At 35.5% G+C, this 61418-nt stretch overlaps 1 protein-coding gene, 1 long non-coding RNA gene and 3 pseudogenes across 2 annotated transcripts; 3 read left to right on the top strand and 2 right to left on the bottom strand.

Moving 5' to 3' along the window:
- The first annotated feature begins 21489 nt into the window (after positions 1-21489).
- LOC120144374 lies at positions 21490-24942 on the top strand (annotated as a pseudogene).
- A 227-nt stretch (positions 24943-25169) lies between these two features.
- LOC120144401 lies at positions 25170-26439 on the bottom strand. Its single transcript, XR_005518029.1, has 3 exons — positions 26194-26439; positions 25470-25522; positions 25170-25314 (listed from the first exon to the last, which is right to left on the bottom strand). It is a non-coding gene; the product is annotated as an uncharacterized LOC120144401 (long non-coding RNA).
- A 13709-nt stretch (positions 26440-40148) lies between these two features.
- LOC120144373 lies at positions 40149-53303 on the top strand (annotated as a pseudogene).
- A 77-nt stretch (positions 53304-53380) lies between these two features.
- On the bottom strand, positions 53381-54653 carry LOC120144395 (ethylene-responsive transcription factor ERN1-like). The gene has a single exon (XM_039158461.1). The coding sequence runs from the start codon at positions 54478-54480 to the stop codon at positions 53476-53478; it is 1005 nt and encodes a 334-aa protein (XP_039014392.1). The 5' UTR covers positions 54481-54653; the 3' UTR covers positions 53381-53475.
- A 746-nt stretch (positions 54654-55399) lies between these two features.
- On the top strand, positions 55400-56417 carry LOC120144372 (annotated as a pseudogene).
- The last annotated feature ends 5001 nt before the right edge of the window (positions 56418-61418 follow it).

The following is a 61418-nucleotide window of genomic DNA, read 5'->3' as shown; positions in this document are numbered from 1 at the left end:
AAGACAACGAACATAGAGTCATCCAGGCTAATGCCGAGGGAATACGACAATGGTGGGGAAGATCAGAGAAAGGTGCTTCAGGAAGATGATGGAGAAAACTCTTCGAATGACCAAGATAGGCCATTGACTGTTCGTAGCCAAGGGTTGCCATCAAAGGGGAATGACAAGGCTGAGTCTGTGGTAGAGAAGAAGGTAAGAAAAAAAGAGATCAAGTGTTACTTTTGTGATTATCCCTATGTGATAAGGGGATGTCCCAAGAAGAATTGACTAGCTGTCATCGTTAAAGGGATAGACGAGTCTGGAGAGAGAGCAGCAAGAAGTGGTACGACTACAAGTGTTAAAGTAGTCAACCCAGGATCAAAACATGACGAGACTGTAGGTGTCAAAGCAATCAAGCATGAGGGGAAAACCGGTGAGATAGCAAGTGAAGTTGTCAGGTCGAATGGTAAACAGGAAGCAGTTAAAGTGCTACCGGTGCAAGGGGCCTCACAAGGTACGAAGGTGCCCAAATTGAACCAAACAGTCTAAGGGGAAGGACCAGGCCGAGGATAATGAGCCTGCAAGACTTGGTGCGATAAGGTTTGTTTCTGCCAAGGCAAGTGTTAGCCAAGTGCATAAAGGGATAATCATTTCCAAGGAGGCTGGAGAGTTCACCGAGTATTTTCAAGAGGAGAAGAACAAGACTTCAAAGGCCACAAATGGAGAATGGTCGAAGGGAGATAAGCAAAGGAGGGACAAGGCAACTGTGGAAACAACAACTGGCAAGGTGGGAAAAGAGAAAAAGACTTCGAGTAAGAAGTGCCAACACAATAGGAGGAAACATACTTCAAGGAAGAAAAATAGGGATAACAAGGGAGTACCAAACTTCAGAAAAGAAATATCGATGAATGGAGTATCAGACTTCATGGAGAAATAAGGGCTGACGTATTTTAGAGTAAATGAAATAGAATGAGAGGTATATCTCGAACACAATTCTAGTGTTTCTGAGTTTGATTTGTTATATTTGATAAGTATAGGTGTGGAGAAACCTAACCATCCTTGTGAAGAGGCCAAAGGTTTGAGGGATAATTCTAAGCCTTCGCCAAAAGGACAAGGGAGTCCAAGTAAAGGCAAATCAAAGTTGATAGGAGAATGATCATACGGGGGAGACGTACCCAAAGGCAACATCACCTGGATGCAAGAGCCAAAGCAAACACAACCTGTATTGGAAGGCCAAGTTCTTATGGGGACATGAGCAAGCCGAGGCATCGAACAACCAAGGTGATAGGGAGAATAGTACGAAGGATCGTGGAGTTATATGGCGGTAGGAGCCAAGGCAAACAGTTCGTATGGGAGGACCACAACAACCCGAGAGTCGAGAAATATCCAATGTGAACTAATTATGATTGTCAGAATGGAACGACAAGGGCGTCACTAGGTTTGGTGGGGGAGAATGTCACGGGCCTCGGAGTTAGGCTCGAGACATTGGTACAAGTTTCCAACAAAGAGGTTCCTGATAGAGTATTGGGCTTGCCAATACCACCAGAATTGGCCCATCACTTGAAGAATATTGTGAAGCCTGTTCACATTGGCCGTGCAAAAAAAGAAAGTGGCACCTTATCAGATTGTGTCCACATAGGCAGTGCAAATATGTCAAGAGAGAACAAATCAAAAGATATTTGTGGAGAATCTTACCATATCAAGAGTGATTAGCCATCCAAGGAATAAATCAAACTAATTAATATGATGAGGTGGTGGTTTAGGTGTCTTCCCTTAAATAGGAGATTTAATTGATCGAGTTTCCTTAGATACAAAGATTTGTAATTAATTGGGATCATCTTAGTCTGTGATGTAAATAGATCTAGGCCGTTGATTTAGAGGGAGATCAAGTATAAATAGAGAGCCTCCCCTCTTCATTTGTAACATATCATTCCATTCATTCTCTTAAGAGAATAATAAAGTTATGAGGCATTTACTCTATCTCTTGTGTGCTTTTTTGCTAAGTCTCTTTGTGTTGTTGCCGCTCTTGGTGGCTAGGAGTAGCCACACTTGTGTTTGCACTTCCACATCATAGTCCAACATTGGTGGCTTGGAGTAGCCACGTCGGTGTTAAAGCCTCCGCATCCTAGAAGCCTTGAGGGCTTGGTTCCAACCTTGGTGAGTTTGCATGCTCACTAGGCTTGATAAGGCTTATTTAGTCGCAGATGTCATAACATCTCTCCGGGGGACCCGTTAGACTTTAAAAAAATTGTTTTTGGGGAAAGATGATGAAATATAATTTGGAAAACGATTTGATTTTGGAGTCGCCACCAACCATTAAGTTAGGCAGGTTAGAAACCTTAAACAATATGTATTTTACCAAAGATTCATTTTTTAAGGGTTCAGGAGTCGATTACGTGTGAGGAAGGGTTAGCACCCCCATAACGCCCAAATTTTGGTACTTAAATGATTATATGTTGTTTAAATATTGAGAATTACAAACTCAAAAATATATTTAAATTACGATCCTTTTATTTATTCAAATTTATTAAAAAAAAGTGTTCATTCGGATTACGAATGCCTTTTTGTGTGAACAATCTTCGGAAAAAGCACTTCCTTTGTAGTTAGGAGACTTTCCCATAGATTCGCCTCACGGAAACGTTATTACGCAATTTTCGCAAAGATAAAATAAAACAAAATAAAAATGAAAAACAGTGAAAAATACTCGAAATAAATAATCGTGGAACAAAGAGAAATATCGAATACATAACATTTATGCGAAAAATCTTCGTAAAGATATTTTCCCTTGTAGTTGGGGGATGTCTTCGTAGATTCCCCGTACAATATAATTTCTCATTTACATATTTTATAAAACAATAAATATGCACATACTAAAACAAAGAGAAATAAAAATTTCCATACAAAGAATGTTAATAACAATTACATAATTTATATACATATATACATGAAATTATAACAATCGATAGAACAAAGTTACAAATTTGGACTAAAATGTACGTTTACAAAAAAGACAGGCTAAAATACAAATAAAAATAAACATGCTTAGTAAATTAAAGGACTAAATAATAAAAATAGAAAGTTAAAAGACTAAAATAGCTAAAATAGAAAGTTAAAGGACTAAACAATAAATACAAATAAATCAGAACCCATATATCAAATGCTAAATAATACAGGCACTAGAAATGAAAATAACCCATAAATCATATTTGAGACCAAAATGAATTGAACAGAAACATAAAGGACCATATAATAATTAAACCAAATGCCCAAAGAGTGACTAAAATAAAATATTTACAAATGTCAGGACAAGATCAAATATAAACGAAAATAATATAACATATAAAAGAGTGACATAAATGTAAAACATGAAAGATACGAGCTCAAAATAGAATATCATAAAAGTTTCATTAATAGTTAAAACAGAGTATTACAAACCAAGAGGGACCTAAAATTTAATTATCCCAGAAGAATGAAAAACACGGGTTTAAAACCCTAATCAAAATAGCAAGGACTAAACAAGATATTTTCCCTTTTCTCATAACACGCTGATATCTCTACCCCATATGCGACGTCGTTTGGCGTCTAAGATATAACCCCTTAAGGATTATTTTAAAACCCTAATCACACTCATTTCTTCCTTTCGCAGCAGTAGACCATAACTCGTGGGAGAGAACTCTCCCTAGCCTCACCGACGTAGGAGGTGGCCAAGGCCTTGGCCACCACAGATCGGTGGCCACGAGACATTAACCACTCGACCCCTCCTCACAAACAACCTCTCCTTCGAATCTCGGTTGTTAGACCCCAAACCCTAACCTTATTATACCCTAAACCATCCCTCAAGACCAAACAAACAACAACTTTACCTTCGGTGGGATATTAAGTCTCTGGTAAGGCCGCGGTGGCGGATGAACCAAAGGTGAGAACTTTCCTTTTTTCGGTTTTGTTTTTCTTATGGCTTTTCCTTCGTGTTGTTTCGAATCCTCTCTTGTGTGTTTTTTTTGTTTCTAGTTCGAATCCCCTCCAAATGGTTGCTTCTGATCCCCTTTATTTTCGGTGAGATGATGATCTCTATATGGTAGGGGAATGGTGATTATGATTTTGCAGGATTGAATCCCGAAAAATTGGGATTTAGGTATTTTTTAAACGGGTTTGGTTTGATTTACTATTGTTGATGATTTGAGTTCACCGTAGATGATATTTTTGCACTATTTGGCATGCTTTGGTGACAATGGTCGGCTCGGGAATATTGTCGGTGGGTCACAAGGCGGCCTAAAAGAGCGCGTTCATTTCACGCGCCGACGATGAGAGCTGAAATAATCAAGCGGCGAAAGCTGGTTTTTTAGACATATTAGGGTTTAGAAGCCTAACTGGAATGGGTCAGGTTAAATTGGCTTCTGGGCTTCATTTGGGTCGGTTTGGATCCTCGAGTCAAGTCTGAATCCGAGTCGGATATCCAGTGGGTTGGCATCTGGTTCTGGGTTTGGGTTAGACTCCTGGTGGGCTGGTGTACTGGGCCTATGAGTGATAACTGGGTCACTTGTAATGGGCTATTAATTGGGACTATATATTAGGCCTGCAAAAATATGTACATTAATTACTAATAATAATAATAAAATAATTAATATTTATAATATAATAATATTTTTGGTAGACTCGGACAAAAACGGGTGTCTACAGTAGAGAAGATCCAGAAGTGTCAAGAAACGTCTAAAGCCACACGTTCCGTCAGACCTTACCTATGATATTGCGATAATTTAGGCTTGAAGGTTCTGAGGGCGTGACACTAGGTGAAATCCGGGCCATGATAACTGAGATCATGAAGGCCGCAACGGAAAACCATATCTTGTAAATCAAGACTAGAAGTCGAAGAGGAGAACCACCTTTACGATTTGCTGCAAAAAATGTGTAATTAAAGTCACCCAATAAGATCCAAGGATCTGAAATACTACCAGAAATCAATGTGGCAAGGAAAGAACGTCGGGTATTCAAATAAAAAATCTTACAGTGGATAAATTGAAAATGGCAGAGGGAAATCTTACAGTGGATAAATTGAAAATGACAGAGGGAGACATCAATGGTGACGTGATTATACCAACACAACCAGATTCCACCGGAGAAGCCACATGCCTCCACTTTGAAGGAATTAGGAAACCCAAGAGCATGAATTTCCGAGTCAGCTTTGGACCGACTAATACGAGTTTCAAGGAAGAGAATCACATTGGGCTTGTGATCACAGAGATATTGACGAGTAACCCGAACAAAATTCCTGCTACCACAACCTTGACAATTCCAAACGAAATGTTTTAAATACATAAAATAATATAAAAAGATTGAAGGGACCAATTCAATATTATTCTGTCATAGTCATGCAGCCAGTACTCGTATCCTCTAAAGTATTTACAGGAATATCGATAGCCATACCCGTGGCAACAGTGCGAATGTGTACCTTATTGTTGAAGGGGGTCAGACGGACGTGGAGAAAGTGAACTGCCAAGGCCAGAATGAGCAACAGGTGGAGCATCTGCAGGTAAAGCAACAACTGAATGTTTCTTGGGATTAAGCGTAGCAAGTGGCACCCTATTCATTATCGACATGCCAGAAGTAGCTGTCAAGGTGGCTTGAGGCACAGGTTGAACATTCATGTTTCGAACATGAAGAACAGTCATTGGCGCCTTGCAGAGAGAGACAGGCGCTTTCCCTTTTTGTTTAAAGCTTTCGGACCTTCGGTGTTTCGAACATAATTCTCTTTACCCATAGGCTGTCGCTTGAAATGATCCTTACCCATAGACTATCGCATGGGAGTTTAGTGCCTTGGGTTCACGTCAACATGGGTGTAGACACCCGTTTTTGTCCGGGTTTTTTTTATATTATTATTATTATTATTATTATTATTATTGTTATTGTTATTTATTATTATTATTATATTATTAATATTACATTTTACACTTTTGCAGGCTTAGAAGCCCAATTCAGATTACAAAGGCCCAATCCCGGAGCCCAACAACCCAGACTGAACCACCATCAGATTAGGGTTTCAAACCCTAAATCAGATTAGGGTTTCAAACCCTAAATCAGATTAGGGTTTCAAACCCTAAAACAAATTAGGGTTTTAACCCTAATCCCCTAATGGCAGCCGCCGACCTCGACTCCTCAGTTTCCCAGCCGAGCCTCACCCCCCGACAGCCTCTGACGCCGGCCGCCTACATCCACAGCGATTGAAGGGCCGTCCATCCGTCATCCACAGTGATCCTCAACAGTGAGATAGCAGAGAAATCAATTAAAAATTAAAAAAAAAATCCAAGCAAATCTAATCAAATCCTATCTTCCTAGACCTCATCATCTCACCAAACAAAGCAAAAATGAACATGCAAAGCAAGATAAAAAGGGGGGTCATTCGGGTGGTAAAGGAGGAGGGAGAGAATCGGTTTGAAAAAAAAATCAAAACCTATTCGAAACTACAACAAAAATGAAATAAAAATAGAGAGAGAGGTGTCTCACCGTGGTTTGAGGCCGTGGAAGCTTGAAGGTCACCGTGCTTTTTGTTTCCTTCGAAGGTAACTACCTAGATCTAGGGATTTAGGGTTGGTTTTAGGTCGAGTAAGGCGTTTTTTCTAGTATAGGGAGAGGAGATGATCATTTTGGGGGTCACTTTGACTCCCTCCGGTCACCGGCGCCGCCGTGCGCCGCCGCTCGCCACCGCGAGCTCCGCCGTGTTTCCCCTCCCCGGCGAGGAGGGGTTGAGAGATTTCTAATCTCTCCCTTCTCTGTTTTGGCTGAATAGAGAGGCAAATGAGGGAGATGAGGGTTGAAGCCTCGTTTTGGGCTTAAGTACGCGGGCCAGAACGGTGCCGTTTTGGCACTGTTCAAAACGACGCCGTTTTAGGGGTTCTGGGTACCCGTGTTTTGCAAGCATGGGGTAACTACACTTTTAGTCCTTTCTGCTTTGTAACCTCACGATTTAGTCATTAAATAAAATTATATTATTTTATTTTGAGCCTTAATGTTTCAACATTGGTATTTTGGTCTGGTACTTGCTTGTTTATTATTATTATTAATGTTGAACGTTGGCCATAGCATTTATAATTATTTCAATTTAGTCACTGGTTATGTGTTGTTTATTTCTTGTGAATGTTAGAATTTGGCCATGATATTTATGTTTCTTATATTTTAGTCACTGTTTGGTATTTGGTGTAATTACTGTTTGAATCTTTAAGTTTCTGTTTATTCTAAAATTGACCACTGATTTTGTTCTGTTTTATTGTAGCCATTGATTAATCTAGTTTCTCTATTTTATGTTTCCGATACTGTAGTTTCAATTTACACAGTTTAGTCACTTGTCTATAAAGCTTAGTTATTTTATTTTATTTGCATTATGGTTTGCCATGTTTGCATGTTTACATTTTAACCCATGTTATATTATTATACTCATATTTTACTTTGGCCACAATGTTTGTATTAGTTTCATTTTAGTCACTGATTTATATGTTGTATGTTTTGGCTGATGTTCAAATTTGACTCTAAGATTTGTAAATCTGTTCATTTTAGTCACTAGTTTGCATTCGGTTTAATTACTATTTTAGTCCCTACGTTTCTGTTTTTGCCATTTTAGTCTTTTAATTTTCTATTTTTCTGTTTTAGCCCTTTAATTTGTTATTACCATGTTAGTCATTGTAATTATTAAATACTTACTTTTTGACCATTATATTTTGGGTTGTAACATTCTTTTAATCCCCTATGTATGTACATTTTTCATGTTATGTATTTATTTGTACCATATGTAATTAAACATGTTTAATTTTATTTGTTGTAAATATTTATTTCACATATTTCTATTTCTATTTATTTCCATTTTTCTCTATTTAAATATTGTCCAAATACTTTTAAGAACACGTATGCTTAGAATGAGCGTGGAAAGTATCACTTGGTCGAAGTGGTGCGATTCGATACGGCATTTTAACGACATAAGAACTTGCAACAAGTCGAGTATATTTCACTAATTAATTTGTGCAAATGATGCAATGTGTGTTTTTTTAAATAGTAATTTATTTTATTTTATGTAAATGTCAATTTGCATTTGTATTCAATTCACATTTTTAGTTAATCAATTTATTTTGTTGTATGCAAACGTCAATTTTATTTATATTCGATTCACATTTTATCAAAAGGGAATATTCTTTATGGATGAGAAATAGTCGAGTTAGCTTTCCCGATGGAGGATTGCTAATTTCGAGATTTCTTTTCGAGTTAAAGAATTTTCTCTAATTATTTAATTCGAAGCAAATTAATCAACGTTCGATAAATAGATCATATTTTAACTTTATATTTGATTTATAATTTCCACCATTTACAACGATGTGCAAGCGACACAGTACCAATTTTGGGCGTTGTGGGGTGTTTACCCTTCCCCGCACGTAACCGACTCCCGAATCCATTTAAATGAATCTTTGGTAACGCAGACCGAATCTTGTCTTAGAAAATGATTTTTCTTAAAATTGTTTTAAAAGACGTTTTTAGGTATTCAACCTACCTAACACAAAGGTTGATGGCGACTCTTTTTAATTTTATTCAAATCAATTCAAAATCACCCATTTTTTTCAAATTAAAGTCATAATTGTTTTTAAAAATAATATTTAATTGTTTTACAAAAAAATGGTTATGACAGCTTGGCGACTCTGCTGGGGACTTTTTTTTTAGAGAGTCAGGCTGTATGTTGTTTACATATTGTCATCTTGGTGGAAATTATGATTTCTAGTTTTTAGTTAATTTATGATCCGTTTATTGAAATTTTTAATTGCTTCGTTTTTGTCGTACTAACATTTTATTTTTGGCTTTCAGCTTTGTCAGGATTTTATCATTTTTCCTTGTTTCGTTTTCCTTTTGGGTCGAAGGTAGGTATGTTCCTCCTCACACACATCACTCGCATTAGCATAACATAAGCTCTAGACACGAGCTTCGATCCAAATTAGTTGGGGTGAATGCTTTACTCTCGTAAGAATTTATTCTTCGTATGAGTTTTAGCAAATAACCCATGGGATACATACCTTATACCTTCGTAGGAATTTATTCCTCGTATGGGTATAAGGCAGTGAATCCCCTCTAATTGAACTCGGTCCGTTTGAAACCTGTAATGGGTAAGGATTGAGGGTCTGGCAGCCCAAGGGGGCACCGACATTAAGGACAATTCGAGTCCCTTTTTTCGTTAGAACCGAAACCAAGCATGTAGTGAACCGTCGAACGATCACCCTAGGTATAGTTATATCGAACCTCTGTCCGTCAGTAGGTACCTAAAATAGGTGTACACAAAGGAGGAATATTTCTAAACCCTTATCTTTTGTTTTAATTTCGTAGAATTTGTTTTCTTTTTGAATAAAAGCATGCGAACTAGATACCATGCGTTTAGGACCATTTTTTTTGAAATTATTCATTTTGGGTAGATAACATGTACGGGTAGGACTATTATCTATTTAAAGCATGCTCGGGTAGATATCATGATGGGTAGGTGTTATATTCATCTTTTAATAACACTTTTATCTATATCGATTGTCTTACCTGTACAAACTAATTTCTTTTATTTTCTTTGTGTGCACTAACTTATTTATTTTCTGTTGTTTTTGTTTTTTTCATTCTTCTTTACATTGCATCGTCATAACATAATGCGAAAATGTTGATCAGCAAGGGGATATTCGAGAGAAAATTTTCACAAGAAGAGATAAAAGTTTTCAACCAAGCAGTCGCGTACACAGACATGCACCGAAAGCTAAAAAGAAATGCACAGAGTACGAGAAGGAGACTTGCTCAAGACGATCGTACAACGTTCGAGAATAAAATGATGAGCCACTGATCCGATGAGTGATCCAGCAGTCGATTTTTATCTACGATCGTTTCATCGCTATTTATCAAGGAGCGGCACACTGACTTCCGCACCACTGGGGTATTAACAGAGTTAGGTTACAGAATGTTTTAGGGGCATCAGTTCCAAATACAAAGATCCGAGACAAAGCAGTGAGCTCGAAGATCGTGCAACATTTAAGACTGAAGTCTGGGGATTAATCCAGCAGCAAATTATTATTTACGATCATTCCGACGTTATTCATCGAAGAGTGATGCACTGACTTCAGCATCGCCGGGGCATTAAAAGAGTCTGTTTACAAAACGCTTGAGGGGCATCATTTTCAAGGATGAAGATCCAAGATGAAGCAGCGACCCATTTCAGATTCAACATCTAAGAGAAGTCAAGTCTGTAAAGTGGACTGTCTTGTAATGTGAAAACTTTTATTTCTGGTGAAAATTGTTCTAAAATATTCATTGTTGGGATCCACATTTCTGCATTTGCATTTGCATCGTTGCATTTTGCATAACATTCATTTAAGCATGTTTACATGCATTAATCATACCTTGCTGGAAACTTTGAGGAAGCACTTCTAACTGTGCAATTGCATTCACACAGTACTGAGAATGGATGCAAAATTTGAGGAATTAAAGAAAGAGCTGAACGAGAGTTTGCAAAAGATGCAAGTTGAGTGGGAGGTTAAAATGGAGCAGATGCAAAAGACCACCGTGGATTGTATCTTGCAAAACCAAAAAGACCTAGTTGACCAAATGATAGCAAAGATGGCTGAGCTCAACCAAGAAAAGGCAAAGAAAAGATTTCATTAACCCGTGAAACAGTTAAATGTGTGAAAGCACAGGCTAGTTCGCAACCAATTATCTCGCCCAACAGGATTTCTAGTCACCTAGCGACGAGAAGAGCCAAGAACGAGATCCCAAATAATTTGAAACAGTGGTGCAGAGAGACATTCCATGGAATGAGAGGACAAAACTCTCACAACGGGATGGATGCAACAGAACTAGTACTAGTTCCTGACCTGGTGCTTCCGCCCAAATTCAAGAGGCCCGAGTTTGAAAAGTACAGGGGAACCAGTTGCCCCAATGCCCACCTCATGATGTTTATTCGAAGGATGACTGGATACACTAACAATGATCAGATGTTGATCCACTGTTTTCAAGACAGTTTGATTGGACCCGCTTCAAGGTGGTACCACCAACTGAGTCGTTCTCAAGTCCGCTCCTGGAGGGATTTGGCTAGTGCTTTTCTAGGCCAATACAAGCACATGATTGATATGGCCCCCGATCGAACAATGCTTCAGAATATGGGGATGAAGAATTATGAGAGTTTTCGACAGTACGCACAACGATGGAGGGATATTGCATCTCAAGTGCATCCACCAATGACCGAAAGAGAGTTCATCACTATATTCATAGATACATTACAGTCTCCTTATATCGACTACGTGATAGGGGTTGCCACTAAGAGTTTTTCTGACATTGTCATGTGTGGAGAAATGATCGAAAGAGCAGTCAAGAATGGCCAGATAGGAGGCACTAGTCATTCCGACAATGAGGAAAGAGATGATATTAACATTGAAGGATCTTATCTAGCTAATCTGGGGATCAAACCTCATAAGGCTTTCTGTCGCATCAATCCAATCCCAATGACATATGAAGAATTGCTCCCAATGCTAGTTGAGAGGAACATTGTGACTCCAGTTCAATCCAAACCAAGAGAGACCCCATATCCTGAAGGCCATGATATTAACGCCATATGCAACTATCACATTGGGATCTCGGGGCATACTACTGAAAATTGTAAGGCACTGAAGTGCAAGATCCAGAACATAATGGATTCAGGGGCATGTACAATCAAAGAAAAATAGAGTCATTGCATCAACCACTTGCATCCATAGAGATTGTTTTGTTTGAACTCGTTTTTGTTCTTTCTTCAATATTTGCTTAAATATTTTTAATCTTTGATGACTGAAATGATGATACATTCTAAGGTTAAATAATTGAACAAATTTTAATCTTTAGTTCTTTGAATATCAAATGAGTTAGGAATCCTTTTAATTCTTCAAGAATTATAGATTTTTGACATATGGCAAGATTAGACCTATTTTATCCTGTCTAAAACCTTAAAATAAAATCTCTCGATTTTTACCCGAAATAATTCCTGGTCACTACCAAATAACCAATTTTTGACATTCTATCTCTTTGAGACCTTGAAATATTCTTTTCGACCTTGAAACACTGCATTTATTTTCGAGACACAAAAGTCATACCCGTACCTTTCTTTGAGTCAATAAAGTCACAATCGTCTTCTTAGACGTAAAACCAACTTTTTTCTACCAATAAAACCTACAGACATTGAGTACAAGATGTTCAATTGAACATAAACCTTCCTACAAAGAAGACACAGTGTGGGGCATCTCGCATCAATTTTCTGAAGACGAGCATGAGCAATTGAGACATGTTGAGAGCAAGAAGCGAAGAAAAAAATAGAATTCATTCAAAATAATTCTATCATGCATTAATTACTGTTTTCATTTAAATAAAAATTAATCCTGAAAATCTATTCCCCTGGGGATACCTCTTCTGCAAGGACTTCTGTGTATGAGATGATGAACGGCTTTCTTTCTTTATCCCTTCACAAAAGGAGAAATATATCCCTTGTGTCCCCTTTGAGCCTGAATGATATTTTCTTTCGATTCAACCCTAACCAAGGATCACCCTCCACACTGGGGGGCAATGTGAAGGAAATCTGAGTGAAGAAAATTGATCCAAATGAGATACCGAAAGGTGAACCAGACGCAGAGTGCAAAGATCAAACCAAAGAAAAAAAACAAAGAGCAAAGAGAAAAATCAAAGCAAAAATCAAAGAAAAAGCAAAGAACAAAAGATGACAAAGAACACAGACAAAGAGTCTCCTTACTTAAATGACGCATTGAGCTTCAAACCGTGAGATTAATCAAACACAATCACTCTAGAATCACTTGACTCGAAGATCATAAAACATCAAGAGAAGGACATGCGAGTAGATTCAAATTGAGCAAAACAAGATCGAAGGCATCAGAGATAATTGATCCTTGGTTCAAATACCCTTAAAACACATGTTTGGGTCTTTTATCCCTTTCTTTCATAACCCTGAACCATGACCTACATTACGTGCCTTACAAGTCCCTTCTAATCATACATGGATTTCTAAGCGGAAGAGACTATCCTCATATTTCATCCCGCCTATCAGGATTAATATTTTACTTATAAAGATTTTCTAAAATCTTTAATGCATGATAGAGAAAAATAACAAAGGGGGGGTTAAAGACGTAAAATTCTGAGTAACGTCTTGAAACCAAAGGAGGATTCGAGTTGAAAACCTGAAAGGGCGGCTCGAATATGAAGATTATTACATAGGAGACGATTGCTCAAATCCCTTGATGAGGCATCACACTACATGAATGAGAACATGAGAGTTGGGAGTCAGAGAACACTTCCAATAATTGAGTACAGAAGCTACTCCATCAGATCAGAGAACATCAAATAAATGAGAACACTATACTTTTGACCCAAATTAACCAATTGAGACTTTTTATCCTTCCTTACTTAACCATCTCTCAAAGATAGCATTGATCTTGACACTTGTCAAATAGCTATAATTTATTGAAGGATTAAAAGAGTAATTAATTCTTTGATATCCAGTGAACTCTTGTTTTATGATTTGTCAATTGTGAAACCTTGAAAAGAGCAATACTTTCAAAAGTTTTGATTAAACATTTTTCAAAACTATTGATATTTTCAGACTTTTGAAAATAAAAGAAGAGAAAAACATTTTTAAACAAGATAATCTCTCTGGAGGCGTATCTTGGAATTCAAAAAGTATCTATCTGAAGCTCAAGATCGAAGTTGGGGCAAGAGAAGCTAAATTTTAGGGCAAAATTTGATGGAATAAACAAATGGTCTCAGGTCAAGGTTTGTAAGAGTACACATTGGTGGAAATACAGACGAATTGAATCAATGATAGAGTGAAGACTGCTCTCGCAACAATTCTCCTTTCAGATTAAGAACACATACATACATACACATACATACATGATACATAAATTTGCATCAAACATTTATCATCATGTGTAGTAAAGACATTTTTCTCCTCGCTGGAGGACAAATTCAATAAAAAAATCAAATAAATTTCATCTTGACATCCATCATAACATCCAAGATAGTCAGTCAAAATATATCATTTTGATCTCTCAGGAAATCAAAGCTCAGAAATGACCAGAAATCCCTAACTTGAAGAAGCAATGATTTGACTTCTTGAAGTCAACAATCAAGACATTTCCTCAACATACAGGAACAAGAAGACTATCTATCATCTTTGAGGTTTTTCATTGAAGTAAAATTCAGTCTCTTGAGACATTTTTCCACAAACTTTGAGATTTTTCTAAAAAACAAATTTTGTCTCTCTTGAGACAGTTTCTCTTGAAAAAATCTTTGAGTTTGTTTCTTTGGAAACAAAATTTTGTCTCTCTTAAGATAGTTTCTGTTGAAACAAAAATCTTTGAGTTTGTTTCTTTGGAAACAAAATTTTGTCTCTCTTAAGATAGTTTCTTTTGAAACAAAAATCTTTGAGTTTGTTTCTTTGGAAACAAAATTTTGTCTCTCTTAAGATAGTTTCTGTTGAAACAAAAATATTTGAGTTTGTTTCTTTGGAAACAAAATTTTGTCTCTCTTAAGATAATTTCTTTTGAAAAAAATCTTTGAATCTGTTTCTCTTAAAATGAATTTTGTATCTCTTGAGACAGTTTCTCTTGAAGTAAATCTTTGAATATGTTCATTTTGAAAATCTTTGAGTTTGTTTCTCTTAACAAAATCATCTTTGAGTCTATTTCTTTAAAAACAAATATTGTCTCTCTTGAGACAGTTTCTAATGAAAAACTAACTTTTGAGATTGTTTCATTTGAAACAAATTTGGTCTCACTTAAGATGTAATCCATCTTTGAGTCTGTTTCTTTTGAAACAAAATTTTATCTCTTAAATACAATTTCTGTTGAGATAAAATCTTTGAGTTTGTTTCCTTTGAAAAAATTTCTCGAGACAACTTCTTTTGAAAATACCAACCTTTGAGATCGTTTAGACCATTTATTTTAAAACTACCCATCTTTGAGATTGTTTTTATTAAAACAAATTTTGACTCCCTTGAGGCAGTTTCTCTAGAAATACAAAATCTTTGAGTTTGTTTCAATTGAAATAAAACCATTTTTGAGTCTTTTCACTTGAAACATTCTCTCTTGAAACATTTTCTCTTAAAACAAGATCATCTTTGAGTTTGTTTCTCTGGAAACAGTGTTTTATCCCTTGAAACAATTTCTTTTGAAAAAATCATTGAATCTCTTTCTTTGGAAACAAATTTTGTGTCTCTCGAGACAGTTTCTTTGAGAAAAATCTTTGAGTTTGTTTCTTTGGAAACAAAATTTACCATCTTTGAATTTGTTTCCCTTGAAACAAAACAAACATCTTTGAGATCGTTTCCCTTGAAATGAATTTTGTCTCATTTGAGACAATTTTCCATGAAACGCCGATCTTTGAGAACGTTTCCCTTAAAAACAAATTTTGTCTCGCTTGAGACAATTCCCTTTAAATGCCATCTTTGGGTTGTTGCCTTTGAAACGAATCTTGTCTCTTTCGAGACAGTTGCTTTGGAAAAACTTATCTTTGAGTTTATTTGAAACAAAGCAAATATCTTTGAGATCGTTTCTCTTGAAACGAATTTCGTCTCCCTTGAGACAATTTTTATCAAAATCCAATCTTTGAGTTTGTTTCTATTGAAACACATCTTTGAGTTGGTCTCCTTTGAAACCATTATCCCTATAGATAACCAGCCGTCCTCATCACATAGGAACCGTGTTATCACCTTTAGATGGCCAGAACTCTTCATCACGTATGAGCCGTGTCATTCCCCGACCAGATCTCTTCATCACGTAGGAGCCGTGTCAACCATAGATAACCAGCCGTCCTCATCACGTAGGAACCGTGTTATCACCTTTAGATGGCCAGAACTCTTCATCACGTATGAGCCGTGTCATTCCCCGACCAGATCTCTTCATCACGTAGGAGCCGTGTCAACCATAGATAACCAGCCGTCCTCATCACGTAGGAACCGTGTTATCACCTTTAGATGGCCAGAACTCTTCATCACGTATGAGCCGTGTCATTCCCCGACCAGATCTCTTCATCACGTAGGAGCCGTGTCAACCATAGATAACCAGCCGTCCTCATCACGTAGGAACCGTGTTATCACCTTTAGATGGCCAGAACTCTTCATCACGTATGAGCCGTGTCATTCCCCGACCAGACGTCCTCATCACGTAGGAACCGTGTTATCACCTTTAGATGGCCAGAACTCTTCATCACGTATGAGCCGTGTCATTCCCCGACCAGATCTCTTCATCACGTAGGAGCCGTGTCAACCATAGATAACCAGCCGTCCTCATCACGTAGGAACCGTGTTATCACCTTTAGATGGCCAGAACTCTTCATCACGTATGAGCCGTGTCATTCCCCGACCAGATCTCTTCATCACGTAGGAGCCGTGTCAACCATAGATAACCAGCCGTCCTCATCACGTAGGAACCGTGTTATCACCTTTAGATGGCCAGAACTCTTCATCACGTATGAGCCGTGTCATTCCCCGACCAGATGTCCTCATCACGTAGGAACCATGTCACCCTTAGACGGCCTGAACTCTTCATCACGCATGAGCAATGTCGTCCCCAACAACCAACATTATCCAATTTCTAAGTGTAAAAGGGAGAGAACCAGACAAAAACGTGATGTCTTGTCGTCTTTGTCCTATTCTTGTTAACACAAGAATGTGCAAAGAGGGGCAGCTGTAGACACCCGTTTTTGTCCGGGTTTTTTTTATATTATTATTATTATTATTATTATTATTGTTATTGTTATATTATTATTATTATATTAATATTACATTTTACACTTTTGCAGGCTTAGAAGCCCAATTCAGATTACAAAGGCCCAATCCCGGAGCCCAACAACCCAGACTGAACCACCATCAGATTAGGGTTTCAAACCCTAAATCAGATTAGGGTTTCAAACCCTAAATCAGATTAGGGTTTCAAACCCTAAAACAAATTAGGGTTTTAACCCTAATCCCCTAATGGCAGCCGCCGACCTCGACTCCTCAGTTTCCCAGCCGAGCCTCACCCCCCGACAGCCTCTGACGCCGGCCGCCTACATCCACAGCGATTGAAGGGCCGTCCATCCGTCATCCACAGTGATCCTCAACAGTGAGATAGCAGAGAAATCAATTAAAAATTAAAAAAAAATCCAAGCAAATCTAATCAAATCCTATCTTCCTAGACCTCATCATCTCACCAAACAAAGCAAAAATGAACATGCAAAGCAAGATAAAAAGGGGGGTCATTCGGGTGGTAAAGGAGGAGGGAGAGAATCGGTTTGAAAAAAAAATCAAAACCTATTCGAAACTACAACAAAAATGAAATAAAAATAGAGAGAGAGGTGTCTCACCGTGGTTTGAGACCGTGGAAGCTTGAAGGTCACCGTGCTTTTTGTTTCCTTCGAAGGTAACTACCTAGATCTAGGGATTTAGGGTTGGTTTTAGGTCGAGTAAGGCGTTTTTTCTAGTATAGGGAGAGGAGATGATCATTTTGGGGGTCACTTTGACTCCCTCCGGTCACCGGCGCCGCCGTGCGCCGCCGCTCGCCACCGCGAGCTCCGCCGTGTTTCCCCTCCCCGGCGAGGAGGGGTTGAGAGATTTCTAATCTCTCCCTTCTCTGTTTTGGCTGAATAGAGAGGCAAATGAGGGAGATGAGGGTTGAAGCCTCGTTTTGGGCTTAAGTACGCGGGCCAGAACGGTGCCGTTTTGGCACTGTTCAAAACGACGCCGTTTTAGGGGTTCTGGGTACCCGTGTTTTGCAAGCATGGGGTAACTACACTTTTAGTCCTTTCTGCTTTGTAACCTCACGATTTAGTCATTAAATAAAATTATATTTATTTTATTTTGAGCCTTAATGTTTCAACATTGGTATTTTGGTCTGGTACTTGCTTGTTTATTATTATTATTAATGTTGAACGTTGGCCATAGCATTTATAATTATTTCAATTTAGTCACTGGTTATGTGTTGTTTATTTCTTGTGAATGTTAGAATTTGGCCATGATATTTATGTTTCTTATATTTTAGTCACTGTTTGGTATTTGGTGTAATTACTGTTTGAATCTTTAAGTTTCTGTTTATTCTAAAATTGACCACTGATTTTGTTCTGTTTTATTGTAGCCATTGATTAATCTAGTTTCTCTATTTTATGTTTCTGATACTGTAGTTTCAATTTACACAGTTTAGTCACTTGTCTATAAAGCTTAGTTATTTTATTTTATTTGCATTATGGTTTGCCATGTTTGCATGTTTACATTTTAACCCATGTTATATTATTATACTCATATTTTACTTTGGCCACAATGTTTGTATTAGTTTCATTTTAGTCACTGATTTTATATGTTGTATGTTTTGGCTGATGTTCAAATTTGACTCTAAGATTTGTAAATCTGTTCATTTTAGTCACTAGTTTGCATTCGGTTTAATTACTATTTTAGTCCCTACGTTTCTGTTTTTGCCATTTTAGTCTTTTAATTTTCTATTTTTCTGTTTTAGCCCTTTAATTTGTTATTACCATGTTAGTCATTGTAATTATTAAATACTTACTTTTTGACCATTATATTTTGGGTTGTAACATTCTTTTAATCCCCTATGTATGTACATTTTTCATGTTATGTATTTATTTGTACCATATGTAATTAAACATGTTTAATTTTATTTGTTGTAAATATTTATTTCACATATTTCTATTTCTATTTATTTCCATTTTCTCTATTTAAATATTGTCCAAATACTTTTAAGAACACGTATGCTTAGAATGAGCGTGGAAAGTATCACTTGGTCGAAGTGGTGCGATTCGATACGGCATTTTAACGACATAAGAACTTGCAACAAGTCGAGTATATTTCACTAATTAATTTGTGCAAATGATGCAATGTGTGTTTTTTTAAATAGTAATTTATTTTATTTTATGTAAATGTCAATTTGCATTTGTATTCAATTCACATTTTTAGTTAATCAATTTATTTTGTTGTATGCAAACGTCAATTTTATTTATATTCGATTCACATTTTATCAAAAGGGAAATATTCTTTATGGATGAGAAATAGTCGAGTTAGCTTTCCCGATGGAGGATTGCTAATTTCGAGATTTCTTTTCGAGTTAAAGAATTTTCTCTAATTATTTAATTCAAAGCAAATTAATCAACGTTCGATAAATAGATCATATTTTAACTTTATATTTGATTTATAATTTCCACCATTTACAACGATGTGCAAGCGACACAGTACCAATTTTGGGCGTTGTGGGGTGTTTACCCTTCCCCGCACGTAACCGACTCCCGAATCCATTTAAATGAATCTTTGGTAACGCAGACCGAATCTTGTCTTAGAAAATGATTTTTCTTAAAATTGTTTTAAAAGACGTTTTTAGGTATTCAACCTACCTAACACAAAGGTTGATGGCGACTCTTTTTAATTTTATTCAAATCAATTCAAAATCACCCATTTTTTTCAAATTAAAGTCATAATTGTTTTTAAAAATAATATTTAATTGTTTTACAAAAAAATGGTTATGACAATGGGTATTTGTAGCGTGGTTAACAATTTTCGGATTCGCTGAATTTTCCAGTACAGAAAGAAGGCAAACATGGAGGATTCAATGTGAGAGTCGGGATTTTGGGGAGCAGCAATCGTTATTTTTCTTCCTTGACGTCGTTGTTTTTTCTCGATAAGCATCCAGGGGTCATAAGGTTCATCAGAGGTCGCGGGGGTAGCCGGTTGGGGTTCGGTATGGTTGAGGGTGACACCATCAGGAGGACAAGCTTTCTTAGGTCAGAATTCATTGGCGTGACCATAAATGCCATAGTTAAAGAAGATGACCGGGAGAGATTCATATTGGCGATACTAATGCTTTCCAAATTGATTATTTCTTTAAATTTGTAAATAATTTTCATTGAAACTAACTGTTTTTAATTGTTTACTGTATTACTTGATGATGATAATTTATACTTGAACATTTACAATTTATCATATCGCCTTATTTCAAGTCACAAGCTCATCATTCTGTTTCCTCAACATCATTTATTTTTGTAACAATTTATATGATTGGAGAGTGAGATGTGACAAGGATATGGGGATGGTTCGTTTGAGTCAGAGTCTACACCATTAGTGGACCCTATAGCTTCACTGTAACTATACATTCTCAGTCACTTTTCACTTCCCGTATTTTTGTCTATAAAGTTTAATTTTATGCCCTTGTACTTAGGGGTATGGGTTTGGGTAGATCAAATTTAACATAATTTTGTCAGGTTTAAAATTTAAGTTGATTTCAAAATAAATATTTACACGTACAATCGACCCGATTTGATATATATGTATATAAATTATTTTTTATTAAATAAAATAAAATTTAGTTTAAAAAAGAATATGATTGTAACTATATCAAATATATAACAGATAATTATATTATTTTTATGTCAGTTTAATTTTTTTTTATTTAAGTTCGAATTTCATATTATACTTCAAAAATCTAATCTGATATCTAAATCAATTGGTTTAGTAGGATGAGACACTAGGTCTCTTAAGCAAGGTCAGGGGTTCGAATCCTGATGTTTGCAAATGGAGTAAACTGGGTTGAGAGTGTCGCCCTTGCCTCTGCAGTACCCGATCTGAATTAGTCGGTCAATAGATCGAATATCAATGATTAATTAAATAAAATCTAATGTTATAAAATAAAATCAAAATATATCAAATTTTAATATTTATATAAATAAGTGATATGTAAGACATTAAATAATATATAATTTACTTAAAATGTCAGTTAATCATGACATGACACCTCATTAAATAATGATATAAGTAATAACTTCCACAATGTGTATTTTAATCATAAATCTTAATATTATCTTAAATTAATACAATAATAAATTAAATAATAGTACTAATCTTTAAAATTATATTATATTAACATTTTGGTATATATAATTTTTTTAATATAATCCTTAATTTTTATTTAAAATATGCATTTTTTATTTTCTATTAAAAAGTCACATGACATTCTAAAAACGTATATTTTTAAATATAATACGTGACATATATATATAGTAAATTTATTTTAAATTTATTTAAAATATTAAATTTTTTTAAAATTATATATATATATATATATATATATATATATATATATTATATGATACTTTAAAGAGCATACTCTTAAAATATCATAAGTTTATTTTATATTAAAATAAATAAAATGAATAACATACTTTAAAAGTTAAATTTAAGTGTTAATTGGTTAATTTATTTAAAAAATAGTGTATTATAATAACAAAAATAAGATGCAATTACCATTTAACCCAATGATAATCAAAATACATATTGAGTTAGTTGTTCCATGTCACGTGGAACATGTCATCTGTTGTGTAATATTAATTTAATGCCCCCATATAACTCCATAATTCCCCCTTTCCCTCTCTCCCTTTTCTCTCCTTTTCTCTTCCTTTTCCTCCACACTTCCTTCTCTCTCTCTCCCATGTTTCCCCCTTCCCATCATGCCTTCTCTGTTCAACTTCTCCCTCTCAAGGTCTCTCCTTTCTTTCCCATTTCTGCATGATTTTCGGCTTTTTGCTGTGTTCATGTTGTTGTTTTTTGCTGGTTTGTTAACAGGTGGATTGGACTTTGTCAGCTTCAAAGCTGTCACCACGAGAGCTTTGATAATGGCGGCCGCGAAACCAACGATGACAACCGATTTCCAACACCATAGAATGCTACGCTTGCACTCAAGTCGGCGTTCCGGTTTTCCATTCCACCAGCTTCTGCGACCAAGCTCACCCTCCTGAATGGGAAGCCTACGCCGGCTCATCTCTCGTCCCCATTCATCACCGCAAGAAGACCACTGGAGGCGCCGCCGCTCCCAAATCCTCGGGGCCCTTTGGGACCGTGCTTGATCCGAGGAGCAAACGCGTGCAGAGATGGAACCGGGCGTTCCTGCTGGCTCGTGGCATGGCCTTAGCGATTGACCCTCTGTTTTTTTATGCTCTATCGATAGGCAGAGGCGGTTCTCCTTGTTTGTACATGGATGGTGGTCTCGCTGCCGTAGTAACGTTCCTCCGAACCGGTGTCGACGCCGTCCATTTGTTCCACCTTTGGCTTCAGTTCAGGCTGGCGTACGTGTCGAGGGAGTCCCTCGTCGTTGGTTGCGGTAAACTCGTGTGGGATCCACTTGCCATTGCTTCTCACTACATTCGCTCCCTTAAAGGCTTCTGGTTTGATGCCTTCGTCATTCTCCCAGTTCCTCAGGTATTCTCCTTTCTTAATCTTCCCTTAAAGCCTGGTTTGTACATGAACGATATATATTGTTTTGATTTTTATAATATCTTTGCATTATGATCTTTTTATAAATGCAAAACTGTGAATATATTATCACATCATCAAACTGAAAACGGTTTGCTGGGGATTTTGGATTTTTGCTCATTTTCATTGAGTGGGCACAATACCCATCTATGGTTTTACAAATGAATAATTTATTTTTAGGGGTTTAGCTTGAAACATTGTTAATGATGGCATGCTTTCTACCAGATTTTGCAATGCTTTCCTCAATCATTGGAAGCATAGTTTTTTTTTTTTTTTTTTCACCTACACAAGCTTTTGGGGTAATTGATTGATTATTTAATTATAATGAATCCCAAAAAGTGAAGAATATTAAGTGGGATGCCACCAATCCCAATTTTGAAAATAATTCATTTTGCTTTTTTGGGTTCCTGTGATTGATATTTATAAACGTTGGTTAAAAAAGAATTTGTTTGCTGCACTAATCAGATGACCTCGTTGGTAAAAGAATTGTTATTATTTATGAGGATTCGGGTTCGAGCACTATAATTCCAATCAATGTTGAAAAATTTAGATTTTATTTTTAAATAGATATTGCCTTGTACTTACCTAGATTAATAAAAAAAGAATTTGTTTGTTGTTTTGCAGGCAGTGTTCTGGTTAGTTGTACCAAAACTAATAAGGGAAGAGCAAATGAAGCTTATAATGACCATTCTGATATTAATCTTCTTGTTACAATTCCTCCCAAAAGTTTACCACAGCATTTTCTTAATGAGAAGGATGCAAAAGGTCACAGGTTACATCTTCGGCACCATTTGGTGGCGTTTTGGCCTTAATCTCATTGCCTACTTCATAGCCTCTCATGTAAGTTATTCAACTTGCATTTTCACAAACACCAGTGAACACTGGGATTAATTACTCTTCCTTTTTTTGCATCAAAGGTTGCCGGAGGGTGCTGGTATGTACTAGCGATACAACGCATTGTGTCGTGTCTTAGGCAACAGTGTGGAAGAAGCAAGCAGTGCAAGCAGTCGTTGTCTTGCTCCGATGAGGTGTGTTACCGGGGTTTATTTCCTGCTGCTGAAGCTGTTGGCAATGCATGTGGTGGCAATTCAACAAAACTTGTAGGCCAAACTTTGTGTTTAGATGTTGATGGACCTTTCAGTTATGGGATTTATCAGTGGGCTCTTCCTGTTGTTTCAAGCAATTCTCTTGCTGTTAAAATCTTTTATCCCATTTTTTGGGGTTTAATGTCTCTCAGGTACACTAATTTCTCGAATCCATTTAGTCCATTTCCTTACGGTTTTGTTTGTTCAAGCTTCATGTATATATATCAATTTGCAGCACCTTTGGAAATGATCTTGAACCAACAAGTCACTGGTTAGAAGTGATCTTCAGTATATGCATTGTGCTTGCTGGGTTGCTGCTCTTCACTTTGTTGATTGGAAACATCCAGGTGATCACTCAAAAACTCATATTTTTCCATGGAGTTGTTTAGTATCTTCAAGTTTTTGATAGCCGACATGAACTGAAGATGGATTGATCCTTTCGGGATCAAGGTCTTCTTGCACGCAGTCATGGCAAAGAAGAGAAAAATGCAGCTTAGATGTCGAGACATTGAATGGTGGATGAAGCGTCGACAGTTGCCGTCCCGTTTGAGACAAAGAGTTCGCCATTTTGAACGCCAGAAATGGTTAACTCTGGGAGGAGAAGATGAAATGGATATAATCAAAGACTTGCCTGAAGGGCTAAGGAGGGACATCAAGCGCTACCTCTGCCTTGACCTTATCAAACAGGTACTAATCTATGTTATCTAGATGTACATTCAACTTATGTACCGGATGCTAGCAGTCCGGACATTAAAATTTCAACGAAGACCGACTTATGGTCTGATTCCAGTTTCTTTCTCTCAGGTTCCTCTGTTCCACAACTTGGATGATCTAATTCTTGATAACATCTGCGATCGGGTTAGGCCACTTGTTTTCTCTAGAGATGAGAAGGTATAAATATATGAAGTTTATGTTATGTCTCACTCTTTCACAACTCTACAAGGTTGTTTAACCTGTCAACGTTCCCATGGAAACAGATAATTAGAGAAGGAGATCCCGTACAAAGAATGGTTTTCATAGTTCGGGGTCGGATAAAACGCAACCAAAGCCTTAGCAAAGGCATGGTAGCAACAAGTATGATCGAGCCGGGAGGGTTTTTCGGAGATGAGTTGTTGTCATGGTGTCTTCGCTGCCCATTCATGGACCGTCTTCCGGCTTCGTCCGCAACATTTGTTTGCTCAGAGCCAATCGAAGCATTCAGTCTCGATGCAGACCATCTCAGATACATCACAAATCACTTTAGGTACAAATTTGCCAACGAGAGGCTCAAAAGAACAGCAAGATACTACTCATCCAATTGGCGAACATGGGCGGCGGTGAACATACAACTCTCGTGGCGACGGTACAGGAGGAGGACTAGAAGTCTGATTATTTCCGCCACACAAAATGAAAACAGCCGTGACCGCCGGTTGCTGCAATATGCTGCCTTGTTTATGCCAATCAAGCCACATGACCATCTAGAGTGAAAGCAGCGGATACTGCATTTATTTGGTCATTTTATGTTGTTATATAATAATAATAGTCCTAGTATTTCTTTTGGCAAAATAATCGCTATGGAGATCATCAGAACGTTGAGGTCACATTTTTTTACAATTTTAATAAATTGAATATCATATATAAACGCATAAATTATATATATTAAAAACTCAAAAACAATATATACTAAAATCATGTTAATAAATACGACATGGAGATAAAGGTGCTCGAAATCAATGAAAAACATAGCATCATTTGCTGATTAGTATCTTTATTTACATCACAAAGATTCCGATAAACCCAAATTTACAACAGCATTTTTCTGTACATTTATGATCATATATTTTCTATTTTGTTTATTTATTGCTCTTTCTTGTTCATTGGTCACCATCGTCCCCTGTTGGTCATTAGAATGGACGTAGGTTATGCAGGTTCAGAGGCAGATCCTTCACCAACCAAAATCTAACAAAAAAAACTCTTGGATTAGAATCACAAATGCTGATATCGTCTAAAACAACGAAGTACCATGTCTCTAGTAAAATGCAGCAAAGAAGGCAATATGTTATAATTATCTGCAGAAAGAACAGGAAATGTAACCAGAATTAAAACATTTTCACCTGTATTATCTCCTCCATCAAGCATTTGTTTTGCTCCTTTGATCGAAACGAGGCTGTATATATATATATACACACGAACCAATTCACTTTAATGATTAAATTTTTTTTTATTCTTCCTAAAAATTATGTGTTCGACCACCAACGACTTCAATAAAGTAATTGAACTTTCATTATCAAATAAATTCTAATTTGTAAATGAAAATTTCAGGGGGAAAATCTGATAGTCAATTAGGCAACTTTTTAAAGTAAAGCAGACTGAAAAAAAGAACCAACAAAATGGAGCCACATGAAATAATTTCTCACTTGTCTTATTATTGCTACATAAAGCCTCCATATCATGACACGTGTTACTGTATATCATGAGTATCAGCATATCATTCCAGTATTTCCCAACATAATTAATAAATAGAATAAATACACATGTAAATCCCACTTCCGCCCTAATACCTTCTATTCACGGCACTGCCATCACTATTTTTAATTCACCAAAACACCCTTGACAGCATCTCAAATTTTCAAAACCATCCATTTTCTATCTTCTTACTAATTTTATTGCTAAATTTCCCATAAAATACCAGAGTTCCTTTCCCCCCCAATAATAATGCTATTTTTTTAACTTCTTTTTAAACAAATAGAAAACTTGGGTTTTTCATACGAAAAGTAGTCAGATTATATACTTTAGAGTATATGAATTATAGAAAAATCAAAGTGAATGGAATTATACCTCAACACTTGCAGTCCAACAGCACAAGGAAGATTGGGTTTCAAGGATATATGGAGATAAAGCTGTAGAGGGCAAGAAATAAATCGTTGAAGCTTTTATTTATGGAAAAGAAGAAGATGATGATGATCTACAGTGATGGATTTGGGGATGTATCTAGTTGTAGGTTTGTCAGCATCTCAATATATCCATGACAAAGATATTAGTGTTGAATGATATGGATATAGAGGGAGTGTGACATCTTGTACCAGATTCTTCTACCAATAGATTGATATAGTTTGGAAGTATTATTGAGATAAGAGTGTTAGGCAATGTGTGCAAGTGATAATGCAATCATTGAATTCTGTATTTGTCCACACTGCTTTCATTTAACGACTTTAAACTCATTATCGGTATATGATAAGAAAAAGGCAATATAATAATGACATAAATAACTCAACATATTCCTCCTCTCTCACGTTTCCCCTGCCTTTTCTTTCTTTCCACTCGCTTTCTCGCTTCATCTTTTAAGAGAAGAGATCAGTTAGATTAATGGTAGCGGATATAAAAATATTTTTTAAGATAAATATATACATATATAAATATTAATAATTAATTATTATTTTCAACAAATGTCTATTAAACCCAAAACACAAATTACAAGAAAGAATAGATGTCAATTGAGAAATTTTAATAACTTAATTTGAAGATTATTAATAAGTAATATAAATTTAAATATGTCCATTCGGCCCGATTCATACTCTGGTATTTATATTTTTATATTTTGTGTTTTTATATGTATATTTGTCTTTTTAAACAGAATTGGTATATATTTTTTCTTCATATTTTTTTTATTTTTATCTTTTTTCTTTCATTTTAATCTAGGGTTAACCACATGTTTAGTATCTAAATTATTATTTTTGTTTTATTTTGGTATCTAAACTTTTATTTTTTTTTCAAAATCATACCTAACGTGTTCGTTTTGGTACTTCCACGTTATAAACTTAACAATGGTGGTACTTTTTACGAGTAAATTACATCATTTATCACTAAACTATCTTCTCACTTCTATCTTGATCACTGAAGTTTAATTTTTTTAATTTAATTACTTAACTTTCAAATTACTCATAATTTACTCACTTCAACTTTCGAATTTAATTTTTTCATTTTAATTATATATTAATAAAATAATAATAAAAAGTCATCTCAAAAGAATTATTAAAAAATAAATTAGAGTGATTAAAATAAAATTAATTTGAAAGTTGAGTAGTTAGATTGAATTTTTTTAAACTTTACTTAGTAAAATAGGAGTGAAAAGACAATTGAGTGATGAATGATGAATTTATAGATAAAATAAATGTCACGTACAACCATTCCGTTAAATTTTTAACGACGAGATACTAAAATAAACATAAATTAAACGTTAGGTATAATTTTAAAATAGAATAAAGATTAGATACCATAATGAAATAAAAATAATAGTTACCCTTCAGTCTAATATATATATATATATATATATATGTATGTATTGCTGCAGTCATGTATTTTTCACACAATACATTTTTATTTTTCGTGAAAAAAATGACGTTAGTTAAAAAATAATTTAAAATAGAATTTATTTTAAAATTATATAAATAATTTTAATTTTTATAATATTAAATAAATTGAATAGTTATATCATAAATTTGAATAAAAAAAATCAAATTACAATTCAACCATGAACACTTTGCACCCATGCTAAATGTCAGGATTCTGATTAATTACTAGCTTCCTTGTAAAGTAGATGTCTTGATCGAAACACAATATTGGGGGGGGGGGGATGTTTATATCAGATCAGATTATTAAAATTTTATAATTTATTTTTATATAAAGTTATCTTCCGATTTACTTTGTAAGTGCACATTGGTTCACAACTGATAAAATGTTACGAAAAATAAATATTTTCCCGTAAACAAAATAATAAAATAAAATATTGTTTTTCCAAAATATATTTTAAATTCGAATAATTGAATCTATAATGTATATATATGTAAGTAATTGATTAAAAATTATAAAATATGTTATCTTATAATATCCTACTATTAAAAAAATAACTATTACTATTAAAGCATATTTATCCTATAAATAAAAAGTTACAGTTTAAAAATAAAGAATCATCACCTCCTTCCCATAATAACCCAATGCAAAAATCATCCATCAATTGAGGTAAACCAAAAAAAAGTGGACTGAATTTCCAAACACACTTTTTCTAAAAACAATTAAGTCCTCAAGTTTTGGGATCACTGTCAACTAAATCCATCAATCATTTGTTTGTATCAATCTATACTTCGCGTACCCTTTAAAACAGAACCCCTTTTACAGACCAAATTAATGTGTCTCATTCGGGTCAATAAATCATTTATACAACAACAACAGCAACAAGCTTCATATCTTTAACAATACTTATTCTCCAGAAGAGCGTAAAACAAATATACAACATTACTTAAACAACTCCAATAAACAAAACTGGATAGTCCATGGACTTCTGCCCAGTTAATCAAATTATGGTTCAGCGGCTATTATCGCTTGAATTTTACCGTGTTTGATTTACCCTTTCCACCAATATATGCTTACATGTTTAGTAGGGATCAGCAGCCGAACATCGGGGTACTTGCACTCTTATTTGCTCCTCTTTTGGACTTAAAACTACCGGTCCCTGTGCATTTTATCCGAAATCCATCTCTTTAAGTAAAGGAGCCACCTTGTTCGGTTTTGGCAGTGGCAAACTATGTACTCTGGATGCTGGGACATCATGATTATTCTTTCCCTCGTATGTCGTTATGACGGCTTTCGGATCCGTCGAAGCTCTTTCCACGTGTTTCCTAACATTGCATCCTGCACTGCTGCATTTGTAGTAGCTCCCGTTGGAATAACTTTGATGCATTAATCCCGAAACATAAACCAGAAGAGCTACTTGTTTCGTATTGTCATGTCTTCAATGTGTGCCAGACATGGGCATCAAACACGGCTACTTAAAGCATAGAATAGAACCATAGATAGAGAAAAATATATGATAGCCATTGCACCTTGGATGAGGGTTCCCTTTGACCACTTTCTGACCATATTTGCGCCACCTTAGCCATCATCTAAGAGATCGACTTCACTTCTCGTTTGCACGACAATTTTCGGTTCCATTATTGTCTTATGTGACAAGGCTATACCAGCTTCTCCAGCTGCATTCCTGCAGTCAAAAGCACAATTATCCAAAAATTATTAACACTAAAGATATATAAATTTATATGATAACCACGTTTGATTTGAAACTCACCTTTTTTTCGGATTTGGTTCATCGCCAACTCTTTCTTCTCTACTGTCTTCGTCACATGGTTCCACATTGTCGCTCGATCCAGGTATTTCCGCAGCTTGAGTAGATTCATGACTTGTCCCAGGTATCTGATGCAGTGTTAAAAATCCATTTAACTTGTTTGAGTTTCCTGTTAAACCCTCAGAACCTAGTTCAGGAGCGTGTGGATTTTCATTTCCGTCACTACTGACCTTCCCTTGATTTGACATCTCTGTATAGAGAAATGTGTCGGGCAACTTATTATTGAAAAAATACTATCGACGGATATCTCATTCTTTTGCAGTCCTGGACATTTTATCGCAAGTTCCTTTTATATCCGATCGTGAAAAACTCGTTAGTATTCCCGTTATTGTTGAGGTAATTTTAATACTGAGTTCGTATATAAATAATTTTTAAGTATATAATGAATTTTTTTACACTGAATATGTGGTCATGTATAAGGAAAAATCATCATGATATATCAGACGAATTGGAGAAAATTCCGCTACTCATTGATCAAAAAGATGGTATAGAGGTATGTATTTAAATTTTATTATTTACCTTTAATTATCGTTATATAATTAGAATATTATTTTGATAAGAATTATACATAGTTGTTTTAGTTTCAATGGACTCCTTATTGTACTACTAAAGAATGAGACATTGTATCCCACCTAACTTGAGTGACCCATTAGATGTATGGATGGCGACGGTCCCTTTGATATGTTATGCTATTGTCGAGTGGCATCATACTGATCGCATGCTCCGCCAATTTGGTTTCATACAATCTATTCCTGAGGCATATAAGAATCTCAACAATATGCATAATGTATAGACGGAGCAAAAAAATATGTCAACTGGCTGATAAAGCGCAATGAGCGGGATTATATGGGAGGATCGACGTGGACGCATTCCCCGTTCGGATCTGATTTATGTCGATCATTATTCAGTTGCACGAGGCAAGAGCATTCATCGACTTCAAGAAAAGCGTCCACCATCACAGCATCAACATCCCCTGACTCATGGACGGGGAGCAGGCCGGCTTGTAACACCCATTTCCCATATATGTCCCCGTACATGAGTCACAGATGTCACATGAATTTTAAAACATTTTCGTACTTGAAAGCCAGTAAAATTTTATTTCTTTAAATAAACAGTTTAATAATATAATTTATAAAACGTTCTTCAACTACTAATATATATAAAATAACGTTTAAAAATCGTCAAACAATAATTTAAGTTCAAACATAATATAATACTACAACCAAATACCAAGTATCTTATTAGAACATCACAACATATCTAAGTACATGCCAACTAGTACTATAAAAATAAAACAACTAGAGATGTCATACTATTATTGATGAGGCAATCCTTAACAGATGATATCAGCTGCACTCCTCACTCCGATTCGTACGCTAAACATACGCGTGAAAATCATCACACGTTAAGGATTCACTTAGTGAGGAATAATAAAACAAATAATTTATTTTTAAAACATGAGTAAATCGTTATAAGATCAAAATACTATTTATCATATAAAATACATAAACGCATAAAAACTGACTTGATAAACCAAGTTTCCGTCAAATGACCTGCCAAACAATATCTAGCATGCCCAACATACCTATCAATCAATATATTCAAAAGTATTCATTCATAGACCAATGTATGTCAAATGAGAATGCAAGGTACATGAGTAACATAAGTGCTACACGAAAGTATATGTACTTAGTAACAGTGACACTATACTAATATATCGAAATGGTAATGCACAAACTCATTATGAATACCATGAATGCACATATAGTGCCGAAATTAGACAATGGTACTGATACGAAAATACAACAAATGCATTAAAAAATCGATCGATAACAAGTGCTCATTATGAACACCATCAATGCACATATAGTACCAAAAGTACACAAAAATACTGATACAAAAATGCAACAAATGCATTAAACAAAATCGATCGATAACCATCATACTTCAAGTATGTCAAAATGCACCTATGACTCTCAATGCACATACAATAGGCCTTTAAATCAAATTCGCTGATTAAACATTTATTCTAAAACATTGATAGCTGTTAAAATAATATAAAAGTTCATCTATCTATTTTAGGGTAGTTCATACCCTAAAATCACCATAAACCATTTTCATAAACCTTATGAAAATATTCCAAAATACGGTAAAATATGTTTTTATAAAAATATTCTAGGTTGACTTATCGCAAGTTGTCATCGTTTTATATAAGTACTGTAACATCCTCAATATCGGGTTAGTGACCAAATTGAAATATTTTAGAATTTGTTGGTTAAAGTAAAATAGTTGAATAGTTTAATGATTTATTTGGGGATATTTCCTGAAAGTTTTTAGTAATTATCCAAAGAAATAAAGGGCAAAATGGTCATTGAATAAAGGAAATAATAAAATAATAAGTAATGGGTATTATAATACCCATGTGGAAGATATGTTTTGGGAAATAAGTTCCAGATTACTTTTCCATCTTCATCTTCTTCTCTTCTTCACGTGAAAGCTCAAGCAAAGGTGAGTTTTCTATTTTTTTGATTAATTGTTGAATTAAAGGTTGGGTTTTGATCATTAGATGATAACTAAGCTTAAGGAAAGCTTAAGTTATCTTAAAATCAAAAGATAAAGGAGTTAGAGAAGATTAAAGATTTGGAGTTTTTGAGTGAAATCTTGAAATATAGTTGATAAGTGAATTTGAAGTTAAATTCGACTTGTCATCATCTTAATTAAGAGATATGAAGTGATAGAATTGAAATTAGAACATGTTGAAAATTTGGTATGATTATTGATTTCTATATGGAGAATAGAATTTTGAGGTTTAAGATAAAATAAATGGATATAAATTAGTTTAAGTATGTATATTTGAGTTAAGAATATAAAAGGGGATGAAGTATGAAGAATTGAAGCAAAAGTAGTGAATTTTCGTGTAATGAACAATGATTTCTAGCTTGAACAAAATTTCCAGATTACGCAGGGGGTATGGATTCCCCCCTAAATGAAAAAAAATGAAATTTGGTTCATTAAACTGGTTTAAGTTATTAACATAAAGTTTAAAGTTTAGGCTTCTGATAGTTGTTTTGAAATGTTATATTTATGTAGATATTGAGCCTAAACAAGTTCTGGAATAATCAAAGGATTAGGATCGAATCAAAGCAAGGCTAAGGTAAGTGCAATTTAATTGTACTTATGCTATCGAAAAACATCGGCTTGTGATGAGCCAATGATAGAGTTACTATAGTAATAAGTGACTCCTAAAATGTTATATGATTGATATGATTCTTATGAGTGCATTTTAGTTTATAGGATTATAAGGAATTGGACTTGTGATAAGTCTATTTCCAATAGTTATAGTGTATGGAGTATTGATTATAAGGATGTGAATGACATGAAATGTATGTATACTTGATTATATGAACTGATATGTGCTATGTGATATGCCATATGTGAAAATAAAATATGAACTATAGGAAAGAATTATATGAGTACGTGAAAAAGATGATTCAAAGTATATGTGATATATATATATGAACATATGTGGACAAGATATGACATACGTACATGAATAAATGAGAAATGTTATAACCATATGAAATGATCTACATGATTACATGTAATACGTAATTACATGCACTTGTGATACATGTTAAACGATATGAGATAGATGTTTACACATACATGTGGTATGTGACAGAAGAGAAAGAACAAGTGATATGAAATGAACAAATGATAATGCCCATGTTATATTATACGAGATCTATAGGTATAGTTGGCATGCCAAGAGTCGAGGGTTTCATAGGTCATTCGGGACAATACAGTGGTTCTTCGAGACAATACAGTGGTCCTTTGGGACAAATTTCATATGCCACTCAGTGGGACTTATACGAGCTTTGGTGACAGCATTAGTGCACAACCTCAATGTACTCACATACCTTCAGTTCTCAACAGTGTACATGGGCTAACAAAGAAATTAAATAAATATACTGAATATGATATGCATATGTGAATTGTTTTATAAAATAAATTGCAGGATTCATGTATTGGTTATATGAAAGGATATATATTTTTAGTTATATGAATTGTATTACTTGAGTTATATGAGGTTAAGTGTATTTCTTTATGAAATGATATACGATGGGTATAAATGATAAGTATATGATAATATGATAAAAGGTATTAATGATAATAATAGGATAATGACAAAGAAGAAAATAATTATATATGTACATGTGTGGATTTGATATATGAATAGAAATATGATGAAATATGTGCATGTATGCATTTTGATATATGAAATGTTTTATGGGTTTTATTACATGTTTTTATATGGCTCACTAAGTCATCGACTTAGCGTGTGATTGTTTCACACGTAGGTTTGGAAAGCGAAAAGAGAAGTAAAGAGGAACAAGACAGGTCAGTTCTCCTTATCTAAGATCAGATCAGAAATATAAATCGAATTACATGTATTTTGTTAGAAAGAATTTAGTTGGCATATAATATAAAAGATTTGAATCTGATATGTTTTAATCGGTTTTGTAAAATCATATGATTAAATTTTATAATGTTTTGAATGTATATATGTAAATGGAAATTTTATATGAATGAAACCTCATATTTTTTATAAATTTATACGTATTTTACGGAAATACTGTAGCAGTACTGTAGCAGGGTATCGATTCCCTGTAGCAGGGGAATCGATTTCCCTTTTTGAATCTAGAAAATTTTAATATTCGGGTACTGTTTATCACTGTTCATACGGTATTGTTCATATATATTTTACTGTTTATAAATACGTTTTTATTGGAAATTTTATAAAACACAATTTAAATAGATTATTGTGGTATTTTCTTAAAATGAGTTCAAATGTTTTGATATTTTGTAAGAAAAAGGTTTTAAAAAGTCAATGTGACATCTCAGACTCGTATTCGGGTGGGATACGGGTTGGGGTGTTACAAGTACATAATAAATACACTCATATGATATACCTCACTATTATGCCTTAATATCGAAATCCAATTATTCTTGAACTTTTTCCTTGTCATTCACTTTGCTCGTATCACGAGTTCGATCACGATCTACACAAGCATACATACAAAGCATAAACAAATATAAAATACATGTTAGTATTCTTACTAACATTTCATACTTAATAATAATACTCCGAAAGTACTATTATTTTTGAATTCTTCTAAAATTCATATTAACTTTTTCTTTTTATTCATATTGGGCTCTTGTCATTAATTTATCAATTCAAACCCAGATAAACCCAATAAATTTCCAGCCCAATACCTCAACAATGTCATATTTACCACTTAATCCTCTAACTTTCTCAATGTTTACTATTTAGCACTCAAACTTTGTCAACTTTTTAAAATGGCTAAATTTCACATTCAAACTTCAATTTAAATCCCCAAATAATAATTTCTAGCATAGTACAATAATTATTGAACAAATATACAACAACACACAACTTTTTTCATAATTATCGATTTAGTCCCCCCCCAACTTTCACAAAATTACAAATTGACCCAAAAAATTCTAACGCTTATAAAACCTTTCTAATACCATTTTTAAGCCAAATGAAGTTTTTCACAATTTCTCCATTATCTTCCTCAAGGTCAAATGGTTTATGTACCCAAGACTAGGGTTTTCATGATTTTACTCGATTTTGATTTGATTCAAGCATGAAATCAACCTCGATTCAACCTTATACAATCTCTGCAATCAAATCACTAATCAATTTTCATCATAACATAAACTTCCTCTGAGATTAGAGATAGGATGAAATTACCCATAGCTTATATAGACATGTATAGTGATTTTAATCATAAATCATGCTTGGAATTGATTCTACAACATCAAAAATATCAATATCTTTCATCAATTCCATAAACCCTAGAATTTGGGATCTTTGAACACAAACCAAATTATCATGCAATTTTGGTACCAAATGATTTCATTTTTCAAATAGAACAATTTTCTATTTCACAGCATGATCCAAAATCCAAAGGAAATTGCTCAAAAATGAAAAATAAAATTTCTCTTACTTAGGTCATAGGGAGCACGAAATGGAGCTGAAAATTCATAAGTTTCATGAAATTTTCATGTAATTTCATGTTAATTTAACCTTTATTTAAGCTTAAGTGAATAATATTCATTTAATGAAAAATGTCATTTTTTCTATTTTGTGGTCTGTTTTGTCATATTCTGGCCCAAAAGCCCTTTTTCTTAATTTTTTGTTTCAAGTTTTAATTATGTTAAGTAAGTTGTGAGATTTTGAACTTACTTTTGGGTCTAATTTTTTGAAGATACCGTTGCGTCTCCATATCGCTCTTCACTAGACCCTGATCAGTGTCATCCTACACAGTTTAATTATGATCTCTCATCCTGAGATTTGCATAAGTATTAAATTAATGATTTTATAGTATATTTTTGTTTAGTTGAGATTCATCCATATTTATAGAAGAGTACTATTTTAAGTTTTTGATTCGCATGACCTAATACTACTGACCGTAGGAAACATAAGGCCTAGAGATTATGAATTATCTCTTTTAGGTGTGTTCTCTAGACCTGCTCTATTTTCTCGATAAATTATACTATTGTGTTATGTGTTACCGTTTGAAAGCATGTTCGTAATAATTTGATTACAATTATACGTGGCATTTCTGATTTTTGAATAATGTGGCATCACTCATGATCTACATACTGATTCATTTCTGATTTTGCATGGGCTTAGCCCCCGTCCTGATTCTGCATGAGACACTGTTCCTCGTCCTGATTCTGCATGAGCTTAGTTCCCGTCCTGATTCTGCATGAGACCTCGTTCCTCGTCCTGATTTTGCATGGGATCCTCTGCGGAGGGCTAAATCCCCATTATGATATTTGTGTTTCATTGGGATTCTCTAAGGATGGTTTAATCCCCATTTTGATTTCTGTATTCATTTTTGGATAACTCCTTGAAAGGTAATGTTCATATTCTGTTGATTAGGAACAAATTGTAAGGTGGCGTTTGGTTGGCATGAATCTCTTGGAATTAGGAGGAATTGGAATCCAATTCCACCACTTTCCCATGTTTGGTTCAAGTTTTCCAAGGGAATTAGAATCCCTCATGGCTTCAATTTTCCATCAAATGAGGAAAAGTGAATTCCATCCATTCTATGATGGAATTCAATTCCCTTGTTGGAGAGAATTGAAATTTGACCATACTACCCTCATCAATCTTTTGGTAACTTATTCATATATTGAATAAAAATATTTTTTTTATTATTTCAGGTCGGGTCGGGTTTCTAATTCATATATTCAGGTCGGGTCGGGTGAAACTTTATTTTGGTCGGGAGGGTCGGTTTTTTTAAGTGTGATATTCGGGTCGGGTTGAGTTCGGGTTTAGGGTGAAAAATACCCGACCCGAAAATATATATAATTTACCTTATATATTTAGGAATAATTACAATAATACCCCTCTATATATAATTTTTTTTCAATTAATTCTCTTTTTTTATTGAATACAAATAATTTTGTATTATTTTGGGTCGGGTCGGGTCGAGTCGGATTTCTAATTCATATATTCGGGTCGGGTCGGGTGAAACTTTATTTTGGTCCGGTCGGGTCAGTTTTTTAATATGTGATATTCGGGTCGGGTTGGGTTCGGGTTTATGGTGAAAAATACTCGACTCGACCCAAAATATATATATAATTTTACCTTATATATTTAGGAATAATTACAATAATACCCCTCTATATATATTTTCCCTAATTAAGTCATTGTTTTTATTGAATAAAAATAATTTTTTTATTATTTTGGGGTTGGGTTTCTAATTCATATATTCGGGTCGGGTCGGGTGAAACTTTATTTTGGTCGAGTCGGGTCTCGGATGAAGGTTCCCTTGTTCTCGGGTTGGGTCGGGTGGACCAAAAACCCGACCCAACCCGACCCATGACCATCCCTAATTGGGATGATTTTAACTTATGATGTTTTATTAGCATGATTTTTATAATTTATTGAAATGAATAATCAATTAATAAAATTAAAATTTAATTTTTTAAAATTTTTATAATATATTGCTACATGTAATTTATAAAACAAACTAAAATTAAACAACAAAAAAAACAAGAAAGACAATCCTGTCATTTTACATTACTGAAATCAAATTCATCTGACATGTCTGCGAACCAAACAGAATATGGAATTGGATTCCAATTCAATTTCCTACCAACCAAACAAAATATGGAATTGGATTCCAATTCATGACAGATTCCAATTCATTCAGAGATTCCAATTCCCTCAGAAACATTCCAGCGAACCAAACGCTACCTAAGATTATGAATTTCTGTTAGGATATTCTGCTGGTAAAATATCCGAATTTTAATGTTGTTCGATTATTATTTTATTTATTATTTTATGCTTGAATTTTCTGCGTTTTTAACATTACCTGATTAAATCTTGAGGACATACTAAGCTTTTTAGCTCATTTTGTTTCTGTATTTCTTTTTTAGATTATCCAATTACATGACGAGTTTGGCTATCAGAGATGTGGTCTCGATTATATATTGTATGGGGTTTTAATATTTATTTCTCAAGCTTCTTAAAATTTGGCATGAGTTTATTTATGATTTTGTATTCAGTAAATGTTTTTAAAGAGACTTATTAATAATTTTTGTCTGTAGATCATTTATGCGATCAACAAGGTCACTATGATTTAGTTGTAACTCCTAGGCTGGGTCCAGGGGGTTACAGATTCTATTTAATTTGTTCTTTTCTATTTGTTTGGTAACATTTTTGAACACGTTCACGAACTTGTTTGCGAACATTAAACAAACATGTTCCTGAAAGCTAAACAAACATTATATGAACACTATATGAACATGTTCACGAACATTTAAAGGAATATGTTCACGAACATTTAAAGGAATATGTTCACGAACATTAAACGAACAAGTTCACGAACGTTAAATGAACGAATACGAACACCTTCAAAAATAAATAAACAAACACGAACAAGATATTAAAAAATCAAACAAACATGAACCGAACACGAACAACTTTAAAAATAAACAAACGAACATGAGCATAGTCTTGTTCGTTCAAGCTCGGTTCATTCACACCCCTATTCAAAACTGGGTACCCGTATTTTCGAGTACCTGAAATACCAGGTACCTGGAATTTTTGGGCATCAAAAAGTCAGCCCGTGTCCCATCCTATTACATCCGAATACTCATAACTTGAATACTCATAAAACCCGAGTAATCGTATTTTCGAGTCACGAGTACCCATTTCATATATTTTTTTATTTTTTATTCTTTAAATTATATTATTTTTAAAGAATTATATAGAAAAACATTAAATTTTAAAATTCAAAGGTATATGATAAATAAAATCCACACATAAAAGTTTAAAAATTCAAATTAAATTATAAAAAGAAAATTTATTTAAAATTTAAAATAAAGAAATATAATTAATTTCAAAAAATATTTTAAAAATAATTTAAAATGTTAATGTGAAATAATTTAAGAAATTAAGAATTTATAATGTTGTGGTTGCAAAATTTAAGAAATTAAGAATTTAGAATGTTAGAGTGAAATAATTTGAGAATTATGAATAAAAAATTTAATATAAAATAAAAATAAAAAAATATATAATAAACCGAGTATCGGGTCGGCTTGTACCTGGTTAAGCAATATTTTGTGACATGGTCCCAACCCAGAAGCCATAAAATAATAGCGGACTGAGAACCCGACCCAAAAAAGTACTCATTATTATTTTTAATCGAATCGAAAAGTTGATGAATTAGATCAATCGGATAGGATATTTTTAAACACCTCTAATTTTCATGCTAAGCTTTGGGATATTCATCAGGTTGCCTGATCGTATGGATCTGAAATTCTCCTTGCCCAATATGATAATGATCAAGCAATAAAGATTTTACAACACGCCAAAGCAGACACAAGTCGTATTCCTTTAATGAGAGCTATTCACATACTTCGACAATATGCTTGGGTGGACACCTCATGAATAAACCGTTTTTGTACTCTCTTTGGCCAAACTAGTTGATCAACATTGTCTATCACTGAATATCAATGAATTGCCTCCGATCACTTTACAGTCCCATCCAAACTTTGATCCAATATTAAAAAAAACTACTTTGCATATTCGTGTGAACGGGATAATTATATATATAATTTAAAACCTGATAAATTTCGTAAATGATCACTTATGTTTAAATAAATTTTACTTTTTTCATTGATGTTTCAAAATTAACGATCTATCACTAATCATTCAATTATAATAAACGGATCATTAAGTGATAATAATTATTATTGAAAATAACAAAATACAGATGTGTTAGGTTAATCGATAGACTTAATACTATTATTATCACACAAAATAACTTTCATAAGAATGACTTTCTTCTGTCTCTATAGTCTCCAAATCCATAACTAAAGAGATTAAATTAACAAAAATACATAGATTCTTGAAAATTAAGACGAATCTATACAAGCTTAGATTTGAAGAATGTTTTATAACCGGGTCACATCTCTTGCCAAGACCATTCAAATTAATAAACTTGTGCTAAAGTATTTAATTTATGTCGATCAAATATAGGCGTTTCTACCCAAAAAAATTCAGATTATGATTTTCTACGAGGTCGTAGAGACACCAACCGACATTTTTGTGGTTATGGAGTATGTGAAGTATGGAGAACTCTTTGATTATATTGTAGAGAAAGGAAGTGTTAGGTATGGCTCATAAATATACCAGTAAAGAGGACAGGAGATGGAGCAGAGTGAGCGAAGCGAACATCAACTGTCCTTACAAAGAAAGTCTTGTTGTGGGGTTACGAATTATGTGGGTTGGGGGTGCGGGGGTTGCGCCCCCGCGGTACGGTACATGGTTGATTTTGTAATTATGTACCAGGGTTTTCTATTATAAATAGAGATGTAACCTAGACCTAAAATATCATTGAATAAAACTTCTAGCGCCGCCTAGGCACCGAGGACGTAAGCACATTGCCGAACCTTGTAAAATTCTCGTGTTCTTTTGTTTTCTTTACCCGTTTTCGTCAACAATTGGTATCAGATGTCAGGAGCAAAATTTGAAGTCGCGAAATTCGATGGTCAGGGTAACTTCGGATTATGGCAAACGAGGGTGAATGATCTATTGGCGCAGCAAGGGATCTTGAAGGCTTTGCGACCTACAAAGCCGGCGTCGATGGATGAGGAAGATTGAGAAGAATTACAGCAGCGAGCGGCAGGAACCATACGATTATGCTTGGCGGACAAGGTCATGTATCACGTCATGCATCTATCGTCTCCAGACGAAATTTGGAGGAAGTTGGAAAGTTAGTTTATGTCCAAATCCTTAACGACAAAACTGTATCTGAAGTAGCGGCTGTATGGGCTGAAGATGCAGGACGATCACGATTTGGCGCAACACGTGAATGTCTTCAATCAAATCGTTTCTGATCTGGCTCGGCTTGATGTGAAAATTGAGGATGAAGACAGAGCGATGATTCTGTTGTGTTCGTTGCCTCCCTCTTACAAACATATGGTGACTACTCTTACATATGGGAAAGAGACTATCAACGTTGAGAAGATTACTGCAGCCTTGTTGGCTCACAACCAGCGGAAGCAGAATGCAGGGGAAAGCTCTCAAGCTGATAGCTTATATGTCAAGGGTAATCGAGATCGTGGACGGAAGCCAGAGAAGGCAGGGTCCGGGAAGCGGAATTCCAGATCCAAATCCAGGGATAAGAAGACGATTCACTGTTACAAGTGCAAGGAGGCGGGACATATGAAGCGAGACTGTCCGAAGTTGAAAAAGCAGACTGATGAGAAGCGTGATGGCTCATCCAAGTCTGTGAACGTGGTCGAGGATGATAATTCTGATTGCAGTGAGGGTGATATGCTTTCTATTTCAACGACACAATTGACGGATGCTTGGATTCTTGATTTTGGATGTTCTTATCACATCACGCCAAATAGGGAATGGTTTTCGACATACAGGCCGGTTAATTTTGGTTCGGTTTATTTGGGTGATGATCGATGTTACAATATTGAAGGTATTGATGATGTCAGAATTAAGATGCACGATGGCTCCGTTCAGACGTTGAGTGGTGTTCGACATATCCCAGACTTGAAGAAGAGTTTGATTTCCTTGGGCACTTTGCACAAGAATGACTTTATCCCTAAGGCTGACGAGAATAGGGAAACCATTCGGATTGTTAAAGGAGCATTGACTGTGATGAAAGGCAAGATGACTGCATGGAATATCTACAGATTGTTAGGGAGTACCGTTGCAGGTGGAGTTCACTCTGTTGAGTCCTGTGATGATACGACAAAATTGTGGCATATGCGCCTTGCACATCTTAGTGAACGTGGTATGGCAGAATTACACAAGAGAAATTTGTTGCATGGTGTCAAAAGCTGTAAGCTCGATTTTCGCAAGTATCGTGTTCTTGGTAAACAGACTAAAGTCCGTTTTAAGACTGCGGAGCACACAACTCAAGGGATTCTTGATTATGTGCATTCTGATGTATGGGGGCCTTCCACGACATCGTCTTTGGGTGGATCTAGGTACTATGTTACTTTTATTGATGATTTTTCACGGAAAGTTTGGGTGTATTTTTTGAAACAGAAATATGAAGTTTTTGAGAAGTTCAAGCTGTGGAAAGCTGAGGTAGAAAACCAAACAGGACGAAAAATCAAGTGTTTGCGGTCTGAAAATGGTATGGAGTACACAGATTCACAGTTCCTACAATTCTGTAAGGAGCATGGGATTCAGAGGCATTTTACAGTGCGCAAGACACCACAACAGAATGGTGTTGCGGAACGAATGAACAGGTCGTTGAATGAAAGAGCCAGATGTTTACGGTTGAATGCGGGGCTTCCCAAACACTTCTGGGCTGAGGCTGTTAACATGGCGTGTTACCTTATCAACAGATCGCCAAGGGTATCGCTGGCTGGGAAAGTTGCAGAAGAGGTATGGACTGGTCATGATGTTAGTTTTGATAACTTACGGATTTTTGGTTGTCCTGCTTATGTGCATGTACCTGCTGATGAGAGATCCAAACTTGATGCAAAATCGAAGGAGTGCATTTTTCTGGGTTACAAGAAAGGTGTCAAAGGATTCAAGTTCTGGGATCCAGTTGAGAAGAAAATTGTGATTAGTAGAGATGTCGTTTTTGATGAACAGTCCATGTTGCAGCAGAAGCAAGACACGACAGTGGTGGATTTCGAGCAGTTTCCAGTTGAGAAACCAGAAACTTCTCAACCGACTTCTGGTGGTTCCACTACGGATGATTTGCAGGATTATAGTCTCGCCAGAGACAGGGTGAGACGGACGAATATAAAGCCTCCGAACAGATTAGGTTTTGAAGACTTGGTATCTTTTGCACTTATTGTTAGCAGTGATGATCCGGTTACTTTTCATGATGCCGTTACTAGTCAGGAAAACGACAAGTGGATGGCAACCATGGTTGAAGAGATTTGAGTCTTTGAATCACAATCGCACATGGGAGTTAGTTCCCCTTCCTGAGGGTAAGAAGCCGATTGGTTGCAAATGGGTGTATAAGAAGAAACCAGCAGTAACAGAAAAAGAGGGGGAGAAGTTCAAGGCTCGTTTGGTAGCGAAGGGTTTTTCACAGCAGAAAGGAGTTGATTATGATGAAATCTTTTCTCCTGTGGTCAGGCACACTTCAATCCGAGCAGTACTTGCATTGGTGGCTAGTTGGGATTTGCATTTAGAGCAGATGGATGTTAAAACTGCTTTTTTGCATGGTGATTTAGAGGAGCAGATCTACATGCGGCAACCTGAAGGTTTCACTCAACCTGGAAACGAGCATTTAGTTTGCAGATTGAAGAAATCTTTGTTCCGAGAAAGTGATATAAATGGTTTGACTCCTATATGATCAAGATTGGCTACAACCGATGTGAGTATGATTGTTATGTCTATGTTAAGAGCATTGATGATGGTTCTTTTATTTTTCTATTACTGTATGTTGATGATATGTTGATTGCTGCGAAGAACATGGATGATGTTATCGGTTTGAAAACTTTATTGAGTCAGGAATTTGATATGAAAGATTTAGGTGCTGCAAAGAAAATTCTTGGAATGGAAATTTGCAGGGACAGAGACTCAAGGAAACTGCGGCTATCTCAACGGGGTTATGTTGAGAAAATGCTAGAAAGGTTTGCGATGAGCAGCGCGAAACCAGTTAGCACTCCATTGGTGAATCACTTTAAGCTCTCATCAGAACAGTGCCCTAAGACAGATAAGGAAGCTTAAGATATGACAAAGGTTCCGTATTCTAATATTGTTGGCTGCTTGATGTATGCGATGGTATGTACTCGTCCTGATTTAGCTCATGCTGTTAGTCAAGTTTGTAAGTACATGTCTAAACCTGGTAAGCAACATTGGGAAGCAGTCAAGTGGATCTTTCGGTACTTAAAGGGTACTGTGGGACATGGAATTGTTTTTGGGAGTCAGCGGGATAATCCTTTGGTTTTAGGATATGTGGATTCAGACTATGCAGGTGACTTGGATAATATAAGATCTACGACATGGTATGTCTTTACTCTTGGTGGAGGGCCTATTTGTTGGAAGTCTACTGTTCAATCTGTTGTGGCTCTATCTACAACTGAAGCTGAGTACATGGCAGCGGCTGAAGCTGCAAAAGAAGCTTTATGGCTTACTGGTTTAGTGAAGGAGTTGGGTGTTTAACAAGGTGGAGTTCAGTTGCTTTGTGATAATCAAAGTTCTATTCACTTGGCTAAGAATCAGGTGTATCGTGCTAGAACTAAACATATTGATGTAAGGTTCCACAAGATCAGAGAGTTGGTTGCATCTGGAGAGGTTTTTTTTTTTCAGAAGGTACATACTGATGAGAATGCCGCTGATATGTTCACCAAGCCAGTTACGACAGACAAGTTCAAGCATTGCTTGGACTTGTTGAATGTTTCGAGTTGTTAAAGAAGCAATGTACTTACAAAGAAAGTCTTGTTGTGGGGTTACGAATTATGTGGGTTGGGGGTGCGGGGGCTGTGCCCCGCGATACGGTACAGGGTTGATTTTGTAATTATGTACCAGGGTTTTCTATTATAAATAGAGATGTAACCTAAACCTAAAATATCATTGAATAAAACTTTTAGCGCCGCCTAGGCACCGAGGACGTAAGCACATTGCCGAACCTCGTAAAATTCTCGTGTTCTTTTATTTTCTTTACCCGTTTTCGTCAACAGGAAGGTTGCAGAAGATGAGGCTCGCAACTTTTTTCAGTAGGTCTAGTTGGATATGCTTGAGTATTAGTATTTATGTACATTTTTTTTCTTGGAATTTGGAAATTATTAGCATGAAATCTTTGTTTGGATGCAGATAATTTCTGGGGTTGAGTATTGACATAGAAATATGGTGGTTCATCGAGACCTTAAGCCTGGAAATTTACTTCTGGATTCCAAATGTAATGTGAAGATTACTGATTTTGGCTTGAGCAACATAATGAGAGATGGCCATTTTTTTAAGACAAGTTGCGGAAGTCCAAATTATGCTGCCCAGGAGGTAGGAGTTTGTGAATTACAATTAGTGATGAATTCTTATCATTTATGGTCTTGAAACGAACACTGTCTTCTTTTACTTGATAGAGAATTTTATATTGTCATAATGACTTTACCAAAACTAAATGGATGTACATTGTTACAGGTCATCTCCGGGAAACTGTATACAGGACCTGAAGTGGATGTATGGAGTTGTGGTGTCATATTGTATGCCCTTCTTTGTGGTACGCTTCCTTTTGATGATGAAAACATTCCTAACCTCTTTAAGAAAATCAAGGTAAGAAGCATCATGCTGTCTGAGATGTTTCTGTTGGCACTATGCGGATAAGTCCTGATTTTCAGCTTATGGTCATCTGATCTTCATGTTGTTTCTCTTTGTCAATATTTCTGAATAACATATTTGACACGGGAGCCTTTTAATATTAGTATATTATTTGTCTTGTTAATTAATAGACATATAGATAGATGGCTAGGAGTTTTAGTTTTCTTTAGGAGTAAAACTTTATTTGTAACCCTAGTCTAAATAAGCTGTAGAACAGCTTTACAGCCAACTTTATTATTATTTTTTTGAATTAATAAACTTAAGAAATTAGAGGTTTATGTAGCACTATGTTTTTTTTCTATAATTCCAACTTCTATCTTTACTCATTTCCCGGCCTCCGATTTGCTGTTATTTCTCCCTAAACCGCACGATTTGCTTCCAATCTTCTTTCTTGCTAGAACTCTAAAAGTTCTGATAGTTTGGAATCTGCATTATTTGTTCTTCAGGGTGGCATATACACTCTTCCAAGCCATTTATCTCCTGCTGCTAGGGATTTAATCCCACGGATGCTTGTAGTTGATCCAATGAGGAAAATGACCATTCCTGAGATTCGTCAGCACCCATGGTTTCAAGCACATCTTCCAAGATATTTAGCAGTCTCCCCGCCAGATTCAATGCAGCAAGCGAAAAAGGTTGTTGGTATTTTTATCCTGACTTGAATTTAGTTGTAAATATCACTTATTTACTGTAATATTAAGTTATTAACATTAGAAAGGATTTTTGTGATGTGAAAATTGACCGTTATGGTTGAGTAAATATACCTAGACTGCATGTCCTTCTGAGCACTCATGCCATTAATGTTGGATGATAAATTTAATCCATTATGAGAGCCTAAACCCAAACCCAAACTAAATTGATGCCATTGTTACATCAATTTAGTTAGGTGAAGAGTTAAGTGAAGAATTAGTTGAAGAGTTAGGTGAGAGTTAGGTATTTGTATATTTTAATGGTTTAAGTTATTTTATTTGTGTGATGTAGGATTGTTCTTGAGTAGTATAAATATCCCTTCCCATTTTAGTTTAAGCATCAAGAAAAATTAAGAGCTTCTAAGTGAGTGAAGAAGCAAACTCTTATAAGAGTGAGTTGTAGTTCTTGTTTTTGAGTGAGAGTGCTCTTGTAATATTTGTTTGAGTTTCAATAAAAGTTGTTTGTGTGAGTGTTTTATTTCCAACAAAGTGGCATCAGAACCAGGTTGAAAAGATCGAAGGTCTCGATGAGAGTAATCCGACACCGCTAAAATCTTCCCAATCTGAGTTCTGACGCGTCGCCACGCACCGCCGGAAGACTGCCGCCAGAAAATCGAGTTGACTTACCGAGTTAAGTCGAGTCAGTCGAGTTGGAGCTCATTGACCGAGTTGTCCAAGTCTCTCCTAAGGTTTTTCGGCGTTCCGGATTCATACGTGCAATTGGATTTTGCAAATTCTCATTATATTGAGAGATATGGAAAATGGTATGGCACCATTCCAAGTTCCGACACTCAACAACAACAACTATGACAACTGGAGTATCAAAATGAAGGCACTTCTTGGATCACAAGATGTGTGGGATATCATAGAGAAAGGCTATAATGAGCCTGCGGATGATGATGCTTTTGCTACTCTTACACCAGATCAAAAGACAACTTTGAAGGATTCAAGAAAGAGAGACAATAAGGCTCTCTACCTCATCTATCAAGCATTAGATGATGATGGTTCTGAAAAGATTTCGAGTGCAAGCTCTAGCAAGAAAGCGTGGGAGAAGCTGCAAACCTCTTACAAAGGATCCAAGCAAGTGAAGAAGGTTCATCTCCAAACATTAAGAGGTGAATTCGAATCCTTACACATGAAAGTATCCGAGTCTATTTTAGATTATTTCTCAAGAGTATTAGCTGTTTCTAATCAATTGAAAAGAAATGGTGAAAAGTTAGAAGATGTGAGGATAATAGAGAAGATACTCTGTTCGTTAGATCCCAAATTTGAGCACATAGTCATGACGATTGAAGAAACTAAAGACTTGGAAGAAATGACGATCGAGCAACTCCAAGGATCATTGCAAGCATACGAAGAGAAGCATAAGAAGAAGCATGAGTTTACTGAGCAACTCCTCAAGCTGTCAAGGATATGCATGAAAGTCAACGCAATGATAGAAACCAACATGGCCAAAGAAGAGGCAAAGGCCATGGACGAGGTGGAAGTCGAGGTCGTGGACGTGGCTGGAATTACAGCAACAACAATTCCAACAACAACTATGAGAAAGGAAAAAGCTCGACACGAGGCCGTGGAAAAATCAATCCTAACTCAAAGTATGACAAATCTCAAGTTCGATGTTATAATTATCAGAAGTTTGGGCATTATGCTTCAGAATGTAGATCTCCTAAGAACAAAATTGAGGAGAATGTCAACCATGTGGAGGAAAAGACAGATGACAAAGAAACTCTTCTTCTAGCACGAAAGAAACTGATGGTGGCCAAGCAAATTCCTGGTATCTTGACAGTGGTGCAAGTAATCACATGTGTGGAAGGAAAGACATGTTCGTGGAGCTAGACGAGTCAGTAAGCGGAAATGTTTCATTTGGAGATGATTCCACAATAGCAGTGAAAGGCAAAGGTAACATTCTTATCCGTTTGAAAGATGGGAGACATCAATTTATTTCAAATGTCTACTATGTGCCCAATATGAAAAGTAACATCTTAAGTTTAGGGCAACTGGTAGAGAAAGGTTATGATATTCATATGAATAATTATAATCTTTCTATAAAAGATGATAATAATAACTTCATTTCTAAAGTGTCGATGTCAAAGAATAGAATGTTCTTGATCAACATACAAAATGATGTTGCAAAGTGCCTGAAAGCTTGCTACAAAGATGCATCATGGCTTTGGCATCTTCGATTTGGGCATCTCAATTTTGGAGGTCTAGAGGTGCTATCTAAGAAAGAGATGGTGAAGGGACTACCTCGCATCAACCATCCTGACCAGCTTTGTGAAGGGTGTCTAGTCAGGAAACAATTCAGGAAAAGCTTTCCAAAGGAGTCAAAGACAATAGCCAAGAAGCTACTCGAGCTCATCCATACCGATGTGTATGGACCGATCAAGCCAAGCTCTCTCGGTAACAGTAACTATTTTCTTCTCTTCATTGATGATTTTTCAAGAAAAATCTGGGTATATTTCTTGAAACAGAAGTCAGAAGTTTTCGAAGTCTTCAAGAAGTTCAAAGCAGCAGTGGAGAGAGAAAGTGGTAAAAAGATGAAAGCCATGAGATCCGACCGAGATGGAGAATTTACTTCTAGGGAGTTTCAAGAGTTCTGTGAAGCAAATGGAATTCATCGACCAATGACAGTTCCTAGATCCCCCCAGCAAAATGGTGTGGCGGAAAGAAAGAAAAGAACAATCATCGACATGGCACGAAGCATCATCAAAAGCAAGAATTTACCCAATGAATTTTGGGCGGAAGCAGTAGCGTGTGCAGTCTACTTGACAAACCGATCTCCAACAAGAAGTGTATGGGGAAAGACACCGCAAGAAGCATGGAGTGGAAGAAAGCCTGACATTTCCCACTTGATAACCTTTGGAAGTATAGCCCATGTTTACGTACCAGACGAGAGAAGAATGAAGCTTGACGATAAAAGCGAGAGTTTTATCTTCATCGGCTATGATGCTAATTCGAAGGGCTACAAGTTGTACAATCCAGACAATAAGAAGTTTGTGATTAGTCGAGATGTGGTCTTCAACGAAAAAAGGAGAATGGAATTTTAACTCTCATACAGATAACTTCAATTTCTTTCCTCAGTTTGAAGAAGATGAGCAGATAATGAGGGAACAACTAGATGAATCTCAACAAGAGCTTGCAACTCCACCCACTTCACCAACATCGACCACTCAAGGAGACTCATCACCTTTGTCATTGTCAAGTGAAAGTCAAAGTGAAAGAGTTGTGCAACGTACAAGAAGCCTTAGAGATCTCTATGAGGTAACTGAACGACAAGATAATATTACATTATTTTGTCTGTTTGTCGATTGTGAACCAGTGAGCTTTCAAGAAACAGTACAAGAAAAGAAATGGAGAGATGCGATGAACGAAGAAATCAAGGCCATCGAGAAGAATGACACATGGAAACTTACCTCACTTCCCAAGGAAGATAAGTCGATAGGTGTCAAATGGGTGTACAAAACAAAGAAAAATGCCAAATGAGTGATTGAAAAGCACAAGGCGAGGTTAGTTGCTAAAGGCTATAGTCCAAAGGCTGGAATTGACTATGATGAGGTATTTGCTCTTGTTGCTCGATTGGAGACTATCAAACCAATCATTTCTTTGGTAGCTCAAAACAAGTGGAAGATACAACAGCTGGATGTAAAGTCTGCCTTTCTAAATGGAGTTCTTGAAGAGGAAGTTTACATTCAGCAACCATCAGGCTACAAAAGTCAAAAGGCACGAAGACAAGGTGTTGAAGTTGAAGAAGGCTCTTTATGGGCTAAAACAAGCACCAAGGGCATGAAATAGCCGAATCGACAAGTATTTACAAGAGAATGGCTTCAACAAATGTCCCTACGAGCACGCTCTATATATCAAGATCAAAGGTGGAGATATTTTGATCGTGTGCCTCTACGTGGATGATTTGATCTTCACAAGAAGCAACCCAAGCATGTTTAATGAATTCAAGGATGTGATGATGAAGGAATTTGAGATGACAGACATGGGGCTCATGGCGTACTACCTTGGCATTGAAGTTAAGCAACAAAAGGAAGGAATTTTCATTTCACAGGAAAACTATGCAAAGAAGATCCTGAAGAAGTTCAAGATGGAGAACTGTAAGCCAATAAGCACACCGACAGAATACGGGATCAAGATGTCCAAACATGAAGAAGGAGAAAGTGTAGATCCAACATTTTTCAAAAGTTTGGTGGGAAGTTTACGCTATTTAACTTGCACGAGGCCCGATATTCTTCATGCAGTTGGATTGGTTAATTTTTATATGGAATCTCCAACAACCACCCATTTTAAAGCTGTAAAAAGAATTCTTCGCTATTTGAAAGGTTCAATTGACTTTGGCTTGTTCTATTCAGTTTCTAATGATTACAAGCTTGTTAGATATAGCGACAGTAATTGGGGTGGAGACATAGATAATCGAAGGAGCACTACTGGATTCGTATTTTTCATGGGAGATACTGCTTTCACATGGATGTCAAAGAAACAACCGATTGTCACATTGTCCACTTGTGAAGCGGAATACATTGCTGCTACCTCATGCGTTTGTCATGCAATTTGGCTTAGAAATCTATTGAATAAGATAGGTTTTATACAAGAAGAGCCTACCAAGGTTTGTGTCGATAACAAGTCAGCCATTGCCTTAGCAAAGAATCCAGTATTCCATGATCGAAGCAAGCACATCGATATTCGCTACCACTATATAAGGGAGTGTGTTGCAAGAAACGATGTGGAACTTGAATACGTGAAGTCACAAGATCAAGTTGCCAATTTTTTACCAAGCCACTGACAAGCGAAGACTTCATAAGATTAAGAAACTTACTAGGGGTCACAAGATCAAGTTTAAGGGGGTGTTGGATCATAAACTTGATCCATTATGGGAGCATAAACCCAAACCCAAACTAAATTGATGTCATTGCTTACATCAATCTATTTAGGTGAGAGTTAGGTATTTGTATATTTTAATGGTTTAAGTTATTTTATTTGTGTAGTGTATGATTGTTCTTGAATAGTATAAATACCCCTCCCCATTTTAGTTTAAGCATCAAGAAAAATTAAGAGCTTCTAAGTGAATGAAGAAGCAAAATCTTATAAGAGGGAGTTGTAGTTCTTGTTTTTGAGTGAGAGTGCTCTTGTAATATTTGTTTGAGTTTCAATAAAAGTTGTTTGTGTGAGTGTTTCATTTCCAACAATTAATGCTAAAACAAGAGACTTGAATTATTGTGCTCTCCTTGCTTGTTATTGGACTCTGGGAAATATGTTTTCTCCAATAAATTATTTCCTTGCTATTACATATCCCCTAACGTCCAATTTTTGGTTGTTGACAAAAGCCTCGCGTAAATGTTTTATAGATCATATCATAAGATTTAGTTACCCATTTAGTAGTTCCTCAACATTTTGAATTCTTCTATATTAGGTGTTTTGATGATCTGATGTTATACTTTCTGATTGAAATGCAATTGCAGATTGATGAAGAGATCCTTCAGGAAGAGATTAGGATGGGATTCGATCGAAACCATCTGATTGAATCTCTTCGCAACAGAATTCAAAATGAGGTTTGAACTTCTCCAACTACTCGATCTCATGATTTTTGGGCAATTCTTCTATATTAGGTGTTTTGATGATCTGATGTTTACTTTCTGATTGAAATGCAATTGCAGATGATGAAGAGATCCTTCAGGAAGAGATTAGATGGGATTCGATCGAAACCATCTGATTGAATCTCTTCGCAACAGAATTCAAAATGAGGTTTGAACTTCTCCAACTACTCGATCTCATGATTTTTGGGCAGTTTCTTATTTTGTTCGAGTATCTTCCAGGGAACTGTTGCTTACTATCTACTATTGGACAATCTGTTCCGGGTCTCCAGTGGCCATCTTGGAGCTGAGTTTCAAGAAACTGTGGTGCCTTTCTATTTTCTACTTTTTCAATTTATTGCTGACATTTTTTATCTAAAGCTGCCTCATTCGTTGGGTTAATTACATTTAACTGGAAAAAAAACAGATTCATCAGTCATGTAATAAACTGATGAGTGACCTATTTCTCTTTACATTATTATTATTTTAATTTTATTTTCGGACTTTCATATAGGGTTGGAATTCTAATTTATTTATTTTTAATAATTTTTAGGAATCTGGCTTCAACCGCATCCGTCTAAATGAACCTACAGTTCCAGCTGTTGGACACTGCCTTTCAGGATATGCTGACTATCAAGCAATGGGTTTAAGGGGCCTTGAGAGGAAATGGGCTCTTGGACTTCAAGTTGAGTTTGTGATTTTCATGCCGTTTTTCTACATAAGAGCCCTTCTTTTACATTGATACTTTCTACTATTCGAGAAGATTGACAAATAAGACTAGATTTAGTATGTAGGATGTGCTGAGTACCAATAGTAGGACTACTCTAATGCACCTGAGTTTGATATTGTGCTGTTTTTATTTTTGTAGTCTCGGGCCCATCCTCGTGAAATTATGACAGAAGTGCTCAAAGCCCTGCAAGAACTCAATGTCTGTTGGAAGAAGATTGGTCATTACAACATGAAGTGTAGGTGGCTTGCTAACATTCCCGGTCTTAATGAAGGCATGGTTAACAATTCCGTGCTCAATAATCACTACTTTGGGGATGAATCAACCATTATAGAAAATGATGGAATTACCAAGGCCCTAAATGTTGTCAAGTTCGAAGTGCAGGTAATGTCCGATCACAATCAGGATTTTTATATGGAAATCAGGTGTTAGGGTTGCTCTGCTTAGTTGTAATTATTGAATTCCCCGAGTAAAAGTGCTAACTTATGTCATAGATGCCAACAGCTTTATAAAACCCGCGGGGAGAAATATTTGCTGGATCTTCAGAGGGTTCAGGGGCCACAGTTCCTCTTCTTGGATCTCTGTGCTGCTTTCCTTGTGCAGCTCCGGGTCCTGTAACACGAGAAGGTTATACTTTCAGACTCTTGTCAATGAATCTCCTATGATGCAAGTGAATAAGAACAAGAATAATAATTCCATGTATATAGCTTTTTCTTTCCTTCATTTTTGGTAGTTTGGAGGAAAGCTTCTTTTTATTTTATAACCCTCCATTTTAGATGGGCAATTGCGGAGACCAAGGCAATATTACTGTGTATGTGCTGGTGTTGACACAGTTTACCTTGATATAATTAGTGTTTCCCCAATGTTATATAGGATTGAAGGGTAATTTTTATGTATTATCATAGAATTAACTTATGTTTTATGTACTAATACAACTTGCTGAAGAAGGAAAAAGAGAAAATAACAACCAAAAATGATGGTAAATGACTAGAAATATAGATTTTACTTGTGCTGGTGGTTAAAATCAAGAAAAAAATAAAGTTTAATTTGTTTTTCCATATTCGTTTTTGCACATGAACAAATAGTTATATGAATGCAAGTTACGGGACGAAGCTTGAAGATGAGTTGACAGTGGAGATGGGTGGAAGATCAAGGGAGCTCCAAAGCGATCCACCATCACTCAAATCAAATGAAGATTGTGGGCTTTCTTCCTGCTTTCCCCCCACCATTTCTGCATCATATTCATTCCCTTTCTTCTTCTTACACGCATTTCCGAGTCCTGCCAACTCTTCCGATATCCTCACATTTTTGGGGCCACACTTTATCCTCAACAGCTCCGCTATCCCATTGAAAGCATAGAGAGAAGCTGAGAATTTGCGTTCATATGCCATTCTCTTCATCGCGCCAATAATCATCGATGATTCATCCCCGAAACTCTCTTCCTCCATTACTGTTTCAATCACTTCTGCAATCTGAAAAGGTGAGCAATAGCACGATGATTCTATGTTATCAACGAACTTAAAATCAATTGCCTCCACTTCTTCCCCTTCTTCATTATCGGTTGTGCTTTTGGTTTCATCATTGGGGATGAAAGAATGATCCTCAGGATCATTGGGAGAATCGGGAAACTGGGCTTCAAAAAAATCTGATGTTTCTTCTTTATACTTATCCACTGATTGCTGAAACGGGAGCTGATTGATGGGTTCGGAAACGGGTAAAAAAGCACATGAACTGTTTGATTTAAGCCTCTGCAGAACTAGATTGGTTATCTTTGAAGAAAGAGATGGATTTGGATTAGAACATGAGGAGAAGTTTGTCTTTGTATTGGGACCACGTAGCAAGCAAGCCGCTTCGTCATATGCCATGGCGGCTTCTTCCGCAGTATTGTAAGTGCCTAGCCATACCCTTACCTTCTGAATGGTATCTTTAATCTCAGCAACCCATCTGCCTGATGGCCTTTGCCTGACCCCCAAAAATCCCTTCCTTCTTCTCCTTTCTCCTCCCGATGCGGTGGCTGCCACCGCAGCTGCCTTCACTATTTCATCCCAAGTCATTGCTTGTTCAGCTTCAGAAGCAACTTCACTAGCCTTTCTTTTCCTATCCATAATTGCTTAATTTCTGGTTTGGTTCTGTTTTAGCTATGGGGATTGGCAGATGGTTTAGTGGTTTGGTTTTGTTGCTCTCGATTTATATGACAAGAGTGAGTGATGATCCTGTCAAAGGGAATTTTAGGTTTGAATATGTCTTGATGCTTCTGCTTACCTTTTTGTTTTCACCCTATCCTTACTAATATATTATATGAACAAAAATATATATGTATATATATTAGATGATCGGTGCATTTCAGGTTCAGGCTATTTTTGCCTGACCAAGTCAAAACATGTATTTGCTTCCATTTGTTAACTACTAAGCACTTTTGTTTTTCAAAACACCATACTAAAACTAAGATTGCTATTTTAATAATTTGTTAATTCTAATAAGTCCAGCTTGATCAGCATCATAATTTGATGATAATTTTATAATTACTAGTGATTTGAGCACTTCATATTATTTGAGGTTGAAATAAGACTAAATAAGAGAATTTAAAAGTCCTAAAAACGTGACTTGACCCTACTGCTGGATGCCGGCAACCCATATTAACATTTTACTTATTGATTAATCTTGGTTATTGAATTCAACATTTTCCTCAAGTCAATTCTTAGGTATTAAATTGATTTATTTGCTCTTAGATAATAAAAATAGCTAATATAAACATAGGTATTGACAAAATGGAAAGGAGAATATTTGAATTGAACCCGTCCTCATAAAATCATTTGAATGGAAAGGAGGATGAGCCAAATTATAACATAACCAATCCTCAAACTCCACAGATTAAAGTCTAATATGCTTGGGGAACCAAGTGAAGAAAAGCAGTGTGGCAGGTTCGTAAAATACGGCTAATGACTTCCACAATTCTAACATTGGTTTCACTCCAATGTTTTGCACAATTACAAAGGCAACAGTAAGTCGTTTAGAATATTATAGATGAAATGGTCAACCCTCCGAGCTTTCCCTTCCTTTTCTCCTCGCTTCCTTCTTCCCTTCCTTCGGGTATGTTCCCAACGATCTGCTCTCATCACAGGCAAAAAACTGCATGCCTTAATCCTCACTACTGGCCTTTCCACGCCCCAAACTCTCAACACCCTACTCCTCTTGTATGCGTCTTGTGGTGATATAACCTTCGCCCAGAACTGTTTGATGAAATTCCCCACATGAGCAAGGATGTTGCAGACTGGATATCCCTCATGTCCTCCTTTTCGCGCCGAAATAGGCCTCGTGATGCTATACTTTTGTTTGCTCTGATGCTTGAAAACAGGACCGAAATTGATGATGTGGCGATGGTTTTCTTGTTTAGTTCGTGTGCATGGTTGCGGGATGTTGGGGTTGGGAGTCAGGGCCATGGGCGTGTGCTGAAGATGGGTCTGGAAGGCAGGGTGAAAGTGTGTAATGCGCTGATGGATATGTATGGGAAGTCTGGGATGGTGACGGATATGTGAAGGGTTTTTGGTGAGATGGAGGAGAAGAATGTGGTGTCATGGACAGTGGTTTTGGATGGGGTGTTGAGGTGAGAGGGTGTAAGTAATGGAAGGGAGGTGTTCGATGATATGCCACACTGAAACGAGGTCACATGGACGATCATGATTGTTGGTTATGTAGGGATTGGGTTTAGCAAGGAGGGCTTTTTGCTTTTGAGTCAGATGTTGTTTCATTGTGGATTTAAATTGAATTATACAACACTTTGTTCTTTACTGTCAGCTTGTGCGCAGGCCGGAGATGTGGTGATGGGTAGATGAATATCATGGTGGAAACTGCCATGCTGGATATGTATGCAAAATGAGGGAGGGTCGACACTGCAATCATAGTTTTCAAGTGCATGCCGCGAAGGAATGTCGTGGCATGGAATGCTATGCTTAGTGGACTAGCTATGCATGGATGAGGCCGTACTGTTTTAGAAATGTTCCAGAAGATGATTAAGGAAGTCAGGCCGGATAAGTGTTTTTAAATCATATAATAACTTATAAATATTTTGAAAGCTAAAAAATATTTGATTTTATCCACACAAAAAATCCCTCAGTCTCGAGAACAAAATGTCAACATCGATATCCATTTTTCAGTGTGCTTTTCTGATTTCGATACCATAGTGTTGGTATCGATACTGATAGGTGAGTATCGATACTCACTTAAACAATATCGATGTCAAAGGTTCATAATTTTGATTGTTAGGATGCTTGGTTTCAATACCCATTTCTAGGTATCGATACCAAAGGTGCATGTGAGCATTAAATGTTGAAAAATAATGAATTCAATGGCTCTAATCAACCACCAACGACTCCAAACAGCTAGAAGGATGTTAGAAAACATAAAAGGGACCAAGATTCAAATGGAGAACAACAAGAAAGATTATTGCAAGATCGGACCAACATCAAAAGAGTTTTAGAGCTAAAATTATCATATTCTTTAGAACACACTTGTGAGATTTTTTGTTTATTTTGTTCAAGTGTGATTTGGGTCAGAGCTAAATTATTGTAAAAACATTTGTCTTGTGAAGTTTTATCTTTATTTGCAATTCCTTATGTGGAAAGAGTGTAAACAAGGTTTAGGGTATAAACCTTATGAATTGTTGTAAGGTTATACATTGTCCTTAACAGTTAGCAAATCTAATAGATTTGAGAAATCTTTATTGTGGATGTCAAGGTAGTGGATGTAAACTTAGTTTAGAAGTTGAACCATTCTAAATTCTTTGTGCAAAGGTTTAATTTTCGACTGTTTCTACCATAAAATTTTAACAGGTGTTTCACCCCTCTCGACGTATTTTGATTATTTGTAATAGCTAACATAGTTTACCCTAAAAATACTTCAGTATTACAAAATTTCAATTACCAAAATTTATTTTTATTTTGTTATATATTATTAGAACACAAAGTTATTATTAAATAAATTTAAATAAAAAGTATATTATATAGTGTATACATTTTAATTTATATAAAAATTCTAATATTACGTGTATGGTTGAGTAAAATTTCTCAATTTAAAAATTGGTTTCTTGATTTTATTTGATTTGAAAAAAAAAGTTGAGTCAAATTATAAAATAAAACTCGAATAATTCAATTTTTAGTAACTATTGGATTGATTTTGAAGTTTGAGTTGAGCCTATCAATTTTTTATGATATGTATATCATACGTGAAAAAATATTGAAATATATGTGTATTGTATATGATTATAGAAAATCATTTAAATTGAAATCAAACATTACCATAAGATTATATGTAACATCCCAAAATTCGGGTCAGTGACTAAAATGAGCATTTTTGAAATTTAAGGATCAATTTAGGAAAATTGAAAAGTTCAAGGATTTTAATAGGAATATTTAAGTATTGGATTATAAGGTAATTATGAAAGGATTAAAAGGGTAGTATGGTAATTTAGCTTAAAGGATATTTTTATCTCCTTATTTAGGGAGATAACACGTAGGGGAGGAGGAAAAGATCCAGAAGCTTATTTTCTTCTTTTTTCTTCTTCCTCTCGTGGCTCCAGCTCTCAAAGGTAAGTTGATTTCATTTGGTTAATTTCTTGAATTTATAGGTTGGGTTGGAGTATTGGGTGTTATATAAGCTTCAGGAAAGCTTATATAAGCTTAAAACATTAAGAAGAGAGAATTAGAAAGGAAATTTTATTAGGGGTTTAGAAATGAGCTTTTGATTTAAAGAGGTTTTTGAAGTAATAATGATGAATTTGACTTGTCAAGTGTTTAATTAAGAAGTTAGAGGTGATAGAAATGAATTTAGAACACATGGAAAATTTGATGAAATTCTTTGATTCAAGAATTATGGTTAGTTATGAGAGATGATGAAGTGTTATAGTGTTATAAGAAGGTTTACATATGTATATATAAGTTTTAAGGCATAAGGAGGGGTTAACAAGTAGAATTTGGGGGCAAAGTGTTAAATTTTCAGGTTCAATAAGTGATTTATGGGTAAGGGGTATCGGTACCCATTCAACAGGGTACCGATACCTCAAGAGTAAAATTTAGGAAGATATTCAAAGGGTATCGATACCCCCTTGAAATAAAAATTTTCGAATGTAATTTATGTACCGATACATTAGTTAAGGGATGTACCGATACCCTATAGAGGGTACCGATACCTACGTTAAACAATAAATGAAATTAGCCTTTCCTTTAGTCTAAGAAATGAATGATTAGAGTATGCCAATTGGAATACTGATATGTATCAATACATGATAGTGTAGACATCGATCGAAAGCAAAGTTCGGATAGGTCGGCAGAGTAAGATTCGCAATAAAGAACAAGAGCTTGATAGTGTTCATTGAGACCAGGTGAGTACATGCTATTAAGTGTACGTGATGTTTAGGGAATTTAGATTTGCGATGAGTCTAATTCCGATAATAGATGACATGAGTAAAAGAATACAAGCATGGTGTGATATGATGTTTATGAGTATCGAAGCATAATCATGTAGTGATATGATGCTAGATGTATATGAGTAAATTCATATGTCTAATTGTTGAATGCATCTTTATATGTGAACCATGTAAATGCATGTATGTGTGATAATAGGTTAGGTGATCATAAGAGATAAAATAAATGATAAAAGATATGTGAAAGTGATATGACTTATATGTGTTTATATTATAATGTTACAAGATATGCTATGTATGTTAAATGAGTTATGTGAATATATGTCAGTGTAATAAATTATGTTAAAGGTTATAATTGAATTATGTGATGGTATAAGAAATGATATGAATTATATATGAGAATATGTATATGTTATCAGATAAAACCTATGACTATGAGCTATGTGAAAAAGAATACTGTTGAAACATTTTGATGTTTCGATATAACAAATTAATTGTTATTGAATTTTAAGATTTTATAATCACTTTTAAAGTATATTCGATTAAATTATTCGAATATTAAAATATTACTCCAAGTTTTTCAAAGGTCAATTTCAATCCTTACTAAAGCGTAAAATTGTGTTCTAAAGTTAAAATATTTTTGAAACAATTTTTACAAAGTATTTCGAACCAAAATCGAACCAAAAATCAATTTTACAAAGGGATGTACCGATACACTCTTTGATGTATCGATGCACACCCAACTTTGAATGAATTTTGTGTACCGATGCACAACTAATGCATCAATGCACTCCTGGCTCTATTGAAACATCGAATGCAATTAGTGTACCGATGCACTTGGAGTGTACCGATACACTAGGTCAACTAATGGTCAAAATATTTGAATTTTACACACAGTGTACTGATACACCCTTGAGAGTGTACCGATGCACCTACGCTCTCAACTAATTTTTAAATGATAATTACACTATAACGACTCTATTGACTTCACCAATGATCCCCAATTTTCAGAATCAATTCAAGGTGTAGTTAAACAAGCCGAGGAGCCATTGATCAACAATAATTGTGAGAGAAACAAAGAGAAAGCCTTAAACATCAAGTTTGAGCAATTTAAGCCTATTCTTCCATTCAATATTCATTTTGCTTTCAAGAACACCCTTTTTACTCAATTGTATTATTTTTAGTGTTCTTTCTTTGTTATAGAATTGTGCAAACATCTTGCCTTGTGAGGTTTTTCTGTAAGTTTGCAAAATTTGTATTATTCTCTTTGGGAGAGAGTGTACTCAAGAATTTGGGGTATAATTCTTGAGGGACTTGTAAGGTTACTCTTTGTCCTCAAAAAGAAAGAACAAATTAGTGAATTTGTTGGAAAATCCTTAGTGTGGATAGCTAAGGTAGTGGACGTAGACTTTGGTTGAGAAAGTCGAACCACTCTAAATCGCTGTGTAATTATTTTCTAATTTCTGCAAAAGTTTCCATCAAAATTTTAATTGTCAATTCACCCCTCTTGGCTATTTCATCGATCGATTAACTCAATAATTGGTATCAGAGACAGGTTCATTTGAAGGTTTAACCACCTCTTGAGTTGATTCAGGAAGAGTTAAATCGATAAAGATGGCATCCACTTCCGGTTCATTCTCCATGGAAGAATCCAGACCAATTGACGTACCTCTCTACTTCAATGGAACAAATTATCGTCGTTGGAAGAGATTAATGATGATATTTATCCAAGCACATGATATGAAAGCTAGGATGATAATCAATAAAGTATATTCTTCTCCTACGAAGAAGGCAAAAAAGTGGAGTGATCAAGAATGAAAGAAAGCTCAACAAAACACAAAGACTATGCACATGTTATGTTGTGCAATTGATCCAAAATTTTTTAAAGGAGTTTCTTCTTGTTCAAACGCCAAGGAGTTGTGGGATAAGCTTTGAGGAAATCTATAGAGACGAGAAAGAAGAAAAAATTCTGGTGATGTCTCTATTGGCTCTAAAAGAGCCCAAGGTATCTTCAAACTCAAATAAATTAAATTTAAGATCTTTTAATGAGTTACAAGATGCCTTTGATGAATTATTTTCGGAGTTTGAGACCATGAACTACAAATATAAGAAATTGATTTATAAATTTATAGCTGAAAATGACATTCTTTTGAAAGCTAAATTAGACTTAGAAAATAAAAATGAAATGTTGAAAAAGGATTTAGATCTTTCAAAAATGAAATTTGAAAGTATGGAAAAAGAAAATTTCGATTTGAAAGTTAAGCTTGACCGCTTAACAAAAGAAAAAGAGATCATTTTAAATAATTCATCTAGTTCAATAATGACAATATGCTCACATTGTCATTAGAGAAAAATAACCTCAGTGACAAAAAATGCCTTATAATATACGAATTTAACCAACTTTTTTTTGGATTTGCCAAAATGACCAACAAATTCGCAACGCGAATTTGTAAATCGCAACACAGAAGTCAAATTCGCAACGCGAAAGTTAAATGTTTTTACGCGAAACACAATATTAATTTCGCAACTTAAATGTAAAAAGTATTATCACAAATCATCTCTAACCTAAAACCCTAAAGCACAACTCAGTCTCATCTCTATCTCTCACTCTCTACGGTGACATCC

This window comes from Hibiscus syriacus, unplaced genomic scaffold (assembly GCF_006381635.1).
Source record: "Hibiscus syriacus cultivar Baekdansim isolate YM2019G1 unplaced genomic scaffold, ASM638163v2 tig00110889_pilon, whole genome shotgun sequence".
Taxonomy (NCBI): domain Eukaryota; kingdom Viridiplantae; phylum Streptophyta; class Magnoliopsida; order Malvales; family Malvaceae; genus Hibiscus; species Hibiscus syriacus.
Note: the sequence above shows the minus strand (reverse complement) of the source record. Positions and strands in the feature narration are given on the sequence as shown.

Coding starts and splice junctions, on each gene's coding strand:
- LOC120144395 (XM_039158461.1), bottom strand. CDS start 54,480: ATGGATAGGAAAAGAAAGGCTAGTGAAGTTGCTTCTGAAGCTGAACAA.